Below are 72089 nucleotides of genomic sequence, written 5' to 3' on the forward strand. Positions count from 1 at the left end.
AAAGAGGATTTAGATCATAAACATTTTCTATAAAAAAGCATAACCATAAGCATAACCCACAAACAATAACAAGAACATCACCACCACATATCCACTATAATCAAGCATTTGAGTATAATTCTTAAAGAGAAATACAAGATAAGTATCAAAACTCCGGAAGCCTTGCCGCACGCTCCTGCCTCAACTCGACTACATCTTAGCATCACCTGCACGCATCTATCGTGCATAAGCTTATAGAAAGCTTAGAGGGTAGTGTATGTGTGTGCGCAATGCAGGTGCCAAATATACAATACAAGTCCATAAATCATACAATGTCGAAAATATCGGCATGTCTATGAGTCATACAATATCCGAGTAAGCAGAAATACTGACAAGTCCATGAGTCATACAATATCAGAGTATGCAATATAGATCGGCTATGCAATGTAGGGTCATGGTAAACCAAATGTCATGTACTGGGGATGTAATGTAATATGCGGTGTGAAGGAAATGACTAAGATAGAGTGTGAAGTCGAGATGATAGTACGTAGTATCACAGGCTGTGGGTTCCATCACAAGGGACTTCTATCCAAACCAGTCCCATACCTAAATTTGGATAGCCAGACTCAATGTCGTAAACTCCTGATCTCAGATTGGTCGCACACCCCAACCGAAATCTGGCCACTACAAAGGTATACATATGATTTGGTTGTGCACTACTAGCCTGAATGGATAGTGAATGAATGAATGAATCAATGCTGAATACAAAACTCCTGCTCAGTAAGTCCATATGTCAGTACCGTACATCTCTGTGATCATCACCAGGGTCTAATACACTCTAAACTGGCTACAACCCTCTCCAGCCATGCAACCCAGTGAGTGGAAAAGACCTCATTATCCGCCCACCAATATCGGCTCGGCTAGTCGATAGCGGACCTACTTATGAGCTGGTCAAACTCAACTAGCTATGCCCCCTACCCTTAGGCGGATAAGGCCACACCCCCTCCCAATCAACCACGACATAGTGGGAAGTGTGGCCTCCTGGTATTCGGCACTCAGCGCTTATGCATCCACTCGGTATAGACGTTGGAGCACCCCTAGCCATGGGGGTTTAAGGATTTTCACCCATAAACATCCAAAGTACCCATATCCTAGAACTAAACATTTTTAGTGTCCCATCTGGCCATCCACGATATGCATGTGGAGGCCGCAGCCCAAATGTCGCTAGGGTGCCAAATGATCATATCACAAAATGCAAGACGCATGGGCCATACCATCCAGTCATGCATCAAACCTGCACATACCACGTGCTCATGTGGGGCAACTCCGTCTCTCTAAGACTCCCATAAACAATCAGCCCAATGGCACATGCTATGCTAAATCACTCCTCATAACAGGCATACAAATGATGCATATGGGCATGTATCATAAAGTATACTAAGCATGATTATAATAACATACATCATGGTGGGCTTATATAAGGCAGCCTATGGCCTGCAGTAATGAACGAGTGGCGTGCACATAATCGCATACACATGGTGGGTCTCAACATCACAATTGGGCCTCACACATACAATAGGCCTCACACAATCATAATGGGCCTCAAACAATCCCAGTAGGCCTCGTAAAATCACAATGGGCCTTGTACAATCACAATGGGCCTCATATAATCACAATGAGCCTTATATAATCGCAATGGGCATTATATAATCACAATGGGCCTCATACAACCACACAATGGGCCTTATACAATCACGATGGGCCTCATATAATCACAATGAGCCTCATATAATCGCAATGTGCCTCATATATTCCCACAATGGGCCTCATACAATCACAATGGGCCTCGTATAATTGCAAATGGACTTATATAATCGCAATGGACCTCATATAATTGCAATGGGCCTCGTACAATCACAATGGGCCTCGTATAATCGCAATGGGCCTCATATAATCACAATAGGCCTCATACAATTCTAACGAGCCTAATACAATCATAATGCTATGCTAACACATACTCAGTGTGTATACTAACATAGTCATAATCAATAATCGGCCTACATATGGCAGGGTCCAAAGAAGGACAGTAGATCTAATCCATAACATGAGGATCAGTCCTCAGCAGTGGATATACCAAACCTGATACCACTGATCTTTCCATCTACGGTGATAATGTACCCTCCTCATATCAAGGATGGGCCTAGATGGCCTGAGAACAAGGAGTGAGCTCCCTTACCCATTCCATCACGTAGAAATCTGGGCTTCCTAAGGGCCCAATAAGCACAAGGTGGGCCCTATAAGGCATGGTGGATGCATAGTCCATAATGGGGGCCCAACATTTTGGGTTAGCCGAATAAAGTGATATGGGTCATACTAATAATAGTGAGGGCCGAACGATTTGGGTTAGCCCACTAAAAGGAGATGAGAATGGGCCTAACAACAGGCCCTAGAGAGAGTTACAATGTGGACATTTAACCATCATTACTCCCAAGGCATGGCCCATTTTAATACTAACTAAGAAGGTGAATGGGCATCATAAACATCATCACATACATCATGGTGGAATCATATATCCAATTGGGCCTCTTCACATAGGCCTCATACAATCACAATGAAACACACAACAGGTGGGCCCTATACAGCCAGCAGGTGGGCCTACATAAGACAGTCCATGACCCTAAGAATGGATGAAAAACATGTATATAACACACATATCATGGTCAGCTTGCATAAGGCAACCCATAGTTGGCGTAAAACACATAAATCGAGGTGGGCCTCTCATAACAAGGGGCCCATGGCCCTGAAACAATGAGTGGGCTGCGTGTGCAACACATACATCATAGTGGGCCTCATGAGGTAGCCAATGTCTCAAAGAAAATGGATGGACAGCATGTATCTAACACATACATCATGATGAGCCTGATAAGACAGCCCACAATCCTAAAAAATAGCTAAACAGAGTGGGTATAATACGCACATCAAGGTGGGGCCTGGGACTAAAAATCAAGTCAATCCGTGGCTTGTGTGGGCCACACCATGCACAACAGTTGAGAGGTTTACCCTCCATTAAAGCATTCATAATCATTTGTTGGGCCCACCAAGCCGTGGTTCACAAATCCAGCCCATCCATTATGTGTGTCCCACTAGGTTAAGGGGTCAGACCAAGTTTCAGGTGCATCCAAATCTTAGATGGACCCCAACAAGTGCTTTTATATAATTTAACATGTCTTCACATGATTTTAGATGGTGTGGGCCAGTTGAGTACTGTGTATGGATGATTTTTAGGGTAACCCTGTATTTAAAGGGTACCCATCAAATGCACGGTGTTGATGTCCAACATACATCATGGTGGGGCCTGTGGTGGGACCCATGAACTCGACCTCTATTCCAAGCAGCAGGACACTACTTGCTACAGCGTCCTCTAGACGCTAGTAGCAACAACGTCTAGTTGTTATATGTATATATATTTATATATTTTTTGTGGTTTTTCTTAGGTGGGGCCCACATCATGATGATCTACTTTGTCTACTGGATTCCCGGGCTCGTAACAGATATAATGAGCCCAATATTCGATGTATAGAATCATCACAGCGGGCTCTAACAGTTTATATCCCCAAAACTATTGTTTTCTACAATGTGGCCCACCAGAGACTCTGTTTGGCTTCATTTTTCGGCTCAACGCTTAAAATGATCTAGGATATTGGATGGACGGTGAAGATATAACATACATCAAGGTGGGGCCCCACGTCCAATAAAATGGATGGACGGTGTGAATACACACTTACATCATGGTGGGTTCCCACCATCCGAGGATGGATGGTGGACGGTGTGGATATAAAACTCATACACAATGTCGGCTCCATTGTCCCACATGTGGACAGTGGGTAGCATGGATGAAACGTATATATCAGGTGGGTCCACATGTGTAGCCCACCAGCTACTTGCATCAAGCAGATATTTGTGTTTTCCTAATACCCGTCCAGGCATACTTGACATCCTGCTGACGGACGGCCTAGATGGACACATCATCAAGGTGGCCCCATGTCCAACAAAATGGGCGGACGGCTTGGATGAAATGCTTACATCTGGTGGGTCCCACGTGTATGTGGCCCACTTGACTTGACACAAGCTGATATTAATGTTTTCCCTCTATCCATGCCTTTCCCAAAATGGACAGTAAGGTGGGCTCCACTAGCTAGACAGACAGGTTGGATAAAATGCATCACGGTGGGCCTGCTGGCCCTGGATGGTCTGGATGTGTTGTGCATATCAGGTGGACTACACATCATATAAAAAAATAGAGAAAGAGAGAGAAAGAGAGAAAACGGTTGTGGGAGGGGCCCCGCCACTATGGGCCCCTCTTGCATTATAATACATATATGCGATCAAGGTGGGCCATTGGCCATACCTAGGGACCAATATGGGATCCTCACCATTGATTGGTGGGTCCCACTTGTCCTATGTAAGAAAATGAAAGGATCTACCCAAAGAGCACCCACCTTTCCTTCTTCTTCCTCCCTAGCCTTCTAATACTCTTAAAGTGCTCCTTCAATGGTGGAGATGACGATCCAAGGGTCTGATTGAGTGGGATCTTGCAAGGAAGGTGCTGGTTTGATGGGGTTTTTGGTCTCCAAGCTTGGACACTCCATGGCTCTTTGGTTGCTAATGGAGAAGGAAAATGAGAGAGAGAATGGGAGGGAGAGAAATGTAGGAGCGTAATTATTACTTGTAAGATCATAATGGCTTGTAAGGCCATCATTGCTAGGGTTGACTCATGGGGAAGAGAAATGCCATCATTACTTATGTAAGGCCATGACATCACCCACCTAGGGAATGGTGCCATTGATAGGTGGGTCCCGTAACGTGCCATCCACAACCATTATAATGTGTGGGCCACATCTTATGATCTAAGCATCGCATTGACGCACGAGACGCGGCGTTAGAATTGTGGCGACGATGCGGTCGCAATGGTATAGGTCTCAAGTTGAGTCAACTCGGGTCGACAGGAAGCGACTCAGGGTCGCTCGCAAACATTACCTATAGGTCATGGGTCACCGAAATTCGGCTGGGAGGACCGCGGGGTCCTATGGAATGGAATGTCACTAGGACACAGGCCTGACACTTTTTGTATCTTTTGTTTTTAATATAATCGTTATCTTTTTATAATAAAAAAAAAGAATTTTCAGAGTCAGATGATTCATACCAAGTTGCTATCGTGCCCTTTCATTTTTATCTATCCTTTTTAGGACATTTATTTGCCAGGTGCCCATATTCATGACAATTGAAACATTGACTATCCTTAGTTTTAGATTTTCAAGAATTAGATTTCCCTTTTCTTTTATCAATTCATTTTTAAAAATCTAATCTTTTCTTGTTTTTAGAAATTCTCTAAAATTTCTTAGCTAACATTACCATATCATCTTCATTTTCTTCAAAATCAGAATTAAAACTATTTTCTTTTGAAACAGATTTAGAAGATTTAAGAGCAATAAACTTAGCTTTAGAAGCCTTAAAGTTCAACTCATATGTTTGAAGAGAACCAACTAACTCCTCAACCTTCAGAAGATTCGTATCCCTCAATTCCTGAATAGCAGTAACCTTAGAATTGAATTTCTCAGGAAGACATCGAAGTATTTTTGCACAAATCTTGCTTTTTGGGATTCCATCTCCTAGACCCCGCATGGAATTTACTATGTCATTTAGTTTCGTATAGAAGTCAATGAAAGTTTCGTTTTCTTCCACATGAATTTCCTCGAATTTGGTAATAAGGATTTAAACTTTTCATTTCTTGTCTACAGTAGTTCCTTCATGTGTCATTTCGAGAATATCCAATGCTTAGCTGTATCGCATGAAATAATTCTTTTAAATTCATCAAGCGATAGAGCACAAGTTATGACATTTAAGTCTTTATCATTAGCATTGCTTTCACTTTTTTGAGTTGCAGTCCATAAATAGAATGCAGTTTCTCTTATAGATTTAGTTCCATCATTGCCTAAAACTTTAGTCATAAGAGGTTTCAATTTAGTCACAGTGGCTTCTCACACACTTTCATCTAAGGATTTTAGAAAAATCCTCATTCTGGCTTTCTAATATGAATAATTAGAGCGATAAAAAGGAGGCCTGGTAATAGATAAACTGTCAAAATTTGACATAATAAAGCTCTGGATCTAAACTCAAGGAAGTTAATCCACAATGAAATAGAGCAACCCGCTCTAATACCACTTAAAAAGGAGAGCTTAAGTAGTTCTGGAGGGGGGGTGAATAGGACTATGTCAAATAATAGAATAAAGTGCTGGATAATAAATAAATCAGAAATCTCAATTGCACTAGTATTGAAACGTTAATTCAAACTGATTCGTAAGACAACCTTCACCCAAATAAGTTTAGGTAGGACAACCTTATTTCACGAATGTGATAAGAATCAAAATCCCAAACTACAAGAGTAAATAAAATAAATATTACAATCATTCACCACTTTAATATAAAAGGAATTACAAACATTCACCACAAACACCAAGAATTATAGTGATTCGGTGTTCTTAAATAGCCACACCTACTCCACTTCCAAAATTACTATCCATGTAATCTTGGTTTTTACTATAAATAAGGTTTTCTCAAGGTCACCTTAAAACCAAATACATTTGTGATTTTACCGTGCTATCACAAATAAAAATCCTCACTAAGATTTTCTGGCTTATCTTAGAAAAACTAACACTGAGATTTTCTAACTAATTCAGAAAAACCAAATATGAAATGTAAATGTATACTTATTTTCACCATAGAAGAAGTTGTAGCCGAAGAACCGCTTTTCTTAAATGTCAAATGTTCAATGTTCAATGTTCAGTCCTATAGAAAAGATCTAGGGTTTTATTGATTTTAATTAAATTTAAACCAATGGCTACTTATGTTAATTCCTTTAAATCTCTATAAGAAGAGTATTCACTCTCTTTTTAGAATTAGAATGACAGAGTTTGAGATTAAGGAATTAAACAAAAAAGCTGTAAAATGATTTATAAATACCATTCAATAGCTTGACAATAACTGAGGCTTCTTTCTCTCTTGCAGAAGGATTTTGATAGACATGAATGCATTTTCGGATTGAGAAAGAACTTCGATTTATAGGCAAAAAATTATTTCTTCGAATGGTCCAAGCACTGGATTCAGTTCCGATGGATTTTTAGATTTGAACGGGATAAGATTTAACAAATCTTCGACTGGTCGAAGGCCCTGCTCGACTGGCCAAAGGTGTTCTTTGACTAGTTGAAAGAGTCAAAATTTGAACTGATTCAGTTGTTAGACTTTGAGCTGAGAAACGCTCGACTGGTCGAAGATTGTCCTTCAACTAGTCGAGTAGACCACTCGACTCGCAAATGTGCAACAGAAATTTTGTTTTCACTCAGTTTGTATTAGGATTGGTCGAGAAAATCTTAGGCTGGTCGAGCCAAAACTTAGGCTGGTCAAAACTTAACCAAATACAATCATAAAATTCCAATTTTAAATATATTTTGAAAGAAACTAAACCTAAGGTCTTTCTAGGGTTTATAATATCTGTATGAACTGAACTTCATTGTCTTGAAGTAGATTAGAGACTTGAACTTCTTTAAGGAGCTTGATCTTCTACTAGAACATTAGTAGATCTTAACTTCATGATGTCTTTCGAGTTTGATCTCCAACTTTATCTTGAGCATGATCTTCTACTAGATCTTGAACTTGTTTTGAAACTTGATCTTGAATCACACTTGAAGATCACTTGATAAGATGTTTTGACTAAACGGAATTTGACAAATAAAGTGTAAAGTGTTCTTTAAACATTATAGCACTTACAACCACCATAAACTTTACGCGATTATGACATATAAAGAATTAGATGCATATATGCAATTGAATTCCCAAAGGAATTAGGGAGTTAAGGAATTAGAAACCCATATTCAGATTCCCCATTGAAAATATTTAGAAACTACTAATCTAGGTACCCTAGAATAAATCCCCAAAATCCCAAATAAACTTTTTCTGAACCAAAAATCATCCTTAAATAGAGTCATAACCAAGAAGATTAAGTTTCCCTTATGGGAATAGAGATTTTCAAATTATTCTAGATTTTTTTACTATTTCGACAAAATTTTGACATATGAAATCTCTACTAGTTGTGGAAAGAAGACACATCAGCTAATTTTAAAATTTTTCTAATAGATCACTTATGATCTCCATCAACATTCCTCTAAAATTTCATTTCAATTGGGTTTGTACAAAATTCCGTAAAAATTCGACGGTAGTAAAAATTAGTAGAAATTACTGTTGGACAGCAAGCTTTTTGTAATGCCTCAGAATTTGAGGGCCGAGCAAAGCTCAACTCTCGAGATCTAACGCATCACTTATGTAACATAGATAATGATGTTTAAATGTTGTCCATATTAGTGCATTAAACATGAGAGGGATTATACTAAATCAGCATATCATACTCCAGAGATAATTAAATTAAGCAAGCGAAAGACTGAGATAAATATATAAAGTATATAAGCGTTTCTCAATCCCCAAAGTATGAATATGATACCAGGCTGAGTATATACATATATTGTTCCAAAATTTACAAAATCTCAAAGTGTAAATATCTAACTAATCCATAACCCTGTAATCCCGGCAATGCAGCTTAAGGTATACATAGACCCGCCTGAGAGTTGCACATAGGAGAACTCCTCCTCCTCGTCTAAGAAATCTAGCTCCGTCACGTAACCCACATCGTCATCTACAACTAAAACAGGATCTGGTTGGTGTTTTAAAACACCGTCCCAGAGTGGGAGTGAGTGATGAACTTAGTGGTACTATAAGGCAAAGGATAACATGTTATCAATTCAGTCAAGCAGTAATGATAAGGTAGTACAACAATCATGTCCTAAGTACTCTTGTTAATGTATGGATGGTATGTTGTAATGATGCATGCCCTCGCCTGCACTCCCTCAGCGACTTCATCTAAGGATCACACATGGAAAACTCTTTAAACGTACGCTTCCTCGTTAAAGCACATACAATGCGGTGCATGATCGTGTTAGCCAAGTAATTGATTAGGCTTATTTATACAACAAATTTGGAAAGCGAAGGTACCTCCCTTTATATCATTAACCCAAACGGAGATCCATCTAGGGTCGTCAATCCTAGTTATTCACATATGATAGGTAAGTTGTAAGGCATCACCCCTAATGAAAAGCAGTGGATAGACAAGTTTAATTGATTATACTCGAGGTCACTATGGGAGGCTCACCACCTGAACATAGGCCGACAGCTCGAGTACAGTGTCTCATACCACCGTATTTGGCTCACGAGTTTTGAGTTACTCAATGGACACTACAGGGAGGCTCGTTACCCCAGCGTAGGCCGACAACTTGACTACGATGTCCCATACCACCATGCCCGGCTCATGAGTCTTAGTAGATCGTGGTACCATGGTTGAAACGGGTTTTACATTGGTAAGCGATACCTTAGATTCAAGCAGTAGCGTCCATACATGGTAAACACACAATAGGCCAATCGGGTTATTTGATAAGTTCGATTAGTATGAGCGCACGCTGAATTAATCGACATGGAGCACATAAGCATTCCACGTGGCCTAACCACTGTCGACAATCATCGTATGGCTTGGATTTATTGAGCGTATCGAATGTGGTGAGAATAATTCTACATTGTAGTCCTAATCATACTTAAACGCAGCATGTGGATACATGTGATAATCATATAAGCATTTAACAAATAATTTAAGTGTAACACTCATTTAAGCATTTTATCAAACATATTGAACATGTTACCGAACATTGCAATTCATCCATAACTTGCATAGTTGAAATTAAGATTACATGAAGGAAATTATACATATAGATAAGGTCATTGAGAATCCTATCTCAACACTCTTATTAAATACAATTCATCAAGTAATTTCTCATTCAGACATTTTATCAAACACTTAGCCTACACATTACCAAATTTATAGACTAGATTAGTTATGACATGAACTATAGCAATTTCCTACACATCATAGGCTATAACGCATATAGCAAACATGGATCTTAAATTAAAAATCATAACAAGCACAACTTATAATTTCAAGTCCATTCAAACATTTCAATAAACACGTGGAATGCATATTTGTTCAACATAGTTCATACATATGTAACATATGGAAAATGTCATAACTAAGATCATATTGCAGCAATCAAGTTAGACATAAATCATTAGCGGATATTGAAAGCCTTAAAATCCATAACCTAAATGTTTATAGTCCGCACTTTTCGTCAGAATACTTGATTCGGACGCGGTTCGAATCCTACGTTACCGTAAATGGAACAAAAAGTATCTAAATCATGAAATAGTTAGCTATTTCACTGATTACTCTATCTGGATTTCTAAATCAAGATTAGGGTTAGGATTTCTTACCCAAATCGAAGTTGAAATGGTTTGTATAGCTAGATGTAAAGGTGATTCAACGCATGGAGTAGTAGGGAAGAATCACTGCAGCAAACTCCAAAGATCTCCCTTCACTCCCTACTCTTTTCTCTTCCTTTCTCTCTTCTCTCTCCTAGGATTAGAGAAAATTCGTATGGGATAGGAATGGGGTGATTTAAGGGCCTTATATAGGCTCAGAAATGATGTAAATGGCCCTAGGGCCACGGTATACTTAGGTTATAGCCAAAGGGCGACTATTCTAATGAATGGGCCCCATCTGGAGGTCCATTGTTCAGATACATCATGGAGCAAGTTCCCTGACCATGGATCTAGACCAAGATGCAATTTCAGCGTGTTTGGATAGGCCAATCAACCAGGAAGGACCCATATCAGATCAACGATTGTTGTCACTCGATCAGGGCCACAAGTATACGGATATGTGTAAGGAAAATTTCCTAATCCATGGGTGTAGTTAGGTCAGAATCTGACGGTCTGAAGTCTTCAATTTCACCTGTAAGCGAGTGGTCCAATTCACTTAAGTTTGGGTTCATTTTCAAAAGATATTCGCGTTTCTCATACACTTCGCTCAAGGCTCAAGTTATACGTTTCTAAATACTATTTGGGCTCGATTCCTACGATGGTTGTTAAGCCTAATAAGGCAGTCATAGCCCTATAATTTCACTGTCATCGAACTTTCGATGCGCAGTCTAGGTCCGATACGGAGTTTCAATGTGCTCCCGAGAGCAACTGGGTTTTGAGATTTCCCTGAGGTTTTTAGGTAATGTTGGGTTAGTGATTTTAATGGTTTTTTATCTTGCAGTTTGTATAGATAGTGGTTCAAGATAATCTACCAATTAATTTAGCTTATTACTTAATTAATTTTTGTCTAATTTCTAAAGGATTCAGCTTTAGCGATTTCTGCCTATAGTGGTACTCGGGTCTTTGTACGGATTTTTCCAAGATGTTACACTTTTATACACCTCAAAAGGGTGAGACATCCCCCAAACTGTTGAATCTTATGAACATTCACTATCCAGGTACCATCTTGAATGTTTATTAGCTTTGAAAGCTATGTGGGCAACAAGACACTTAACCTTTGGAACCCATTTCATTACGGTTCTAGGTTTAGGAAGATCTTTTGCTTTACACTGTGTTTGAGAGTTACGATTTCTCCTTTTTCTATATACTCTAGTCTTATCAGAGTTGAATTTCAATAGCACTTTAAGCAAGTCCATAATTTTTCAGCTAAAGGAGATTTATTATTCCTTTAATGTTCATAGATGATAGCATTATTATTTATTTTATAGACTTGAAAAGGTTTTGAGTTTTTGAAGTCATTCCTTTTATAGTATGAATCTCTTAGAGTCTCAGCTTTAGAGTTTAAGGATTCTCCTTTTACAAAGGTAGGAACAAAACCATTAGATTTCAAAGAGTTATTTTTTAATATAACCTAGACCAGACTTGTCACCACATTGCCTCAATGAGGTTAACAATTTTTCAAGTTTCTGGTCACCAAGGGCATATTTCCCAATGTCCTTTGAACTCTGAAGGGAAGAAACTTCAAGTTTTAGTTTCTCATTTTTGGTTTTAAGTTTTTACAATTCAGAAGACTTAAAATTCAAATCTAATTTTGTTTTTTCAAAACTTCAAGATTTTCTAAAACAATTTTTTTAAGTTCTAATTTTAGTTTAGCATAATTTTCTTATTAAATTTTCAATTTGACAACAATTTACAACTTTCTTTGTATAGGGCATTATAAGCATCTTGAAGATCATCTTCATTTTCAAGGTCACTTCTTAGAGTTTCATAGTCAGACATATTACAGGTATCTAAAGAAGTGACCCTCGTTATCCTCATAAAGGCTTTCAAATTGTTTGTATTTTCCTAGTTTAATTCATCATATTTAGAATTAGTTTTAAATTGATAATTCATCCCAAGTAGCTATCATGCCTTTTCTTTTATATTTATACTTTTTAGGACATTTAGAAGTTAAATGCCCATATTCATAGTAGCTGAAACATTTATCGTCTTTTGTTTTAGATTTCCAAAATTTTGATTTTCCTTTTCTTTTATTAGATGATTTTTGAAAATCTGTTCTTTTCTTAATTTTGAAAATTCTATAAATTTTCTTAGCTAACATTGCTATATCATCTTCATTTTCTTCAAAATCAGAATTTGCATCGGGGTTTCCTTTTAATTAGATTTAGAAGATTTAAGAGCAATGGACTTGGCATTAGGAGCTTTGAAATTCAACTCATAAGTTTGAAGAGAACTAACTAACTCCTCAACTTTCATAACTTCTATATCCCTTAATTCTTGTATAGAAGTAAACTTTGAATTAAACCTATCAGGAAGTGATCGTACTATTTTTGTGTAAACCTTGCTTTTAAGGATTTTATCTCCAAGACCCCACATGGAATTTACTATGTCATTTAATTTCATATAGAAGTCTATAAAAGACTCATTTTCTTCCATACAAATCTCCTTAATTTTGGTTGTAAGGATTTGAATTTTGGATTTTTTTAAAAAAAACTATGATAGTTCCTTCATGTGCCATTTTGAGAATGTCCCATGCTTGTTTAGTTGTTAGTTGTATCGTAAGAAATGATTCTTTTGAATTCATCTAGTGATAGAGCTCAAGTTATTGCATTTAAGGCTTTTGCATTTGCACTGCTTTCACTTTTCTAAACCGTAGTCCAAAAAATAAATGTGATTTCTTTCATTGATATGGTTTCATCATCGACTACTACTTCTATCATAGGTGGGATCAATTTAGATACATTAGCTTGCCACACACTTCCATCTATGGATTTGAGGAAAATCCTCATCCTAACTTTACAATATGAATAATTAGAGCCATTAAAGAGAGGTGGCCTGGTAATGGATAAGCTTTCGAAATTTGAGTTATTAAAGCTCTGGATCTAGCTTAAGGAGGTAAATCCAAAAAGCAAAAGAGTAACCCTCTCTGATATCACTTGAAAAGGAGAGCTTGCGATGTCTTGGGGAGGGGGAGAATGGGACAATGCCAAATAATCGAAACAAGTGCTAAATATGTAAATAATACAAAAATCTCAATTGTTTGAGTATTGAAACCTTGATTCTAAATAATTTGTAGGACAACCTTCACCTAAAATTTTAGGCAGGATGTCAGGCCCATGTCCTAATGTCCGTTCCATTCCCTAGGATCCCGCTGTCCTCACAGTCAAATTTTGGCGACCCGCGACCTTTTAATTTTATTTGTGTGTGACCCTGAGTCTCATCCTGTAAACCTGAGTCGACTTAATCCGAGACCTGCGCCATTGCGACCGCGCCGTCGTTGTGGTTCTGATACCACGTCTCGTGCACCAATCCAACGTCTAGATCATGAGATGTGGACCGTGCATGATCATGGCCATGGACCGCATGTTACGGGACCCACCTAACCCATGACACATTCCCTAGGTCATTATGAGGATGACATCACCCCTACACCTAGCCACCTACCTACCCAAGCTACCCTAATCCATAGCCCCATGCCTTTCTTACAACTAATATATACCCTAGTCACCTCTCTTCCCCAAACCAATCATACCTACCTATGAGAGAGAGCTTACCTAGCTACTCTTTCTCTTTCTCTCTCTTATCTCTCTCTCCCTCCCATTCTCTCTCACTCCCTCCATTGATAGAGCTTGGGACTCCAAGCAACCCCAAAAATTTTCAGCCACTTCCTCTCCCTAATCCTCCCAATCCAACCATCAAGACTTCATCTCAACCATTTAACCTTACTCCCTTGAAGCATTGGAAGCCTTTGGCGGTAGTAGAAGTCTAAGATTTGAAGGTGGGTGCTTCCTAGGACTTGTTTCTTTCTAGTATTTGCTTGGATCTTTACCTTTTTAGCATAGAGCAAGTGGGACCCACCAATCAATGGTGGAGATCCCATCTTGGTCCCTAGATGTGGCCTAAGACTCATCACATCATTCATGTATCTATCCATGGTGGGACCATTCTCCATGGATCCCACCATGAAATTCCTATGATATATAACTTGATAAGGCCACTTAGGCCCTGATTTGTGGTAGAAATGGGATTTCCACCCATGATATTTTTACGAATGTGGGCCCACACATGGATGGGACCCATTTGATGTATATGCGGTAGATCCATGAAAGGAGCTCATAGTGGTGAAGCTCCTCCCACCACCGACCATTCTCTCTCCATTTTTTTATGGCCAACCTTGCAGCCCTGGGATAAACACATATGTCAGCTTGATTTTAAGTTGGAGGGTCACACACGCGGACCTCACCCTGATGAACTTTACACCCACACTCTTCATAAGTAATCTTGTTTTTGTACCTGGATAGCAACTTCTAAAAATCATATAAAATCAATCATGCAAAGATTGGGGTTAAAACTTGGAAATGATATGAACAACAATATGAGCTAACTCTGAACCAAATTTCATAGCCATCCAATGGTCCAATCATCCGTGGCATCAAGTTTACTTGGTTGGTATCCAGCATCACATGCAGGATTCGGATTTGCTAAAAACGGATCCATTTTTAACTCCTTTAATGAAAGTATTAGAAATATATATTCCATTGGATTCATAGAAAATCGAGCTAGATTTCCAATGATACATAATATGCCTCAATCGGAGTTCGGACGGCTGAGATCTTGGCCTTATACAAAAGATGTATTCGGGAGCTTATTATGACCATTCTTGTTTGGGCTATATTTGTAATTCCAACAGTTAGATGTATTTGATATTTTCTCTTAACTTACTTGATATAGTCAATATTCATATGTATGGTCCCTATGATCAGATTCTTTCATGATAAAATTTAAAAAAATTCTGGAGCGATAGATACTTCTATAAGGACAAATCTTAAATTTTTTGTGTTGTCCATGGATCCAAGGCTCTGTATGGTAGGAAACTTATAGACGGCCTGAATGGCTTGTTCCCAAACCATCCATATAAAGAGTAATTATAGAGATTTCATCAATATATATTTCATGTGTTATTTGATCAATATGTTGGATCCATGTTATACATAACAATTATCCTCTCATTGACCCACTTGGGTGTGGGATCACTTGTGATCTATACATTTTAAAATGGACACCCATGTACATTGTTGTGTGTTCCTTATTTATGCTTCACTAGCATGTGGGCCCCACTTTCCATTGGATCTGTTTCATTCCCTTTACACTTTTTGTTTGCTGAAAATTTTCTGAGTACTTAACTGTATTGCGTGTAGGCCTCTTTGACACCTTGTAGTGGACCCCACACCCTGTAGTTAAGGGTTTTACTTTGGGGATGTTTAATCATTATAGAAGCGAGTTAGGATGTCCCACCTTTTTGTCGGGAATGATTCCCTAAGGGTTTGGAAATTGGGCCATAAGTTGTGACAGACCCCATTTCTGAAAAACTGTCTGATTATTTGTGTTTTGTACCAACTTTGGGCCTCTGTGGTGGACCACACGCTGGAGGTATGAGTAGGCCACTACTTGGAACCTATAACCTACACTAATTAATAAATAAATAATATTTTAATTAGGCCAAATCAGACCTCACATGATCAAGGAGTGGATCCCAAAATGGGGCCAAGTATGGTTGTGCAGAAAATTAAAGTGCCTATGTTTGGCCTTATACCAAATATCACGTGTGCACAACCAGTTGGTCCCAACTTATAATTTTTGAAGTGCATATATAGTACAACCAAGGGCACTTGGCGGCACACTGAAATGTGGTCCCTTGTGATCATGGGATATACTTAAAATTGTGCCAAAACTAATTCTGTACTATATTTCCTGCACGGTTTCTCTAAGTACCCATGTTTAGGCCATCACCGTAAATTGTACTCACCCAACCAATGAGGCCCGCCTTATAATTTGTAAAGCCTATACATAGAGTTACCAGGTGGTTAGTTTCTTTCACCATATATAGGCCCCACGTGATCATGAATCTGACTCTAAAATGACCTAGAACCAACCTTGCGCTAATAGTCTATTTTACATAGAATTTATGTGAGGGCTATTGTGATGTACATGAGGTCCATGTGATGAAGTCCATGGTGATGTATATGAGACTCTTATGTGAGGCCCATGTGATAAGGCCCAATGTGGTGTATATGAGGCCCATGTGATGAGGCCCAATGTGGTATATATGAGGCCCATGTGATGAGGTCCAATGTGATGTATGTGAGGCCTGTGTGATGATGCCATTGTGATGTATATGAGGCCTATGTGATCAGGCCCATGTGATTCCTATGAGGCCCTTGTGTGAGGCCCATTGTGAAGTATGGCCCATTACATTATATATATGAAGCCCAATTGTGCTGTGTGATTCCACCGTGATGTTGTGATGATGTTTATGATGTCCATCCATTTTCCTAGTTAGTACAAAGACCATGGATCCCATTATAGGATAGGTTCTAATGGGCTAAGCCTTGGGAGCAATGGTGATTAAATGTCCACATTGTAAGAGCAATGATGGTTAAATGTCCACATTGTAACCTCCCTAGGACCCATTGTTAGGCTCATTCTCATCTTCTCTTAGTGGACTAACCCAAATTGTTGGGCCCCCATTATGGATTATGCTTCCACCATGCCTTGTAGAGCCCGCCTTGTGCTTATTGGGCCCTTAGGAAGCCCAGAATTGTAACATGATGGAACAAGTGAGAAAGCCCACTCCTCGTTCTTAGGCCTAATCCTGATATGAGTAGGCCGTCTAAGCCCATTCTTGATCTGTGTAGGCCATCTAGGCCCATCCTTGATAAGAGGAGAGTACATCGTTACCGTACATAGAAGAATCTGTGGTATCAGATTTGGTATATCCACTATTAAGGACCGATCCTCATGTTATGAATTAGATCTGTTATCCTTCTATGGACCCCGGTATATATATAGGTCGATTATTGATTACGGTTATGTTAGTATACGCACTAAGTATGTGTTAGCATAGCATTATGATTGTATAAGGCCATTGTGATTGTATGCGGCCCATTGTGATTATATGAGGCCCATTGTGATTATTTGAGGTTCATTGTGATTATATGAGGCCCATTGCGATTATATGAGGTTCATTGTGATTATATGAGTCCCATCGTGATTTTATGAGGCCCATTGTGTGATTGTATGAGGCCCATCATGATTGTTTGAGGCTCATTGTGATTGTATGAGGCCTATTGTTTTTGTATGAGGCTCATTATGATTGTATGAGGCCCATTGTGATTGTATGAGGCCCATTGTAATTGTATGAGACTCATTGTGATGGTATGAGGCCCATTGTGATTGTATGAGGCTCATTGTGATTTTATGAGACTCATTATAATTGTATAAGACCCATTGAGAAGGTATGAGGCCCATTTTGATTGTATGAGGCCCATTGTGATTGTATAAGGCTCATTGTGATTTTATGAGACACAATTATGATGTATGAGGCCCATTATATGCGTAAGGCCCATTTATGTGTGAGGCTTAATTGTGATGTGTGAGGCACACCATGTGTGGGTGACTATGTGCACACCACCCATTCACTTATACGGGCCATGGGCCGTCTCATATCGGCCAACATGTTGTATGTGATTATGATCATACTTAGTCTACTTCATGATACATACCCATACGTATCATCTACATGCTTGTTATGAGGAGTGATTAAGCATAGCATGTGCCATTGGGCTGATTGTTTATAGGACTCCCTGAGAGGCAGAGTTGCTCCACATAAGCATGCGATACGCGCAGGTTTGATGCATGACTGGAAGGTATGACTTGTACATCTTGCATTTTGTGATATGACCATCATACGCCTTAGTGACATTAAGGTCATGGCCTCCACAGGTATATCGTGGACGACTAGATGGGACACTAGAAAGTTTAGTTCTAGTATATGGGCATGTCGGATGTCCATGGGTGAAAGTCCCTAAACCTCCGTGGCCAGGAGATGCTCCAACGTTGAGACTGAGTGGATGTATGAGCGTATGAGGGCCATATACTAGTAGGTCGCGTCTCCCACTATGTCGTGGTTGGTCGGAAGGGGGTGTGACCTTACCTGCCTGAGTGAGGGGGCAGTGTCTAGGTTGAGTTTGACCATCTTGAGGAATGGGTCCTCTATTGACGAGTCAGGCTTGATATTAGTAGGCGGATAGTGAGGTCTCTTCTACTTACCCAGTTGTGCGCTCGGATAGGAGCGATAAGCTGGCGTAAAGTGTACTTAATCTCGGTGATATCCTAGAGATGTATAGTACTGATATGTGGACTTACTGAGTAGGAGTTGCATACTTATTCATTCATTCATTCACTATCCAGTCGAGCTGGTGGTGCGCAACTAATTTGTTATATGTATCTTCATAATGGTTAGGATTTGGGTTGGGGCGCGCGACCAACCTGAGATCGGGAGTTTACCACATTGAGTCTGGCTATCCAAATTTATGTATGGGACTGGTTTGGATAGAAGTCCCTTATGATGGACCCCATAGCCTGCGATACTACGTATTATCATCCCAACTTCATACTCTAGCTTGGTCATTCCTTTCGCACCGCATATTACATTACATCCCCAATACATGGCATTTAGTTTACCACGACCCTGCATTACATAACCAATCTGCATTGCATACTCTGATATTATATGACTCATTTACTTGTCAGTATCTCTGCTTACTTTGATATTATATGACTCGTAGACTTGTCAGTATTTATATTTACTCTGATATTGTATGTCTCATGGACTTGTCAGTATTTCTGCTTACTCTGATATTGTATGAATCATGAACTTGCCAGTATTTCCTACATTGTATGATTTATGGACTTGTACTATATACTTAGCACCTATGCTGCGCACACACGTACACCACCCTCTAAGCTTTCTATAAGCTATGAACGATAGATGCTTGTAGGTGACATTAGAACGCAGTTATACTGAGGCAGAAGGGTGCGACAGAGCTTCTGGATTTTTGATACCTATCTTGTATTTCCCCTTCCGCATTGTATTCAAACGCTTTAACTATAGTGGATATGTGGTGATGTTATTTTGTGACTATGTTATGCTTATGGTTATGCTAAAAAAAAAAATTTATGTTGAAAATCCTCTTTGTAAGGTCCCAGGATCAGAATCTGGCACATGGGTGTCGGGAGCCAAGAATGGGGTATTACGGAGGCTGTCGGCACTGGATTCAGTGATCGAAAATTTTGTGAGCCCGGTTTCTAAGTTTGGGGCATGACACATAACAACCTTATTTCACGAATGTCTTTAAAATCAAAACTCCAAATTACCAAGATTAAAGTAAAGAATTACAACATTCACCACACAACTAAAATAATTAAATACATCCAATCCACCAAAAATAAAAATAAGGCATTCACCACATGACACAAAAAATTATAGTGATTCGGTACTTTAAAAACAACCACACCTACTCTACTCCCAAAATTACTTCCCTTTTAATTTTGGCTTTCATTGTAAAAAGGTTTTCACAGGGTCACTTTAATAACCTGATACAGTTCCTTGTGATTTTCACAGGCTATCACAATAAAAACCCAAATTGAGATTTTCACAGGCTATCTCAGAAAGAACCTTAATTGAGATTTTCACATGTTATATAAGACAAAACTTTAACTGAGATTTTCACAAGATATCTCATAAAAACCTAAACAGAGTTTTAGAAGGTATACTTATCTTCAATTGCAGAAGATGTAGCAGAAGGACCTCTTTCTTGAATGTAGATGGTGTACCTTGTTCAGTTAGATAAAAAGGGTCTAGGGTTCCATAGATTTTAATTTTATTAAACCTAAAAGCTACTTAATTCAATTATCTTAGATCTCTAAGAGAAGTATAGTTTACTCTCTTCGATTAAACTTAAAAGATCTGGAACTAAAGGGAATTGAAAAAGCTATTTAAATAAATTATAAATACCAACCAATAGCTTGCTAATAACTTGAGGTTCTTTCTCTCTTGCAGAAGAATTATAATAATTAACTTGTGTAATTTAGAATGAGAGAAAACCTAAATTTATAGGCAAAGAAGTTAGAACTTCGGGTAGCTCGAGATAGGCTTCGACTAGCCTAAGTTCAATGGATTCTGTTCAACAGATTTCGAATTGTGTGAGATAAGAATTATCCAAAATTCAACTGGCCCGAGGTCAAGTTCGGCTAGCCGAATAGCACAATTCGGCTGGACGAATTCTCGCGAATTCTGAAAGTTGATGTTGCTGGAATTTGACCCAAACTTTCTCAGGCTAGCCAAATTTAAAGCTCGGGCTAGCCGAATTTGCAACAAAAGTTATTATTTGCTTCGAGCTTGAAGTTGGGCTGGCCGAGGAAGCTTAGGTTGGCCGAATTCCAGGCAAAAACAAATGTAAAAACCCATGATTAAACATTTTTTAAGCAGCTAGCCCTAAGGTCTTTCTAGGATTTATACCACCTGAGATATATCAAATATCTTATTTAATTTAGTTTTAACTTTGTCTCGAACTTCATCTTGAATTTGGGCTTGACTTCATCTTGAATTTGAGCTTGATCTTTTCTTGAACATAGATCGATCTTCACTTTGATCTTCTCTTGAACATAAAATAATCTTAAGCTTGATCCTCTCTTGAACATAGACCGATCTTGAGCTTGATCTTCTCTTGAACATAAACTAATCTTGAGCTTGATCTTCTCTTAAACATAGATCGATCGTTAAAAATCTACTTTGAAGTGGTTTTGTCTTACAAAATTTGACAACCTATGTGTGCTAAGCATCCTAGCACTTACAGTATTGATGATGAGCACGATGTTGTTTATGTCTAGCATAACCTGGTTATTTCGGGACATCATCAGTGGGCCACGTGCCCAAATAGATTAGTAGCCTAGAGGCACACATGTTGTACATGTGGGTGTCCATCCAGGTCACTTCCAGTGGATCCTGCCATGGTATATGCCTTTTATCTATACCTTACAGGCTACATGAGGAGCATATGTTAGTCTAACGTGGGCTACAGTACATAAACTTCTATATTTCTTGTGGTGCTTGTTATTTGGTTCCCACTCTATGTATATGACATACTAATTAGGGCTGATTATCTCATGATATGTCTGATAACATGTTAGTGTGCTTGACCTGATAGGACACACTGATTAATTGATATCATACCTATTTATATGCCCATAAGCATCATTTGTATGCCTGTTGTGGATTACAATTGATCATAACATATGCCTTTCAGCTTGAAACACTTAGGAGACTTTATATGGTAGAGGGTCGCCCCACATGATCTTGCGATACACGCATTTTTGGTGCACGACTTAGATAGTATGACACATGCATTCCGCATCTTGTATGTCATGATCACTTTACACCCTAGTGACATTAGGGTTGTGGCTTCCACAGGTATATCATGAATGATTGGATTAGATACCGAAAATGTTTGTTTAAGCATTAACGCGCTATGGATGTCATTGGGTGAAAGCCCCTAAAATCTTGTGGTACCAGTAGGATGTTTCAACATCGAGACCGAGTGGATAACACGAGCGCCCAAGTACAAATACCAATAGGCCGTGTCTCCCATTGTGTCGTGGTCGGTTGAAAGGGGGTGTGACCTTATCCACCCAAGGGTAGGGGGTTGTAAGCTAGGTTGAATTTGACTAGCTCGTAAATGGGTCTACTATCGACGATTCGAGTGGGAATTGGCATACCACTAGTGAGATGGATAGGGAGGTCTCTTCCACTCACTTGGTCATGCAGGCGATGGGGTGGCAGCTAATGTTAAATTGTATTAAACCCTGGTAATGTTTTCAAATACGAACTGTACTGATATGTGGACTATTTGAGGATTGGCATGTTTGCATTGCATCCCTACCATATGATATTCGGCCACGTAGGCCTTGCATTGCATAACCTTAATATGGCTAACAACATTCATGGACTTGGCAGTTTAGCCCTCCATCTTCTTCCATATACTCTGATATTTGTATTATTGTCATACGCATTGTGCATGCACACACGCACTCTATTGAGCTTCGTAGGAAGCTTATGCGCATTTGTTTACGATGCAGGTGGTGCTAGGGCGTATTAGCAGCATTGAGCTCAGAGCATGAGCCTGTTCTTTTGAGTTTTGATTACATCATGTATTTTCCTTCCAGCATTATACTTAAAGATTATATTAGTGGATATGTGGTGATGATGCTATTTTCTGACTTGGGTACACTTGTGGTTATAATCCTTTACAAAAAAAAAAACTCACCCTGTAAATCCTCTTTATAGAATCCCAAGATTGAAACCTGACATATGTGAGCTGGGATCCAAGAATGGGGTACTACAAAGGTTTCTCGCATCGGATTCAATAGCTAGGAATTTTATGAGCCCAGTTGCCGAGTTTGGGGTGTGAAAATTTGATGTATTAAAAGGTCAATATATGGCCTGAAGCAATCATCTAGGCAATGATATCCAAGATTCCATTGAGTCATCATCTCGCAGGGATTTATGATGATCGAGGAAGACAATTGTGTCTACCTCAAACGATCTGGGAAGAGTTTTCTAATCCTATCTCTATATGCCGATGACATTCTATTAGACGAAAATGACAAAAAGATGTTAGTTGCTACTCAGAAGTGGTTGTCTTCCAGTTTTAAAATGAAGGACATGGGCGAAGCATCCTCTGTTCTTGGGATCAAGATCCATAAGGATCACTCTAGAAGACTTCTTGGTCTCTCTCAAGAGACTTAAGAAGGTGCTCAAGCGCTTTTAAATACATGGTTGCAAACCCATTGATAATCATGTCGAGAAGGGTCATGGTTGTGTCTAAATCTTTGCCGTAAGTTGGATGCGGAAAATTTTAAAATGATGTATTTTCCATATGATAGCATAGTTAACAGTTTGATGTATGCCATGATATGCACTCGATGAGACATTAGTTTTGCAGTGGGCTTATTGAGTCATTATCAGAATAACTCACGACTAGCTCATTAGAGAGTCGTCAAGAGCATATTTTGATACCTGCTTAAGACTGCAAATTATATATTATGCTATTAGGGGTCAGTTCTTCATCTACGAGGATACTACGATGCAAACTAGGATAGCGATTTAGATGGGAAAAAATATACTTTTGGATACGCGTTCTTGCTCGGTGGCGAGGCCATATCTTAGGCCAATAAGAACCAGTCGTGTATCACACTTTCTATCATGGAGTTAGAGTATATTGCGGATTTCTCTGCCATTCAGGAAGCTATATGGTTGAGAAGATTATTTTGACATTTGATGTGTACTGCATGTTGATGACCCTGTCACATTGTATTATGATAGCATGGTGACTATTGTTTATGCAAATGATCCCAAATATCATGATAAGTTAAAGAACATTTAAATCCGCTATCATTATACTTGAGATATGGTAGTGAAGAAAAAATTGTCCTGGCATATGTACCTACTCGTAACATGGTTGTTAATCCACTAACCAAGCCAATCACCCGAGATACTTTTCATACTCACATAATGAGTCTAGATTTTTGTAGCATATTATTGTATGACAGATATTTTGGTGGTTTTTTCTTTGATAGATTGTTTATATTCGGATTTTTGTATATTGATTGTTCTTCTATGGACATATAGATAGCACACGCATATTCACCACATCTATCTTTATGAGACATAGATTGAGATACGTCATGAGGCAAAGGTTGTGTATCTCACACGACAATCTAATTGGCGCATTGGTTGCGATTAAGATGAGATGTGTGATCATAGAATTGTTGTGATTATTCTATTACATGTCATCACCTCAAACTAGGTTCAAGATGAGGTCCTTTAAGGACCGACCATGACCGTTCCCACTAGGTTCATGCAACCTGAATAAGTCAAATCTGAGACTTCATCTAGGCACTTATGAAAGTGACTAAGTTGAGTGGCTCATAGTAAGTGCCTAGATGGCAACTAGTTTAAGATTTGTATGGTGTAGAGGTTAACGTACTCCTAAGGAGCTCCATCGTAATATGCTTTTTATGTAGCATGTGCTAAAGATGACTAAAAACTCCTATAGTGGACGGAAAATGGATCTGAGTTTCTCCTTTGTGTGAGAAAATTAGTACGTAGGTGACTCTTGTGCCCTTTTGACTATGCTATGCCTTGAGATAGAGGCTTAATGTTGCTACTCTAATTAATTTTGAAAGATCATAAAATAAAGGGTATAATGGAGTGTGTCTGAGAAAGCAGTTGAGCTAAAATGGATAAGTATGAGCACTATAGGAGACTGTCTAGTTTTATACGTCACATGTTTATGTGTATGAGCAAGATAATTAATGGCTGGCCGACGTGTCCCTCAGTACATTCGAATTCATGTATGTGAACAACTAGATGGTCAACCACTTGGGTTATGAGTATCCATGAGAGGTTAGAAAGTATCCTTTATTAGTATAACCAAGACGAATCTAGGATAGGTTAGTGTTGCAGAAAATGAGATACATTATGTTAGTTGATAGAAACTTGATATATTTGTTCTCTCTTGTGGTTATATACTTCACTGGTCACACATTGTATTTCATGGTATAAGGACTTCTAGCAACATTAAGCCTCCATCTCATTATATATAACTAGCTGGTTCATCTCCTGCAATTAATACCATTCATGGCTACATCATTATAAAAAAGGGGTATATGTTTCATGACCAAGACATATCATAATCTCGTGAACAAATTTGTAGAGTATAGAGAGATTGCGAGAGGAAAGTCATGTTCCATCACTACGACATGAATTACAATTTGGATCTTGCTTTGAAGAAGATTGTTCCTATAAACCTCCTCTTATGCCAGTGAAAGCGGTGTAACTCTCGTTTAATAATGTAAGACTCATCCAACAAGATTCAACAACTAAACTTCCATCTTTCACCACCGTCGGATCCAAGGAATTGCTTTGAGTAGCTGTTTCCTAATACCATACATACATGCAAATCTCAATTAAACAATTAAATAATAACTATCAAACAGATCCAAAACCATGGATAGTCACCACTAATCATGCCACATCATCCAAAGAAGAAGAAGAAGAAAAAAAAAACCCTAAACAACCCCATGTGTATAGATTAATTAGATTAATTACACATTCAATTTACCTCGTTTGTGATATGATCAGTTGAAATGTTTAGATTTACCAATCTATTAGGCCATTTACAATTAAATCTGAAACATGCATTCCAATAGACGAGTCCCATAGTGTGGCTGGTAAAAGCACCAAATGGACATACCTATACGACACAAAAAAAAAAAAAAAAAAAAAACATTGCACGGATGGTTATTTGTGACAGGACCGCTCTGGCACCACTTTTGTTGGTGAATTTTCAAAAGACACAAAAGGGTAAAATTTTCTAAAGTATAGATTTTAAAAATTAATTACAATCCCTGTCAAGATAATATCAAGTTCCAAAAATGATCAATGATGGTTAGGTTTTTTCTTTCGAATTTTATAATTTTGTTGTATTGATTTTGCGATCCGACGGATAATCCTATTATGTATCTATTTAATTTCTTTAGCCAACAACTTACTTCCATAAGAATTTTCTCTGATCTCCTTGATTCACCTGTTATTCCAGTGATTTCATATACAAACTTGTCTAGAAGAAGGTCGTGAATTGAAAGTATGAAAAATCAGAACTACATGTGCATGATATGCGTGCATGCTTGTGGACAAGAGAATGGTGGTAGAAATACTTATTCATGTCTTTCCATCATGGTGGCCTTTAAACAATCTAAGCGATATCAAATTCTACTCAGTAGGATGCCAAAACGAGTGTCTATTTAGATTATTTATAATCATAAAGAATCACTTTCATCGGATGATACTAACCATTACACCCATGCATCGTAATATGGATGGCCGTGAAAAGAACAAACTTATAGAGGAACATGTTCATCTCACCGGTGTAATTTTCATTTGTCATTCTCTTCCACAAAGGAGCATGGCATCACGCTTCAATGTCTCTTAATAAAATGAATGCGGTGGAAATTTGGCAACATAAGGTTAATACTAGTAGACATACAATAAAATTACTAATGGATTACCAATGAATTAATCTTTTCTCTCTCCCTCTCTCCCTCCCTCTTACAAGCAACAAACGTTCTCTTACCCACTTTTTGTCCTCTTGACTCTCTTTCCCCGTCTATTCCATACTACCTTGTTCGGTTAACAAGGTGTAAACTTCTTGCAGGGGAGGGTGCCTGCAAAGCGGGTGAGCCTTTTTACGAATGATGCGGGCTTTGCTTTTATCATATCCTTCTTCGTGAAATACCTTCTCTTCCTGGGATTCCCGGATTGTGTGAACCTGGCGCCATTCATCAAAAGGTCACCTTCCGATCTCCATGTCCATTTCTTCCATGCATCTGGTGCCGCGGAAATCCTCATGGTTACCTACAACAACCATCAATTCATGATTATTTATATCAATATGCTGGGAAGTCAGGTTTGTTTGGATACAATCCTGAATTGAGTTGCAACTATTATTCTAATAAATTGGAATTATTTCCTTTTAAATTCTCACAACGAGGATTACTTTCCTTTCAAGATAGACTTGAAAGGAACATGAATACATAATTGCAATTTGATGGGTACTTCCTCATTGCGAATACTGCCACATCATTATTTTCAGTTTTTCTTCTTCCCTTTTTTTTTGGCTAGTTGTGTTAAATATTCACATTTCAATTCATTTCCACATCTAGAAGTAGCTTTGATGTAATAGACCAGCTACTTGCGAGCGCTGTATCTACTTGTTTACATGTTCATAACCTTAACAGCAGTTGGAGGCACCTTACCTCCTTCGCATCTCTGTCTGGTGGAGCAATGAACCGGTTGCCTTGGCTAATAATGGTAGGATGTTGGCTACCGCCAATAGCATACATGAGCCAGTGGGTGTAGTCATTGTTCACGACATGGAAGAATCCCCATCGGCACCTGCAAACGTGAGAGATAAAGGGTAGGATAGGTTTATCTAATTAGGAGAATAAAATATAAGAGAAGTGTTTAAAACCAAGGCCTAATCACACCTGGGCATCCTCTGAACAAGACCCCTTCCGAAATGATTGAATGCAAGAGTAACTTGCATGATAGCATCCTGCCAAGTATTATCATTGCCACCCAGTAGAATAACCTGACCAATCCATCAATCTAGCTAATTAGCAACGTTCGTACCTTTGAACATGGTAAAACCTATCTCCTCAATTCCATGGCATGGTCAATTTAGTAATAAGAAACGTCCATCTAGTGCTAGCTAGGATTACCTGATCCATGTATTATTTTGAATAATTTTCCATGAATAGTTGGGGCAACTGGACAGACTATTCCTAATGATAGTGTACCGAGCCAGGTGCTTTGTAGAGATGACTTTAGGTCATACTAATGTAGGTGAAATTCAAGAGTAAAAGAAAATATTTTTCCTTAATTATTATGTTTTTTTTTTGGTTTAAATTATTATAAAAAAATATATATGAATTTTATAATGAAATCATTACATTTATTGAAGTTTGTGCAAGAAATGAAGTAACCGTTCTCTCTCTTTTTTACACTCTTGTTAGAATCCAAACTATGGACTCGTAAACAAGCAAGCCACATCACCTTAGCACCGGTGAATTGTCATTATAGAATACTATTATGATGGATATAAATTAGGTAGTGTCCTCCATGGACCAAGTTACCTCTAATTCTAATGTGGTAGGATTTGATTGGATGACATAAAGCCCACGTAAAGCATGACCTTGTGTGCAATCAAATCCCACCATGTTAAGTGTGAAGGGAGCTCGGTCTAGGCTTATGACCACTAGAATAATGATTCATGGGTGGTTCTACGGCACCACCACCATATATAGGTTAGCAACACTAGTGGCCCACCGTCATTGCTTTGTCATTCCAACAAACAAAAGGCACATGATTAGCCACATACATCATTGTGGTGGGTTAAGTGGTTGTTGGAGATGGTGATAGCTGTGGATCCCTCAATAACGTCGATGAGGCCATCAACGCCTCTGGACAGGGAGTTATGGTCGATCCAGATGTTGTTAGAGCCGTAGATGCTGATGGCATCCCCATCGCTAACTGTCCTGAACCCCACATGGGCAAGGGAATCCCTGACCATGCCACCAGAGCGTGACTTGGTGTCATGAAAGTGGATGTTGTGGATGATAATATTCTTGACATATTGGAGGGTGAATCCAGCTCCATAAGCAATGCGGACGTTGTGACCGCGTCCATCGACAGTCTTGTGACTGGCAAATATGAGCTCTTCTTTAAGGGTAATGATCATGCTGCGAGCGAAAATTATCCACAATGCCTTCTTCTGTATAACACCCCAACGGAGAGTGCCCCTCTTGGGGTTAACGACATCGTTGTCTGAGGCATCTGTAACCACATATATCCTACCGTTCCTGCCGCCAACGGTCCTGCGGCCGAACCCGAGGACACACTTGGCCAGCCTCTTCCGGTGACGGTCCCAGTGTTTGTCACATCTCCAGCAACGGTCGATGGGGTTTGTGCCCTCACATTTGCCTTTGTACTGTCTCAACTCCCTCCTTGTATTGTTTGCCTTCAACGACCTGAACAACATCAAACACAGCCTTTTTCAGTTACAAACGCACCAATGATAAAACAATAAGATGTCAAGATTTCTCATTTACTTTCATGTATATTACTTTACCCATTTCTTATCAAAAAAAAAGAAGTTGCGAGCCCCCTATGAGGGCCCCACCGTTGCATGTTCCAAAGAAATCATACCCGTTCATCAGTTTCAGTGATATAAGAATGCCTGATTATTATTATTATTATTATTTGTTATTTCTCGAGTTAATATAGCGATAAAAACGGGATATTTTATAATGTGTCGAGAAATTTTCAAATATCGAGATAATTCCACGAGAATATAGTTCGTTATTTCGACCTTTCAAAATTCTCGGGTATATTTCTCAGAGTGATTTGTAAAGCTCGTAGGAAGGAAAGCGAAGAGAAGGAAAGGAGAACGCACAAGTGGACCTCCTCGATGACGCTGTCAGCCACTTCGTCAGGGAAGGGCTCGTAGGAAGAAAGTGCGGATGCACGTGCCTCCCTGGACTGCTTCCGCCAAAACTCATCAAAGTCGCCAATGTTGGCATACAGTACTGGGATGCCCGCCAGAAACAAGAAAAAGAAGAAAGACAGATAGGGTTTTGATGGAACTAGATCCATACTCTCTCTCTCTCTCTCTCTCTCTCTCTCTCTCTCTCTTCTTTAGTTATGTTTTTGTAGCTTTCCTTCCTTGTTGTCTCTTATGTGGTTGGATGATAATGGGCATGGTATTGTTGGAGACATTGACCTGACCCAACCAGACCAAACCGGCCGAACCAACGATGATTAGAATGCGGTCTTCATGGTTCTCTAAGCTTGCATGGGAGACGTGAGTTCAATATAGGGATGGAGGGAGGCTTTAAAAAGGGAGGAGAGAGAGAGAGAGAGAGGGGGGGGGGGGGGGTGGAGCGAGGAGATAGGAGATCTACAGGCCCTGATACTTGAACGGAATGGCAGTTTGAACGAACAAACCTTCGTTCTTTTTTTTTAACACAGGTGGAGTGAAAGGTTTGACGGATTCAAACCCCGTTTTCAAGTGCGTACCTGTCTGTAGAGTGCGGATCCTCTTTCTCGTGGAAACAACGAGCAGCTGAATCCAATATTATAATTGGTCCACGTTACTGTAAGTTCCACATCACCGGTTTTTCTTAATATATTAAAAAAATTGAGTGTGGATCCTCTGTTTCCTGGAGCCAGGAACTCCCAGACTCCAGCATTTTCATTGGTCCACATCACCGTAAGTGCCACATCACCAGTTTTTTTTTTTAATGTATTAAAAAAAGTACATTTAATAAGAAGTATAACGAAACGTTAAACGGAAGCGGTTTTCGTGCTAAGTAACTCAGTATGGTAAGTGAACTGAGTAAAGTCTGTGGAGCCCACTGTCATTTGTGCATTGTATTAATCCATCCATCTCTTTTATCATCTAATTTTAGGGTTTTACAATAAAAATTAATCATATCCAGAGATCAAGTGGACCACACCACTTGAAATAGTGTGAATTGAATAACTATATATAACTATTATAATAATTATTATGTAATAACTATTAACTAGTCTTGTTATTACGTGGATAATTATTGTTGTAATAACTAGTTATTGTAATTATTAATAACTATGTTATAATTATTATAGTAACTTATTATAATTATTACGTAGTAACTATTAATAACATATTATAGTAACTTAACTATTATAACATAGTAACTTATTAATAACTATTACGTAATAACATATTAATATAACATAGTAACTTATTAATAACTATTGCGTAATAACATATTGATAATTATTATGTAAATATGTTATAATAACTATGTTATAATAATCATATCCACTTATTAATATGTTATATTATGTTATAATCATATCCACTTAACATAGTTATTATAACATAGTGGTGTCATATCCACATAGTTAATTATATCCACTTAACTATGTTATAATAATCATATCCACTTATTAATATGTTATATTATATTATAATAACTATGTTATAATAATTATTACGTAGTAACTTATTAATATGTTATTACGTAACTTATTAATAACTATTACGTAATAACATATTACTATGTTATAATTATTACGTAGTATAACTATGTTATTAATAAGTTATTATGTTATAACTATGTTATAATAACTATAATTATAACAAGGCTAGACTATAATTATCAAGGCTAGTTATATAATAATTATAAAGATGTTTAGTCTAGCCTTGTTATATTAATATAATAATTATATAATAATTATTATATAATTAGCCTTGATAACAAGACTAGACCATAATTATAACAAGGCTAGACTGTAATTATAGTCTAGCCTTGTTATATAATAATTATAACGATGTTTAGTCTAACCTTGTTATATTAATATAATAATTATATAGTAATTATTATATAACGATGTTTAGTCTAGCCTTGTTATGATAATATTAATTATATTATAACGATGTTTAGTCTAACCTTGTTAATATAAGCCTTGTTATAATTATAGTTATATATTAACAAGGCTAGACTAAACATCGTTAATATATTAATACAATAATTATATAACTATTATTAATATTAATATAACGATGTTTAGTTTAGCCTTATTATAATTATAATAATCTAATCTAGTCTAGCCTTGTTATATTAATATATAATATGTTAGTCTAGTCTTATAATATATAATTATAACAAGGCTAGGCTAAAATATAATAGTCTAGTCTAACCTAATATCATAATTATATATTATATAATATTATAATTATCATAATTATAATATATAATATATAATTATTATATAATTATTATCATAATTATCATAATTATTATCATAATAGGCTAGACTATTATTATAATTATAATAATAACAAGGTTAGACTATTATTATAATAGTCTAGCCTTGTTATTATCATAATTATAGTCTAGTCTTGTTGTTATCATAATTACTATTATGATAATAACAAGGCTAGGCTAATTAATGATAATTATGATATTTAGCATAATAGTCTAGCCTTGTGTATTATCATAAATAAGGCTAATTATCATTATTATCATAATTATGATCATAGTCTAACCTTATTATTATCATAATTATCATAATTATTATGACTAATTATCATAATTATCATAATTATTATAACTATGATAATTATCATCGTTATAATTATGATAATAGTTTATAATTATAACATAATTATTAATATTAGCTAATCATGGTAAATTATGATAAATAAAAACATTATCTTTTTATACTTCTCATAATTATCATAATTATAGTCTAGCCTTGTTTATAATTATTGATAATTATCATATTCTTGTCAAAAGCCTTCAATATGTCCTGCGGAGATTGATGCTCAATGTCATAACTAGATATGACAACATCATTCTGATAGATTCTCTTTAAAAGATGCCAACTCCCTTTGACATTCCAAAACCTCTGGGGGAATAACTATGCTTCGAGCTAATTCCAACGAGTCATAGAACTACGATAGAGAATTATGCAGTGGGAGAACATTATAGGTGGACAAATAAATCTTGGAATGAGCTTGGCTAATCATACAATTTAGATGGATGGTCCTGATCAACATGTAAATGGATGGTTTCAATCAACATGTGGGCCGAACGAGTGGACTCCACATAATTACAAGTTTAGAGGGGCCCATGGGTAAGGCATGCATCCTATCATAATCTTAGGTAACTTGTATACACATGCAAGATTATTATATCATAATGTATATCAATATTTGATGACACGTATGTATATAATAAACCATAAATAGAATCCATAATTTATTATGTTATAATTATTATCATATTATAATTATTGTCATAATTTATTATAATTATTATGATATTATAATTATAATTATAATATCTAAGGTACCATACACTGCCCCATACACTAGTATAATTATTATATTATCATGGTAATTATAATTATGATTATAATTATAATTATTACTATCATAATTATAATTATAATAATTTATCATTATTATATTATCATATATATTATTACCATGATAATATAATAATTAATATAATAATTTACGATATTATAATATATTATAACGATATTATAATATCATGGAGTGTACCATAATGAATTACCATGATATTATAATAATTATCATAATATCGTAATATCATGGTAATTTACCATGATATTATAATAATCATTATAATATATTATAATATCATTATATTATAATAATATAATAGTAAATTCATTATGGTACACTCCATGATATTATAATATCGTTATAATATCATAATATCGTAATATCATGATAATTTACCAATAACGATGAATTTAATAATTATAATTAAATTTACATAATAATTATATAATATAATTATATTATATAATTATATAATTACCATAATGAATTTACCAATCCAATGGAGTGTACCATAATGAATTTACGTAATAATTATAACGATGTTTTATAATTATATAATTATGTAATAATTATAACGATGTTTTATATTATAATATTAATCATTATGGTACACTCTATGATTATAATTATTAATATTAATATATATTATTATATCGATTATAATTATTATATATATATTATGGTACACTCTGTTGGATTATAATTATTAATAATAATATATATTAATAATTATAACGATGATGAGAAATTTAATTATATATTACATTTTCCTCTATTACGTAACGATTATAATTATTAATAGATAATGAGGAAAATATTATCAAGTTTGATAACGATTTATGTAAAATAATTATATACATAATAACAATTTTATCAAGTTTAATATATATATATATATATATATATATATATATATGTATATCAAATATTATACAATAAACAAGATAATCATTATTCAATATATATTGTATATTAAATTATTAAATTCATCAATAATTTTAAATTTAAACAAGATAATCATTATTGAATATATATATTGTATATTAAATTTTAAAATGGTTATCTTGTTTAAATTTTAAAATGATTTACACTCCATGATATCAACACACATATATTGTATATTACAATTCATTATTGTAATATACATTCAAACAAGATAGGTGATAACAAAAACGATGTCCGATCTCCACTAGTTTAGCCTTGTTTCTAATTATATTTCCACACTCGTCAGACTTATTTTTAAAAATCCATTTTGTTCCAATGATGTGTTTATTTTTAGGTCTTGGTACAAGATACCAAACATCATTTCTTACGAATTGATTGAGTTCATCTTGCATCGCAACAATCTAGTTCTCATCAGCAAGAGCTTCTTTTACGTTAGATGGTTCAATTTAGGATGTAAAATATACATAATTACATATATCCTCAAGTTGTCTACGGGTGCGAACACCGGTGAGAGAGTTTCCAAGAATTTGTGTGGTTGGATGATCTTTAACAGTCCTCAACTCAGAATCAGTCTGATTCGATGAAGTATCGGGTTTATCAATGATTAGTACTTCATCATTATCTGAATTAAAAATTGGTGTGTTTAAGTGATCATCAATGACAACATTAATGGATTCTTGAATCACAATAGTCCTTTTGTTCAGAACTCTATAAGCTCGACTGTTTAAAGAATATTCTAAGAAAATACCTTCATCACTCTTCTTATCAAATTTTTTCAAATTTTCACGATCACGTAAAATATAGCACTTGCTGTCAAAAACTCGAAAGTATTTAACAGTAGGCTTTCTATTGAACCACAATTCATAAGCCGTTTTATTATTATGTTTGCTAGTGTAGACTCGGTTAATAATATAGCAAGCTGTGTTGACTGCTTCAGCCCAAAGATTTTTAGAGAGCTTCATGCTATTCAACATGACATTAGCCATTTCTTGAAGCACCATATTCTTTCTTTCTACAATTCCATTTTGTTGTGGAGTTTTGGGAGCAGAGAACGTGATGATTTCCTTTGAAGGCTAATTCAGGCTAACTATCAAATGATTTCCTTAACGTTTAATTTACTAGTCTTGACCTGAGTTTAAAACATTATCCTTTGGTGATCATAACATGTTGATACTTTAGCCTTAAGTATCAATCAGTTGATGTTTAGCCTTGAGTATTCACTTGATTTAATTTAATCAAGGTTTTGATGGTGATCATAACCATGATTTAAGAAGAGATTGTTAAAAATCTCAATCAGTTGATGTTTAGCCTTGACTATTCACCTGATTTAATTTAATCAAGGTTTTGATGGTGATCATAACCATGATTTAAGAAGAGATTGTTAAAAATCTCTTCTTAACAATCTCCTCGGTCATATATTTTTTTCATGTTAACCGTGAACGCTCAATCCTCACATTTTCAAGTCACTTGAGTGTTGGATGTTGTTCATTTTTTGTTGTCTTAAAATAATATAAAAAATGAATAGACGGGGTAAATTTTTCACAAACATCATGGTGGGCCCCACCTAAGTTCTCAGCAAAGGAATTCCCCGCATAGAAATCAGATTGTGCACTGAGTTACTGAGTAGGCTTTTATTGTACCAAGTAAACTCTGTTAGGCCCATTGTGAATTCATGTGGTTCATCCATGTCGTACATCTATTTTTTATCTTATTTTAGCAGTTGAGCCAAAAATTAAAATATATCCAAATCTCAAGTGGGCCATACCACACGAAACCATAGGAATAATGATTTCGACTGGTGAAACCTTCCTAGGGCCCACAATGACATTTATCTGAATACGAGGATTTCCAGTCAGGAATGAAAGAGCATTAAAGTACAATTCAGATGACCAAAAATTGACCCAATCCGACATCAAAGGAGGGAGTTGTAGGCGTCTCCATCGGATCGCGCAATTTGGAAAGATTAACAATCCATATTGTAAAATGACGATCGAAGAGTACCAACGTGCCTTTGGAATAACGAACGGCCTTTGAATTAAGCAACTCTGGTCCCTTTTGGATGCTTGACAAGTTACCATTCCAACATCTTGAAATTGTATAAATTTGAGGTCTGAATAGAGAGTTATGAGGGTTACTATTGGAAAAGGAGATGAAGGAAACATTCACGACCGACGACTGCGATTCCACTTACAGATGCGCAAATGGTCGCAGAATATGATGATTCCAATCGGGAATGAAAGAGTATTAAAGTACCATTCGGATGACCAAAAATCCACCCAATTCGAAATCAAAGGATGGAGTTGTATGCATCTCCGTTAGAAGAAACTAGGTTGCTATTGGCATGGATATACAAGTGATTATGTTCATCTAAAACACTGTCGATACCATTGGACCCAATTCAAGCTGTTTCGGGTGGTAAAGTGCCACGCTTGATCATCCGACCCACCATACGATAGACCTTTCTGTTCAAAAAATGCCATGTAATAGAGACCTGGATGAAAGGGGGCTATGTGATCATCAAACAGGAAACTTGTTTAGTCAAATTTAGACTATTTAAATTTGTCCATGTGCACCCGCAACCAACATGGTTCCGGAGACATAATGAGATGTTAATGTATGATCGACTCCTTTTCCGGAAATCATCAGTTGATTAGGTCATAAAGACCTGGATGAATGGAATAAACAAAGATCAGCTTGATCCATAACTTTTATGGTCCCCAAAAAGTTTTTAATGGTCGACGTTCATTTGACACTGTTTCATGTAATGTGGTCCACTTGAGATTGGGATATACCTCATTTTTGGTTTCATACCATAAAATGATCTATAAAAATAGATGGACAGCATGGATGAAACACAAACATCATGGTAGGGCCCACAAAGCACCGTAGCTGGTGGCAGGGGGAGTAGCCAATCCGTTTCCATTTGTCCAGGACATCTCTATGGGCGAACACAGCACTGATCACAGGTATATCTCCATTCCCAGGGTCACAGGCAATCCGCTTCCGTTAAAAAGGCCCTTCGGAAGAGTAATTATATGGTAGGAAATGCAGGTGTTTTAGTGGTAGTACTAGTGGTTTTCAGTTCAGATTAGTGAGACCACCAATTAGTTAATCTAGACCACTGAAAGCTTGAGAATAACACTGGTTTGAGTATCATCCAATGAAATTCTCAATAAACTATCTGAACCATTCAAATCGTCGCACAAGGTTATAAGAGAAAACAACAACTGTCGATAAGGAGTTGACATTCTAACGTGAACTTTGAATTAGGAGTTGACATCCTAACATCAACTGATGCAAATTATCAGTATGGTGGATGAGTGGAAGGAGTACCAATCCAGTTATTCTGCATCTTTGCAAAATGAGCTTATCCTATACCACTTTTTGTTCAACCTTAATGTATGTATGACATCCAACCCATCCATCATGACTCCAACCATGAAATTGGAATGCGTTGATCCAACTATCAAGTCAGCCACATGATGGATTGGATGGGCCTGGCATAACATAATCATGTTAAAGGTTGGATGGCATACACACAATCCAGTGGGACCCACACGGGCAGGTGAAGAACCGGCCTATCCTAGTAGGTTGCAGAGTTCTTCAACCGGCCTCACAGAGGTCATAGATCTTGTTTATATGTTTTTAAAATTTTTAAAAAAAAAAAATCAAAAAACTCCTACGATCAAGAAGATCATACCATCCATCACGATTTCCAGTCTAACAACAATTTCCCCATTTGAGTTTTGGCGAACTTGATCTCTGGTTTTAGATGATGTTATTATGTATTATGAGTAACATTGAGAATGTTGTGCAGTTGGTAAATCATGGAGTTAGCTCTACCTTAGTAGAGAAAATGAAGTTAGAGATTCAAGAATTCTTTAAGTTACCTTTGGAAGAGAAAAAGAAATACTGTCAGAAGGAAGGAGATGTAGAGGGACTTGGGCAGGCTTTCGTTGTATCAGAAGAACAGAAACTCGATTGGGGTGACATGTTCTTCTTGAACACCCTCCCACCTCATTTAAGGAAGCCCCATCTTTTTGACGACCTTCCCCCATCTTTCAGGTAATTACTCCACTTCCAATCACCACACACTTTCGTCTATCCCCACCGTCTAATTGATGGACCACACTCTAAAACTTTCGATGAACCCATGCAATATCTGGGTCATTCATCTGGCATCGAAATTCAGACTGGCTCCCTTGGTGCAATCATCAGGTTTGATCCCTTGAATCTGACCAGGTGTTTTCACATTTATACATGGTCAATCTCCAGAGTGCATCATCCAGATGCTTGGACTAAGCAACATTCACATGGGGCCGCTTGATGAAAGGCTCAGATCTCTCACACATATTCGACATTCGCATATTGGGTGCTTGAGTTCAGCCACCCTATGGATGGGCAGCTGCAAATAGCACTCAAAATTATAGCGAATCGAAGTTTCCTCATCATCTAACATAGACAATGACCATAAGTTATGAGGAAAAGCAAAAGAAGATTCAATTTATGGGATGGTTGAGATTACTCAAACAGTCCGATCGTCTTACCAAGGCTCACATTGGATTGATAGGCAGGTACGCAATCATACAGTGGAGAGCCCTTGTTTGGATGTCACTAAAAGGTTTTTTCTCATTTCACTTGAACAGAAATTAAATGTTAGAGATTTTGGTAAAGATTAAAAGAAAAATTGATGGCCCATAACTTACAGTGCTTTGGTTGCACCAAATTTCATGATTTATCAGTCTAATTTAGTGCAAAATGTCATGATATTGGATTCAACTAAACGCATCTTATTTCAATTAACAGTAATTATGTATTAGAGATCATAGTCTAGGAAATCATATGATATTTTGCTCCAAATCATACCGATTAATCATGAGATATCAAGGAATTTCATGATATTTGATTCAACCAAATGCACCCTAAATTATAATCGCTCATACATAATAGCTATTAACTAAAATGAGATGAATTCATTGTTATGCAGGAACCAAAGGGGGGGACTTAAACACTCCTCCTACTTTCCCTTTTATCAGGTTTTATATTTGACTCTCTAGTAAGATTTTAGGAAATCCTCACACATCATCGGATGTCGATATCAATCTGTAAATGGAGTTTTAACTCTTTCAGTATTCAATTGCAGGGAGACACTGGGAACCTATGCAGTGGAGTTGAAAAAGCTGGCCATGGCCATATTGGGATTCATGGCTAGAGCTCTTGGGATGAAGGTAGAGGAGATGAGAGAGCTGTTTGAAGAAGGATTCCAGTCAATGAGGATAAATTATTTCCCACCATGCCCTCGACCAGAGTCAGTGATTGGCCTTTCACCCCACTCAGATTCTGTGGGCCTTACCATTCTACTTCAAATCAGTGAAATCGAAGGCCTTCAGATCAAGAAAGATAGGATGTGGATTCCTGTTAAGCCACGCCCTAATGCCTTTATAATCAACATTGGAGACATTTTGGAGGTATGTATGTGTACTACCTTGGGGGTGTTTAAATTTAGAGGAATTATGGGCTTGTGTTGTACACCGGTTTTCAATTCTCACTGTTTGATAATCCAGGCCATTGGTCTGTCGCATCCCGTTGTCAATGGTGAATGGACTATGACCCGAAAATCTCCTCAAATGGACAACTTTAATTGTTTGATTTGTAATCCCACAAATAGACAATTATGAATTGATACAAGAACAGGATGTGCCCTGGTCGTTTTGCTTCTGTCATCAAATTCAGATGTATTCACCTATTATTTTTTCTATGCTTTGGCAGATAGTAAGCAATGGCGTGTATCGTAGCATCAAGCACAGGGCAACAGTAAACTCAATGCATGAGAGGCTGTCGATAGCTGCATTCTACAGTCCCAAACTAACAGGAGATATAGGCCCTGCGCCCAGTCTGATTAGCCCACAAACCCCACCACAGTTCAGACATGTTAGTGTGGAAACGTACTTCAAGGAACTCTTTACTAGGAAACTTGCAGGCAAGGCGTATGTCGACTACTTTCGGATAGACCATGGAGAAGGCAATGCTAGTACTAATTGAGGGTGTTTACCTATACATAAGCTTTTCAGCATGCACAATATTTCCAGATTAAGCTTAAGGTATTAAGCTTTGTATTGGATCTGTGCTCTACATAGAACAGGCAATAGACAACATGTTATGTCATAAATAAATATTGCATATATGTTGATATCAGGGTGTTTTATTGAAGGTCTGATGAGTTAATGTACCTCATATTTCATTTCTGTAATCGTTATAGTTATTATATCTGCAATGAATAAACACCCTATTCCACTACCTTGGTAATTACCCATGATAGCAGTTTCCAATTGTAATGTGAAATGATCTATGGTTTCTGCCACCGCGCATTGGTCGAGCCTGTTAAGAGTTTAGACACATGGCATCTGTACTGGATACATCTTTGAATCAATGTCAAACATGTTCCTGTTACATCCACAACGATAGTTGTTCAGATCAAATCAAAGACTGGCAGTTGTTCAGATTTTCCACCAGAAGGTGACTCTCAAATTTATTTTTCTTTTTTTTTTTAGGCCAATCTAAGCTCGGGGAGAACTCTATGATATCTCAAGCAATCTGAGAACCTTGGTATCAATTTAAAAAGCTATGATGGTGGTCCAGTAAAGGAAACTACTAGGGAGATGACAATCTTTGGTGTTTCAGCATGACAAGTTGAAAGTAGTTAAAATGTTAAGGAAGCCTTAAAGAAAGCAACCATCATTATCTTTTGATGTTTTTGTAAACCAGAAATCAGAGAAAACATGAGCCAGATTAAATTTAAGGAGGTTGGCAAGGTCAAGGACAAGGACTCTGAAAAGAAGAACAAGTTCATTTAGGAATTAAAACATGAGAACAGTAGCATGAAAGGCTAAAACATAGCAAAACAATATGGTATTTGAAGCAGATGTATCTGAAAAAGCTATGCGAAACTCAGTTTGAAGAAGCTATGATGGAGATTGATGGGGGTTTTGCTTTTTATTTTTAGAGCGAGTACATAGTAAGGATTGACTTCATCCATAAATCTTTACAATCCACAAATGTCTTATTTGATGACATTCAAACTGATAAGGAATGTGTGAGCACAATTTGAAAAATCAGAGATCGGGACCATTGATCATCACCCAAACGCGTGTGGTGAGACTGGGAATCACAAAGGAATAGTGCTCTTCCTGACCATATGTGTATTTTCTTTTGATTTCTGTCCTTTTTCTCTTGTTTCTTGTTGTTTTTAGCAATGGGGTTGCTAATTCCCTTCTATTGACTCCAATCCACCATCCTAACATTCAGATCATCAACTCTTCTAAGGTGAAACAATCCTTTCATTTGGGAAACAATAATTTTCTTCTTAATCATGATTTAAACTGTTCAAAAACAGTTTTGCAAAATAAGTGACATTAATAATAGTAATAATAATATGAAGTCGAAGCAATTAGAAACTTGATAAACAAGCTGATGTGGGGACTACCTGAGATCTCCACCTCAAACAGTCGGATCAAGAGGTGCTCATGGCCTTTGATCCAAACACAATTTCTGGCTTGAACCAAGTTCTGAAGCAAGGGAACAGTCCTTACCCTTGGGTAATTCATTATTCATTGATATTGTCATGGCATCTTATAGAAAAGAACTCTGGATTTTCTATAAGCCAGCATAAGTGATATCTACTGATATGGTAAGCAACTTTAGTTAGGATCCTGGTTTCAATAGAAATCTAGAAATTTACTGGCATGATAGGTAATTCTTGGTTTATGAATCTAGGTTTTGCAGGATATCCTTGAACTTGATCTGATAAGAAAAGCGTAGCTGGATGAAACAACAAAAACTGGGAGGACTCAATCTAATGTAGAATGGACAGAAGTGTTCTAATTCCATGGTCATAATCTTTTTAGGGCACCAACAACTCACAATCCAGATATCTTATCGTTAAGATTCGATTGAACATTGTGGTTTTCGCCAGACAGTACCAGATGATGCATGCTTCCAAATTAACACAAAGGGGGTAGATGGACATTGTATGATCACGTGGAGATGAAATATTGATTATGATTTTTAGAGGGTGATACTAAGAATATAAAATGAAATGGGTGAAAGGAGTACCAATCCAGTTATTTGACAACTCATTTGCCACTCTGTGGACGTCACTCGATTTTGGCTCCCATCATTATTCAATCAAATGCTTCCTTAACATGAAGCGGACCTCACAATGATATGTTTATTATATCAACACTGTTCATTCATTTTTCGAGATCATTTTAGAGTAGAAGCCCAAAAATGAGTCATATCCAAAGCTCAAGTGGACCTCACAAAAATTAGAAGTAAGGACAATGATTCTCGCCAATTAAAATCGTAGGACCAACCATAAGGTTTATTTTCCATCCAATCTGTTTATAAGGTCATACAGGTGGACCACACAAAAAATAGAAGTGAGGACAAGGATTCTCGCCATTACAACATTCGTAGGGCCAACCATAAGGTTTATTTTCCATCCAATCTGTTTATAAGGTCATACAGACATGGATGAAGAGGAAAAACAAATATTCGTATTGATCCAAAACTTCTATGACCTCGAAAAGATTTCAATGATAAACGTTCAATCCCCAACTGCTTTTTACAGTATGGTCCACTTGATCTTTGGATCTATTTTATTTTTCAGCCCTAGCTCTGCAAATGGATGGACGGTTTGGATATAACACCTACATCATGGTCCACTTGATCCTTGGATCTATCTTATTTTTCAGCCGTAGCTCTGCAAATGGATGGACGGTTTGGATATAACACCTACATCATGATGGACCCACACAACCTGGTGACGTCAAAACACCATCCCGATTGGTGGTGTGTGGTACACCAGCCAATCCGCATTCGAACAACACACATCCTTGCCTCATAGAACTAATTACGTTGACGCCTCTTCATCCGGAAACGGATTGGCTACTCCCCCGCCACCGGCCCGTGGCTGGTGGTCGGTGTTCTATGGGCCCCACCATGGTGTATGTGTGTTCATCCATTCCGTTCATCCATTTTTACTGATCATTTTAGTGCTTGATGCCAAAAATGAAAGGGATAAAAATCTCAGGTGGACCACACCACATGAAAACAATAGTGATTAGATACCCACCATTAAAATCCTCCTAAGACCCACTGTACTGTTTATTTGAAATCAAATCTGTTGATTAGGTCATACAGGCCCAGATTAAGGGAAAAAACAAAAATCAGCTTGATCCAAAACTTCTATGGCCCCCAAAATGTTTTTAATGGTCGACGCTCATTCAACACTGCTTCCTGTAATGTGGTCCATTTGAGATTAGGACACATCTCATTTTTGGTCTCTTACTGTAAAATGATCTATAAAAATAGATGGACGGCATGGATGAAACACATACATCATGGTGGGGCCCACAGAGGCTGGTGTAAGGGGGGGAGTAGCCAATCCGTTTCCTCTTCATCCCACCTAGGTAATGGTCGATTCCAAACAGGACAGCCTTGCATGTCCACATCAGCGCGTGTGGAATGGGTGCACGGCACATTTCCACGTGATACCACAGCGAAACTGCTCATAATGCACATGCAAACAAACAATCCCATGTGCATTAATAACTCGCTGTGGTTGAATCTCCAACACCGAATAATGGGTGACCAGAGATGGGACACGTCACTGTATTGAGCGGTTGATAATTTTCAATAAATGTACCACAACGAAAAGGTTAGCCCATGAAAGAAGCGCACCACAGCCAAACTCCTCGTACTACGCATGCACAAACAATACCATTTGCATTAAAGGTTCGCTGCGGGCGAATCTCCGACACCGTAGGATGGGTGACCAGAGGTGGGTCCCACGTCCCTTATCCAGTCTTCATTGAACGGTCGATAAGTTTCACACATGAAAGAAGTGTGCAGTTGATCAGAGGCCCACGTACTGGCAGCCAGAGAAGGAGTAGCAGTCAAGACAAAGACTCGAATGTGTTCTATGCCTGCCTTTGGATATAGGACATGTTTGATGGTGTCCAACAAATGCAAATGGAAAATATAGCAGACCCATTCAAGTGACCACAACAATAACAACAGCCACAACAGTCAAGTGACCACAACAAGAACAACAGCAACAACAGTTCTAGAGCTGGACACCTAGTCAAACCGAGTTGAGTTGGGCTCGGCTCGGATCAATCAGATGCTGCCCCCAGCTCAAGTTCGGCTCAGTGATCAAGCCCGTTTGGCCAGCTCGACTCGGCTCAGTCAGCAGCTCAGGCCAGAACGAGCTGAGTTCAGCTCAAACTTTTGAGCTGAGTGTTAGTTTGGCCAGGTCGAATCAGCTTAGTCTGCAGCTCGGGCCAGATCGACGGTCATGAATTTTTCCATCATCTCCTTGTCCAAAACTAACCTTCATAACTCTCTCTTTAGTGGTCGAATTTAGACTATTTTGAGCTCATTGGAATGGTAACTCAACAAGCATCCAAATCGGACCAGATTTGCCTAGTTCCAAGACCGTTTGGTATCCCAAAAGCCCGTTAGAACTCTTCGATCGTCATTTTGCAATTTGGATTGTTAATCTTTCCAAATCACGCGATCCAACAGAGACGCTCATAACTCCCTCGTTTGATGTCGGATTGGGTTGATTTTTAGTCATCCAAAAGTTACTTTAGTGCTCTTTCATTCCTGACTGGAATCGTCATATTCTGAACCATTTGGACAACCGCAAGTGATATCGCAGTCGTCAGTCCTGAATTTTTCCTTCATCTCCTTCTCCAATTGTAACCTTCATAACTTTCTCTTCAGTGGTCGAATTTGGACTATTTTGAGCTCATTGGAATGGTAACCTGACAAGCTTTGGTTAATTTGGTTTTGCAACGGATCTGCACCATCGTTAATTCATGATTTTGGCGTAGTGACTCTCCATGGTAATAGGTTAACTACAGCCCCATTGTTAACCATATTCTTGGTAATAGGCCATTTATTCAGATGGGATGATATATATTATGCTTTGAGGTTGGTGTGTCATACTGTGGGTAAGTTTATCCATGACTACTCGGACACGTCCCTCGCCTCCACTGTGATTACGTTGACCTGTGGTACTGTATCATCCTTGGCCCCATTTCCAGCAACTTCCTTAAATGGAAAAGAAGCGTATTGGGTGATCTTATTGCTGGCTCCTCCTACCCCATTGTGGGGCTTGAACTTTCACATGATGGGATTAGGTACACTTTGCCACACCAAACCCTCCTGGTTCAAAGGAACTTGACCTCCATCAAGGCATGAATTTGTACATATATTCATCCTACATTTATTTCAACCATTTACAATAAAATATTAAACAAAAAAAAAAAATAAAAAAATCTGTTGATCTTTCTTGACAGTCACTGTTCATCCGAAAATCAGTTTAAAAAAAGAAGAAAAAGAAATCAATCCAATCTAGACATAGACAGGCTATCCTTATTGTTTGTCTAGGAGTGTCTAGCTCTTTGCCAAGTGGAAATCATTAAATTCATATCCGTCACCCAATTGGAGAACTCTTGCATAAACGGTGTAGTCCTACTGCTGCCATTTCTTTCATGTGAAAACTGAATAACATTAAAATCCGCACGGACATAACAAGAGAAAGTCCATATGTTTCTGACCCTGTTTGATGCAGGACATGAAAATTTAAATATGCTATGCAAGATTCCAGGCTTTAGATCATACTAGTTCAGAAACAATCACACAAAATTTCACATCCCACATAAAGTCAAGCACTCAACAAAGGGGAATCTATGCAGGTCCAAGCCTACACACGCTAGGGCTGGATCAATTAAAGTTATAGACCAAATAATTCTCAAAGTAGAGTAAATTCATCTACACATGCACAGAAATATTCTCCCAATCCAAGGGATTCACAGGTTTCAATTCGGGGAACCCTAGGGTTGAAGAAAAGGGTATAAAAGTTGGGATTTAGGACAATCTAGGGTTAGGATTAGGGAAATCAGGTGGGAGATGAGTGAAAGAGAGGAGAGAGAAGACCTGTAACCAGTCCGCACGTGTGTGGGGCTTACGAACCCAAAAACTGCCACCTTGGGTCTAGTCAGCTAGGGCTGGGCCACACACTCACCAAGTTTCAACGCGATCTGATGTCTGGTCCGTGCGTGGTGCTCCGCCGAAGTTTCAGCCCTCCTGTAGGGCCAAATTCGGGAAATCTGTTGTAGAGAAGGTTTGGCTACAAAATAATGATGGATTTGTAGGTGGAATGATTGTAGGAGAAGATGAATATGAATGGTAGAAGGTGGGGGCGAATTGGGATGGGTGTGGCTTCGCATCACGGTAGTAGCTCTTCGAAGAAGGGAGGGTTTCACACCCAATTAGGTTTTCACAACTCAGAGAGAAGCAGGAAAACGCAAAAATTTTATTCCAATCATCAATCAGAAAAAAAGACTACAAGGGGTGCCTATTTATTATAAAATCTTATACCCTAAAACTCATGCTATGTGTGCATCCTATTACTTAGAGACGAAGTAATCACAAATAACAACTAATCAAAGCAATTTAAACCGTCCATGATGTTTTTAATAACAATAATAACCAAAGCTCAAAGTACTAGATTGTTTAGAATAGTGGGCCACGATCATGAGAACCCATGGTGGGATTCACATGACGATCGAGTCTACTCCAAGGAACCAAAACACAGTCTTCTAATTAGGAGGCCCTCCCTGGACGTCGTCATCGATCCAGATCGATGGTGGGGCCCTCCTCCTTCCGTACGTGCATTTAGGGGGGCATGCGTGTGCCTGTGATGTCCCCATTACTGTTTAGTCCCTACCAAAAATCTGCCATTAGATTTTGTTTTGATGGTCCATATACCACCGATAGCACCCATGTAAAGTCATCTGGAACCTCCTTAGAATGGATACTGAGATATATTCCGATAGTATGTTCCAAGTGCATTGCCATATCCTCAAATGTTATGATTCTTTAACTAGCATTTTATATCATGTTGTTTGCTTCGTTGCTTTGACTCTACACTGTTCTTTTTCTATTTCATTTGTTGGAATTGAAGTTTGTTGGGTATTAATAGGACACAGCTCGTGCCTGCTATGGCCCTAAGCACGTTGAAGTTGCCCATGAGAGAATGGCAATCCAGACTCTTTTAATCACTGATGATCTTTTCAGGTAAGTACTGTATAGTTCCAGCCAATGAGAATTCATACTTGGAAAACTAACAGAACAGTACTAATTTCATGCTTTCTTAGATGATCTCGAATACCGTAGAAATGGCTAAACAATTTACATTAAGTGTGAAATAAATTTTAGTACTATTTCTGCTGATGGTTGCAAATTGTGATCTGTTTTGAATTGCCGATGAAGAATGTTGCTTTAGTTTCTTCCAGATCCATATGTTAGAAGTCCTATTATCTTCTCGTCATGCTATAAATCTAGTTATGTTCAATGTTTTAAATATCAACGATATCAACCGATATATCCTAGGATATATCTTGTATCCCACCTGTGCGATACAAAATGCACAGGTAGTGCCAATATACCTATTCGATCCAATGAGCATTTTCGATTTTCGATCTTCGATCGATGTTTTTGTTGTAAATCACGTTAAACCAATGTTAAATGGTTACAAATCTGAGATTCTTCATATTTTCCATGAAAAATCATGGATTTGGAACTTCGATTTCGAGATTTAGGGGAGATAGGTCAAGTTGCGGAAAATTGAGAAATATCGAAATTTCTCAATTTCTCGCAAATCAATTGCAATCTTTGTATCTAAACACAAAATTAAACATGTATGTAACCTGATCTAGTGATTCTTCTTTTGCTTTTGAATCTATTGCTTGTGTTTCCATACATTTCTTCTTACGTTGATAAATTATATGAATAGACTTTGAATATACTTGCATCAGTTCAGTTGGAAATCGGATATTAGGACCCCATACAAAGGAAACTCCTATTATGTGCAATTTTTATTTATTTTTGGTAATGTTTTGATTTCTAAGTGTGTATTGATGTCTTTTTCAACAATCCTTGAAGTTTCATTGAAAAATTCAATCAATTTCCCAATGATCCCATGTTTCCCAACAACAACGAACATTACGCCATAGAACCGATGTATCCCATGAGATAACCGATATGTATCCGTATCCCAAGGGTGCGATACATTTCGTGATAACAATATTTAAAACATTGGTTATATTTGCACTTTAGTTTTGAAGACGATAAGGAATGACGCTGATTAGTTGTTCATCCAAATGTCCATATATGATGACATATGGTTTAACCGAGGAATATGGTATTTGATAGAGTGGAATGGCGGAACAAGATTCATAGAGCTGACCCAATTAGTTGGGAACTTAAGATAAGGCTTAGATGATTAAAAGGTTGAATGTTATAATATATAGAGTTTTTGACATATATACCACTCCCCCTATCCCTATATGCAGAAAAAGAAGAAACTCTCCCTTTTCAGTATTGTCAAATAAACCCTCTATGGTCATAAAATAACATGTGGTTAACTTCCATTAAAGAGGATATTTGACTGTTATATATATATATATATAAAGGCAACGAGAATATATTAAAAGGGGGGGGGGGGGGCGGAAAAACAGACAAGGAAACTGCTGAGATAGCAGAAGAAGAGAAAGAAAACTAAAAGCCTAGAAATAAAAGATCATAGTCTTTAAGACCATTAACAATATCCACCCATTCTAAGACCATTAACAATAGCCACCCATGTGACAATTAAATATGAATTTTGATCACATGAAATGACTCTTTTGTCCTTGACTTTGTAGAGGTGAGAGAAATTCCCATTTTGGGCAAGATCCAAATCGCTTGTTAGTTGCTATGTGGTCCAAACACATTCACATGATCTAGACCGTCTAACGGTGGATCATCCATGGCGTTTTCTCTAAACTGTCTGGATGGCAGATCTAAATCATCCAAAGGCCATGGATAAACTTTTTGGGTGTTTATAGGGGCAAAATGGAAAATTTTCTCATCTCTACAAAGTCAAGGGCAAAAGCAATATTTCATACAGTCAACGGTCAAGTCCTCCTTTTTGTTTTTGAGAGGTAGCAAAGATTTTATTAAAAAACCATAAAAAGCAGAAAAGAATAACACAAAACATCAAAAGGAAAGAGAAACTAAAGGTCCATCAGGGCTACAATTACAAAAAGGATCCAAGTCCTTCAAACCTGAGGCCCACTCTACAATCCAAGTCAAAGCTTTCTGAAAGGTTCACTCCGTTGAATCCATCTTGTTTTCAAAACATCTCCTGTTTCTCTCTCCCCATATAGCCCCCTTTAATAACCTAACCATGGGGTGACCATATGTGATAAAGAAGGTTTTTTGGCCATACTGGAAAGGGAGGGGATTATTGGCCTATAGTGAAAAGGGTGGCTGGTATATGTCAAAGACTCTAATATCTATTGTAATTTTAGTTGTTTTTATCAGATGTTAATCCTTTTAAATGAATGTTTTACTCTTTGGCTGTGGGTAGTTTAGGATTTCTGTCTGATGGGTATTTTGGACATTCTTCTTGTTTTCTTTGTCATACTTTTGGATCATGTTAAGATTAAGGAATGTCTAAGAAACATTTTTTGGAGAGTTTCCACTGGCTTCTAATTTTTTATTCCATCTTCGTTAAGCTGCAGAGTTTCCTATTTTCTTTCTTCAAACTGTAGGTTTCAACTTGGATCATCTACTATAATTAGTATTGATTATCAGAGAATTATTTCTATTTTTATGATTTGTCCTCTTCAAATCTGTTTCCATACAGCTTATACTGTATCTTTCGGCTGACATTAGCATCTTAGATCTGATCAAGGGAGGCCCTATTTTGATTATCTGATTTTTCTTATATTTTTGGTGCTTCTTCACAATTTTTTGGACTATTCTAGGGTTTTTTTCTAACAATTTCTGGCGTTGCTTCAATAAAATTTCGTTTTATTTAATTAATTATTTATTCATAATCCTGTTTAGTTCAGTCCATACTCTTAGCAGTATTTTGGAATTCCTGAGATACTATTGGAGGACTATTTAATGACTTCTTGAAACAAATTTCAGCTCCTCATGGATTTGAGATTGGGGCACCAAATCCCAACAATTGTTCATGGTATGATGGTTGCAGAGTATTGGATCATCTTGCTCTGCAGTGTTACTGTGTGAAAGAGGAATGGCCAAAGAAACCCTTTCACGAAATATCGTAAATTCTACCAGTGACGGTGCCATAGTTGAAATGGAAAAAGAAAGTGATATGTTTGTATGCACAATCGAATTAAGTTACAATTATTAATCTAGTAAGTGAGAAAAAAACAAATTGTATTTTACTTAGCATCATATTGTGAAACTGGATTCCAAATTGCAATCATGTCACTTCCAAGTTGTGTGTTTGGATACATGGAATCCATGTGAAGAAGGAAATTCTTTTCCAATGACAAAACAGTTGGGCTGTTTAAGTATGTGGACTCCACACAGTAGTTGTTGATCTTATCCATTGTTAGAATTCTCCAGCACAAGAAATAAGGTGACGGTTGTATAATGAATTTGAGGATTCTACTCGCTATCCAAACAGGCACCTCATTTTTGCAATCATATTTTCTGCAGCAAATTTCATTGGGTAAGATGTAATCCGTGGAATCCAAACGGAATCCATGTATCTATACACGCCCTAGAGTTGAATGGAATGGAAAACAACTTGAGAGCCACTTTGTAACTGTGGATGTTGGGGCACATCATTGTTTCTTGGTTCATCTGCCCTTGACTCAATTGAATGTTTGTAATTCGATTCACACAAGCATCAGTGAAAGCCTTTATCTTATCTGTTTCACTCAAACGCCCCTATTTTCTAGGACCCACACTCTAGTTTATCGTCCACCAACATTTCCCACCAGCTCATCCCATACCTTGCAGCCCATGACAAAAATGAGAAATGAATTGAGAGTAGATCCATAGGAAGTGTCTAAGCTGCCTGCTACCGTTTTGAAAATAACAACCCATGTTATCGGCAAATAACAACTTGAAATAACGTACTCGATTTGCCACTCACAAAGGACGACATGGATGATTTCCATGTGTACTCTTTGTTAAGGAATCGAGTAAGATTACAACTTGAAATGGCAAGTGGACACAGATACATTTACTTATTAACGGAGTTTGCGTGCATACCGACGATCCTAAGCTCTACAGAAGGTACCGTGTACTTCATGAACACGGTACCTTCGACTAAAGAAGTCAGCATCTGGAAGTACCAGTGGTATAGAGGAGGGGATGAACTGAAACGTCATGCAAATAAATATATTCATGTGAAGGCGGTTTATGATAGTGAGGAAAGACGTTTTACACAAGTTGAAATAACAATTAGGGTAGAAATCAAAGTTGATGGATATGTTGAGGTGTTTAGAATTAGACAATTAGTAAATAATACACCTACTGTGGGGAGCTTTATTTCTCCTTTTGAGTTCTGACAACGTGGGTGCTCAGCTTGGTTCTGGGGGCTTCACGCAGCCCTGGGGAGGTGCAATCTTTGTGGAAATGGGGAAGTCCAGTCCTGCAAGTAGGGGAGTTTCGGTTTTGGAGATTTTTTCTGCAGGAAGATTACTGCTAGTCATGATGCTTCTGTTTTTCTGTTTTTTGTTTAGCCGATATGATAGGTAAGGCTCAATTATTTTGTGTGGTGCCCACCCGAAATCTAGCTTGTACATCGTCTGATCCTTCTTAACAAAGATATAGGGGCATGGCCCATCTTTTGACATATATATATATATATATATATATATATATATATATATATATATATATATATATATATATATATATATATATATATATGGTTCAAAACTTTTGTTGCCCATTAATGGTCAATCATCACTATTTCCTATGGTAAAATAAATAAATAAATAAAATAAAATAAAATAAAATAAAAGGTGGCAATCAATAGTAAAGAAAAGTAAGAAGATGAAATACAACTATACTGGGTACTATCTAAGACTGTCATTTTATTTTAATTTCTATTAAATAACAAGATACAGGGAGGGATAAAACCCTAGGACTCTCTCTCTCTCTCTCTCTCTCTCTCTCTCTCTCGTTTTTGTTTTCCCTTCTCTCTTATTTCTCTTCCGGGCGCAAGGTAGCACTGCTCGATGTTGGCCAGACCAGGAGGTCTGATAGGCCTCTCATTTCAGACCTTTCGGTACTACTTAAAGAATGCTGGGTTTTTGCCTAGACCCATTGGGTTGAATCAATAATCACCAGGCGGCCTATAATGCACAATTCCCTCTCTTAAATCCATTTGCACCATAAGGAATGTTCACATGCACCTATGTCCACCTTGTAAGTGCCAATATGTCATGACGAGAACATTTAAGATGCCCTTTAAGTGGGCCCTAGCTTGGAGATTTATCGGGTGCAAGCATCAGGCCGATTTATCATCAAGTGGGCCACACGGTACAGAAACAATGGAGGCTGGCCGTTCATTCCACATTTTTGCTCTAGCTAATCTACTAGCCTTTTCTGACCTTTTGGACATCTTGGATGCACAAGGTAGATGGTTTCCCGTCCATTTAGATGCATTTGAACACTCCTTTGTAACGCCTGGCCGATTAGTCAGTGAAGCAAATAGCAAAAACAAAAAGAAAAAAAAAGGATGTGGATCTAAGAAATACATTATCTTCACTCCACATAAATTCCAAATTTCAAATTCCAATCTACCCGGTTTCACCAAAGACGGCCGTAACTTAATTTGTTTATTCTGTATCCAATCCGTCCATCCATGTTTTCAGATCAATTTAGAGCATGAAACTAAATCTTAAGAATATTCAATTATCAGGTGGACTATATTCCAGGATACAGTATGCACCAATCAAGGTGGGCTGCACCGTCTTGAGTTAGGCCGGGGTCTTACTTAATCCACTCCCGTGGTGCAGTACATTCCAAGTCAGAACCGCAAGTGTTGACATGTGGAACTTAAGTGAGCCCCATTATGACCTATGTATCAGATCCACACACTCATTATCTAGTAACAGTTCCACGCACCGTTTATCCATTTTTCCATACATGTTATGAATGAGATAAAAAAATGAGGCAAATCCAAGCTCTATTGAAAATATCTTGGCCCATGTAAGTATGTGTGACATTATGAAGAGGTTATATAGCAAGTAAACTTAAGAGTGGACCTTAGAAAGGTTTCAACGGTAGTCATTTAATCCCTGTTACTTTCTTTGGTGTGGTGGATGTGCCTCATTTTTAGGTCTATTTTATATAATGATTTGTAAATATTGATGGACGGTGTGGATATAAAACATAAATCTTTGAAGGGTCCAGAGAAGTTCTAGATGTTGAAAATCATGTTGTGTAGCACGGAATCGAGATCCTGCGTAGGGTCCAGGAAAATAAGATGTTTGGTGGAAACGGGCGGGGATTAGATACTGACAAGGTCTGTAGCCAAATCCTTACACGTCACCAAGCTTTGTGGACCCCACCATGATGCATATGTTGTATCCATACCGTCCATCCATTTGGAGAGATCGTTTTATGGCATGAGAAAAAGAATGAGATAGATCTAAAGTTCAAGTGGACTCCACCATAGAAAACAATGGGGACAGTGACATCCACCGTTCAAAACTTCTTAGGAGCCATGGAAGTTTCCGATCAAGCTGATATACTTTTTTGTCACTTCATCTAATCTCTGTGTTAACTTAAACCTAGGAATAGGTTGGATCTAAAAAATACATCATGGTGGCCCTATAAATATTTCAATGGTGGATGTGACTGATCACACGGTTTTCTGTGGTGGGTCCACTTGAACTTTAGATCTATCTCATTCTTTTTCTCATGCCATAAAACTATCTCTACAAATGGTTGGATGGTATGGATACAACACGTGCATCATGGTGGGTCCACAGAGCTTGGTGACGTGTCAGTATCTAATCCGCGTCCAGTGGAAACGTGGCGTTAGCTTCTTTTCCTGCGTTGGGAGAGGCCATGCTTGGGTTTCAGTGGATCCGTTCCTTCTGCGATGTCCCACGTTGTTCGCATGGATGTTGCCCACCTGACTTATGTAGCAGGCTGGGTTTTTCGATCTACGCATAAAGATTAATTGGGCTCATGTAATGGATGGCCTGGATGGAACTTACACAGTATCAGGGCCTAACCAGGAAATAAACAACAACTCTTCTAGTAGGATTTGGGTTGAGTTAGTCTGCGGGCGATACAACCACTTGCCACTTCTAATTCCTATGGAGTGTACCCTAGTAATAAAAGGCCAAGGTCATTCGTCCATCTAATTTCTGAAAACTACACGTGTGCGGAACATCTGGACTTTTGATCTGGTGGGCCTTCCAATGGATGGCCAGTGGCTTAGGAACGTGATTAAGATTGCTAATTCCCGAACCCCATCTTAGATGGAGCATTCCTATCATAACCACCATCACATGTTGGTGGTGCCATTTATTAACATGTGGAAGCTGTGTGGAATCAACCGTAATGTCCTTACGATATCCACCCCGACTATCAATTTTATCAGATCATGTTAGCACATTAACCCAAAAATGTGAAATTTCAAAAATTCAAATGGGCCATTATAATATTTATTGTCCATCCAACCCATTCACAAGGTTATTCCGACCGGTATGAATAGAAATTACAAATATTATCATGATCCAAAACTTGTGAACCAAGAAGTCTTTAATGGTGGGCTTTAAATTCCCACTCTTTCTGTGTGTGGCCCAATTGATTTTTTTGACCAATCACATTTTCCGACTAATGTCCTAACACGATATAGACAATCTGATGGAAGGAGTGGATGTCACAAGGACATCACAGTGGGTCTTCAGAGCTTACCCATAGAGGGACGCGGATTGCGTCTTGCCCAGCCCTCCTCCGGCTGGAAGGGGCAGGAGCTTTGAGTAGCCACCATGATGTATGGGTCGTATCCACACCGTCCTTCCATTTTTTGTATCATTTTAGGGTAGAAGCCCAAAAGTGAAGCAGATCCAAGGGTCAAGTAAACCAAACACCGTTGAAAATTTTCTAGGCCCCCCATGAGGTTTATTTGTCATCCAACCTATTCATAAAGTTACATAGACCTGCATGAACAGAAAACACAAATATCAACTCCATCAAAAACTTCCGTGGCCCTCTGGAAGTTTTCAATGGCAAGAGTTTAATCCCCATTGTGTAGTCAACTTGAGCCTTGGATCTGCCTCAGTTTTGATAAATAAAAAAATGGATGGACTGTGTGGATGATACCCATACATCACAGTGGAGACGGTGTATTGAATTAGGATATAACATTATCTTGTTACCTAAATAAATTAAGAAACTTAATTACAACCAGGTCCATAGCTCAACCGGCAGACTGAGTGGAGATACCTCGTTTCAACACTTGAGGTCTTGGTATCGATCCCTAGCGGGGGGTGGCTAACATAGAGTGTGTGTACTGACATGGGCGTTAGTGGCCCAACCAACCACAAAAAATAACAACGTTCCTAGGGTTTAGTCGACATCCTCACTAGACTCTCTCTCAAGACCCTCTTTCAATGCAAAGTCGTATGCACCACCTGGTGCAGCAAAATCCTCCACACCTTACAAGAGCATCTCAAGTTCATCGATCCCTTGCCTCGTCTTCAAAACTCACTCCTGTCCAGATAAACGACCACAGCTGTATCTGATCGATTTCAATTCCGACAAAGATTAAGATCACAAACTCAACATAGTATCAAAGAACCCCATCGGCATACGCTTTTGACCCAGACATCCATTTTGGTACCATATTATCTTGCAATGGTTTGTTATGTTTATGTGATCGTTTCAGCTACAACCCCATATACGTATGCAATCCGATCACCAGAGATCATGTTGCACCACCACAGTGGTGGGCTCGACGCAAGGAAGACAAGTTCATACCTGGGTTCGGTATCGATGCTACCAATAAAGAATACAAAGTAATACGAATAACTTATTCTGAGGAACTTGGTGTAGCTTCGCAACTCACTGTGTAAAATTTTCTGAAGCTTCAAGGGACAGGGTCTTTTCACTGTGAGGTCGTCGTACAACTATCCTAAGGATACATATTTATCTGTATGTATTTTTTCTGAGGCTCATTCATGTTTAGGAGTACGTCGAAAATCTCCATAACCCCTTCTCAAATTAGTATGAGATTTCTACCATGCCCCACTTCAACATATCCTTAATTCTTACATCCCTCAATAACGTCGATGAGGCCATCAATGCCTCTGGACAGGGAGTTATGGTCGATCCAGATGTTGTTAGAGCCGTAGATGCTGATGGCGTCCCCATCGCTAACTGTCCTGAACCCCACATGGGCAAGGGAATCCCTGACCATGCCACCAGAGCGTGACTTGGTGTCATGAAAGTAGATGTTGTGGATGATAATATTCTTGACATATTGGAGGGTGAATCCAGCTCCATAAGCAATGCGGACGTTGTGACCGCGTCCATCGACGGTCTTGTGACTGGCAAATATGAGCTCTTCTTTGAGGGTAATGATCATGCTGCGAGCGAAGATTATCCACAATGCCTTCTTCTGTATAACACCCCAACGGAGAGTGCCCCTCTTGGGGTTAACGACATCGTTGTCTGAGGCATCTGTAACCACATATATCCTACTGTTCCTGCCGCCAATGGTCCTGCAGCCGAACCCGAGGACACACTTGGCCAGCCTCTTCCGGTGACGATCCCAGTGTTTGTCACATCTCCAGCAACGGTCGATGGGGTTTGTTCCCTCACATTTGCCTTTGTACTGTCTCAACTCCCTCCTTGTATTGTTTGCCTTCAACGACCTGAACAACATCAAACGCAGCCTTTTTCAGTTACAAATGCACCAATGATAAAACAATAAGATGTCAAGATTTCTCATTTACTTTCATGTATATTACTTTACCCATTTCTTATTAAAAAAAAAAAAAAAGAAGTTGCGAGCCCCCTATGAGGGCCCCACCGTCGCATGTTCCATAGAAATCATACCCGTTCATCAGTTTCAGTGATATAAGAATGCCTGATTATTATTATTATTATTATTATTATTTGCTATTTCTCGAGTTAATATAGCGATAAAAACGGGATATTTATAATGTGTCGAGAAATTTTCAAATATCGAGATAATTCCACGAGAATATAGTTCGTTATTTCGACATTTCAAAATTCTCGGGTATATTTCTCAGAGTGATTTACAAAGCTCGTAGGAAGGAAAGCGAAGAGAAGGAAAGGAGAACGCACAAGTGGACCTCCTCGATGACGCTGTCAGCCACTTCGTCAGGGAAGGGCTCGTAGGAAGAAAGTGCGGATGCACGTGCCTCCCTGGACTGCTTCCGCCAAAACTCATCAAAGTCGCCAATGTTGGCATACAGCACTGGGATGCCCGCCAGAAACAAGAAAAAGAAGAAAGACAGATAGGGTTTTGATGGAACTAGATCCATACTCTCTCTCTCTCTCTCTCTCTCTCTCTCTCTTCTTCAGTTATGTTTTTGTAGCTTTCCTTCCTTGTTGTCTCTTATGTGGTTGGATGGTAATGGGCAGGGTATTGTTGGAGACATTGACCTGACCCAACCAGACCAAACCGGCTGAACCAACGATGATTAGAATGCGGTCTTCATGGTTCTCTAAGCTTGCATGGGAGACGTGAGTTCTATATAGGGATGGAGGGAGGCTTTAAAAGGGGGGGGTGGGGCGAGGAGATAGGAGATCTACATGCCCTGATACTTGAACGGAATGGCAGTTTGAACGAACAAACCTTCGTTCTTTTTTTTTTTTTTACACAGGTGGAGTGGAAGGTTTGGCGGATTCAAACCCCGTTTTCAAGTGCGTACCTGTCTGTAGAGTGTGGATCCTCTTTCTCGTGGAAACAACGAGCAGCTGAATCCAATATTATAATTGGTCCACATCACTGTAAGTTCCATATCACCGGTTTTTCTTAATATATTAAAAAAATTGAGTGTGGATCCTCTGTTTCCTGGAGCCAGGAACTCCCAGACTCCAGCGTTTTCATTGGTCCACATCACCGTAAGTGCCACATCACTAGTTTTTTTTTTAATGTATTAAAAAAAGTACATTTAATAAGAAGTATAACGAAACGTTAAACGGAAGCGGTTTTCGTGCTAAGTAACTCAGTATGGTAAGTGAACTGAGTAAAGTCTGTGGAGCCCACTGTCATTTGTGCATTGTATTAATTCCATCCATCTCTTTTATCATCTAATTTTAGGGTTTTACAACAAAAATTAATCATATCCAGAGATCAAGTGGACCACACCACTTGAAATAGTGTGAATTGAATTCTACCGTTGAAAATTTTTGGGGGCCCACAAAAGTTTTATATCAAGATGATATTTGTTTTTTCCATGCATCCATGTCTTTGTGATCTTATGAACAGTTTGGATGAAAAATATACATCATTAATTTTGGGCTCAACCCCTAAAATGATCTGAAAAAATGGATGGACGGCGTGGATAAACCACATTAATTTACAGTGGGCCCAACAGAGTTTACTCAGTACGATAAGACTCGGTACGCAATCCGATTTCACGTGTCTAATGGGGACGCGGATTTCTTGCCAAAGCCTTTTGCAATAAGATCCTACGAAAGGATTCGGGATGGGCCCACTGCAACGTTTATGATAAATCCAACCCATTCATCCATTTATAGATATCATTTTAAGACATCATACCAAAACTAAGGTGTATGCAAAACTCAAATGGGCCACACAAGAGGAAATAGTGGGGATTTAGTGTCCACCGTTGAAATACTTATATGGCCACAAAAGTTTTGCATCGGTCTAATATTTTGGTGTTTTCACTTCATCCTAGTAAAAATGGCCTTATAAACAATTTGGATGGCATAAAAAAATCAAGACGCCTAGGAAGGTTTCAACGGTAGGAATTTCTTTCTCTACTGTTTCATCTTGTATGGCCCAGTTGAGTTTTTGATTATCCTAATTTTTTGTTACATGTCTTAAAATGAACTCTAAAAATGGATGAATAGATTGAAATTCTTATAAACATCACTTTGTCTACTGAACCCCGTCACTTTGTACTGCAATCCCCGTCACTTTTTCTACTGAACCTCGTCACTTTGTACTGCAACCTCGTCACTTTGTCTAGTGAACCTCGTCACTTCGTACTATAATCTCGTCACTTTATCTACTATAACGCGTCACTTTCTACTGCAATCTTGTCACTTCGTCTAGTGAACCCCGTCACTTTGTACTGCAACCCTGTCACTTTGTACTGTAACCTTGTCACTTTGTCTACTGAACTCCGTCACTTTGTACTGCAACCTCGTCACTTTGTCTACTGTATCCCGTCACTTTGTGCTGCAATCTCGTCACTTTGTCTAGTGAACCCTGTCACTTTGTACTACAACCTCGTCCCTTTGTCTAGTGAACCCCGTCACTTTGTGCTGCAACCTCGTCACTTTGTCTATTGTACCCCGTCACTTTGTGCTGCAATCTCGTCACTTTGTCTAGTGAACCCCGTCACTTTGTACTGCAATCCCGTCACTTTGTCTACTGAACCCCGTCACTTTGTCTACCGAACTCCTTCACTTTGTACTGTAACCTCGTCACTTTATCTAGTGAACCCCATCACTTTGTCTAGTGAACCCCATCACTTTATACTGCAACCTCGTCACTTTGTCTACTGAACTCCATCACTTTGTACTGCAACATCGTCACTTTGTCTACTGTACCTCATCACTTTGTGTTGCAACCTCGTCACTTTGTCTACTATATCCCATCACTTTCTGCTGCAATCTTGTCACTTCGTCTAGTGAACCCCGTCACTTTGTACTGTAACCTCGTCACGTTGTCTACTGAACTCTGTCACTTTGTACTGCAACCTCGTCACTTTGTCTACTGTACCCCATCACTTTGTACTACAACCCCGTCACTTTGTCTACTGAACCCTGTCACTTTGTACTGCAACCTCGTCACTTTGTCTACTAGACCCCGTCACTTTGTGCTGCAACCCTGTCACTTCGTGCTGCAATCCTATCACTTTGTCAAATGAACCCGTCACTCTGTCTATTGAAACCTTGTCATTTTATTTGACAAGCTGCTACTTTATCTAGTGAAATCCTCTTACTTTGCACAGTACCATCATCACTTTGTCTAGTGGAACCAAGTCACTTTATTTGAAAACTCGTCATTTTATCAAGCAAAACCCTATCAATTTGTCTAGCAACCCCATCACTTTATTTAGTGAAACATCAGTGAAACATCGTCACTTTGTCTAATGGAACCCTGTTACTTTGTCCAATAATCATGTCACTTTGTCTAGTAGAACCTTGTCACTTTGTCTAGTACCTCTTTCACTTTATTTAGTGAAATCCCGTCACTTTGTCTAGCAACCTCGTCACTCTCTGTTTAGTAAAACTTCGTCACTTGATATAGTAGACCTTTATCACTTTGTCTTACTACATAGTCTCTTTGTTTAGTAAAACCCCATCACTTTGTCTAGTAACCCAATCACTTTGTCTAGTGAACCTTGTCACTTCATCCAATAGCCTCGTCACTTTGTCCAGCAACCTCACAACTTTGCCTAGTAAAACCCAATCACTTTGTCTTCTAGCTCGTCACTTCGTTTAGTGGAAGCGGGTCACTTTGTCTGGCAACGTCCATCACTTTTTCCGAGAATCTGTAACTTTATCTAATGGAACCTTATTTTCTTTTTCTCGTTTAACCTTATTACTTTGTTTAGTGGAATTATGTTGTTCTGTTAGGCAACCTCGTCGCTTTGTTTAATATAACTTTGTCACTTCATCTAATAGCCTCATCACTTTGTCCACTGAATCTCGTCATTTTGTCGGTGACCCCACATGATTTAAGTCCCACGTTGAATTGTGCCCTATATAATGTAGGTTAGAGGTGGGCATCGAGTTGATTCAAACCGAGTTAGGGTCGATCCGACTTGATTCAGTTTTGAAAAAGGCCTGACCCTATAAGGTCTCGGAAAAATCTGTACAAAGACCCGAGTACCACCTCAAGCAGAAATCCTTAATGATCGAATCCTTTAGAAAATATATGAAAATTAATTAAGTAATAAACTAAATTAATCGGTGATTTATCTTGAATCACTATCTATACGAATTGCAAGACCTAAAACTATTAGAATCGCTAACTCAACATTACCTAAAAACCTAAGAGCAATCTCAAAACCCCATTGCTCTCGGGAGAACATTGAAACTCTGTATTGGACCTAGGCCGCGCATCGAAAGTTTGATTACCGCAAAACTATAAGGTTATGACACCTTACTGGGCTTGACAAGCATCACAGGAATCGAGCCCAAATAGTATCCAGAAACACACAACTTGAGCCCTAAGCAAAGTGCATGAGAAACGCGAATATCTTTAGGAAATGAACTCAACTTAAGTGAATTGGACCATTCGCTTGCAGGCGAAATTGAAGGTTTCAAACCGTTAGTTTTTGACCGAACTATACCCTTGGATCAGGAAAATTTTCCTGCACATATCGGTATGCTCATGGCCCTGATCGAGTGATGATGACCGTTGAACTGATACGGGTCCTTTACGATCGATCTACAAATCTGATCGAACTAAAATCATAACCTGGCATACATCCATCGTCAGGGAACTTGTTCCATGCCGTATGCGAGTAATGGACCTCCAGACGGGCCCCATTTGTCAGAAACAGTCGCCTTTTGGCTATAACCCAAGTATACCATGGCCCTGGGGCCATTTATATCACTTCTTAGCCTATATAAGGTCCTTAAATTACCTCATTTCTATCCCATATGAATTTTCTGCAACCCTAGGAGAGAGAAGAGAGAAAAGAAGAGAAAAGAGTGGGAAGTGAAGGGAGATCTTTGGAGTTCGCTGCAGTACTTCTTTCCTTCTACTCCATGCATTGAATCGTCTCTACATCTACCTACACAGGCCATTCCAACTTCATTTTGGGTAAGAAAACCTAACCCTAATCTCCTTTTAGGAATCCAAATAGAGGAATTGACGAAATAGCAACCTCCTTTGTGATTTAGGTAGTCGTTGTTCTGTAGACGGAAGTGTAGGATTCGAACCGAGTTCGAAACGAGCAAACTGATAAAAGGTGTAGACTATAAAGAATTAGATTATGGTTTTCAAGGCTTTTAATGTCAGTAATGATTTATATCTCATTTGATTGCTGCCATATGATCTTAGTTACAATGTATTCGATAAATTATACATGTGTGTGAACTATGTGAATATATAATGCATTCCATGTTTTTGTTGAAATGTTTGAATGAAATTGCTATTATGATTTATGCTTGCCATGACTATTAATTTGGAATATATGTTGCCATATGTATGACAACTCCTTTATGAAAGGATTTGCCTTAATATATGTTATAACTAATTTAGTTTATGTATATATTATTATGTAGTCTAATTGTTTGATAAAATGTCTAAATGAGAAATTGTTTGATAAATCGCACCTAACAAGCGTGTTAAGATAGGATTCTCAACTACATTGTCCATAGGTATAGTTTCTTTCATGTAATGTAATTTGCTACTATGTGATTTATGGTTGAAATGCATATGTATAGCAATATGTTCAAAGTGTTCGATAAAATGCTCGAATGGGATTTATATTTAAATTGTCTGTTAAATGTTGTTATGAATATCACATGCATCCACATGCTGCGTTTGAGTATGTTTGGGACTACTACGTAGTCCAGGCAATCGGTAACGATTCCCGATTAAGTGGCCGAATTAGTTTCGCCACGTTGGATATGCTCAATGAATTCAAGTCGTACGCTAATTGCCAGTGGTTGTTAGGCCACGTGAAGTGCTTACACGCTCTATGTTGATCAATTTAATTTTCGCTCGTACCAATCGCACTTGTCGAATAATTCGATTAGCCTATTGAGTGTTCACCATGTATGGATACTACTGCTTGAATCTAAGGTACCACTTACCAATGTAAAATTCGTTTAACCATGATACCAAGATCTGCTAAGACTCATAAGCCGAACATGGTGGTGTATGAGACACCGTTGTCGAGCTGTCGGCTTATGTTGGGGTGACGAGCCTCCCGTAGTGACCTCGAGTATAAATTAGGCCCACGTTGAGGTGAGAAGTCTCTCTGTAGTGACCTTGAGTGTAAACTCGTGAACTTACCTATCCATTACTTTTTACCAGGGGTGATGCCCTACAACTTGCCTATCGTATGTGATTAACTAGGATTGACGACCCTGGATGGATCATTGTTTGAGTAAATGATATAAAGGGAAGTATCTTAGCTTCCCGAATTTGCTGTATGAATATGCATAATAAATTACTTGGCTAACACGTTCATGCATTGCATTGCATTTGTTTTGGCGATGAAGCACACGTATAGGGAATTTGCTATGCGCGATCGTAAGATGATGTTGCTGAGGGAGTGTAGGTGAGGGCATGCGTCATTACGTATATCATTCCTGCAACCTGAGTAGTTAGGAAATGTTTGTTGTATTGCCTTATGATTACTACTTGACTGAATTGATAACATGTTAACCTTTGGCTTATAGTACCACAAAGTTGATCACTCACTCCCACTCTGGGACGATGTTTTAAAACAACAACCAGACTCTGATTTAGATGCAGGTTGTGAAGGGGCTTACGTGATGGAGCCGGACTTCTTTAACGAGGAGGAGGAGTTCTCCTACATTCAGCTCTCAAGCGGGTCTGTGTAGACCTAGAGTTGCGTCATTGGGATTACAGGGATACTGGATTAGTTGAACATTTACATTTTGATATTTTGTATAGTTTGAAATAAACATATGTATATGTATTCAGCTCGATAGCAGGTTCATACTTTGGAGGTTGTGAAACACATATTTTATATATCTACCCTAGTCTTTTGCTTGCTTAATTATCTTAATTTTGGAGTATGATATGCTGTTTTAGTGTAATCACACTAATGTTTGAGGCACTAACATGGTCAACATTTAAACATCATTATCTATGTTGCATAAGTGATGCGTTGGAACTCGGGAGTTGAGCTTTGCTCGACCCCCGATTTTCGAGGTGTTAAAATACGATCACTGAAATTCCTATCATCTTTGGCTGACCATTCCTAGGTACATTAAATGTCATCATTAATTTTAGGAATGGGATTATGAAATGTAGAAATGAACGTAGGATTCCAAGTTTCACCGACGGGTGAAACTGACAACCGACATGTACCCCGTATACATTTGAGATCACATGAAATGATCTCAATTCCTCCTTAGGCTGTCAATCGATGGGTTTAAACTATTATATAGCGATCCCCAAACTTGAAATACACCAAAGGGCGTGAATATGTGTGAGATGAAACCCGAAACCACTTCAAACGAGCATGGGAGCCCAAACCGTAAGTTACAGAGGGACCCAAGGGGTACCCCACCCTGTTTCGACACCCCGAGGGGGGGGGGGGGAGGCCACCGCCCCCACCCAGTGGCACCGCCCACGGTCCAGCAGACCGCGGTGGCAACTCGCCAACCGCTACATGCAACGCCCCTCTCCAGCGGGCCGTGGTGGGCCCACGGGTCAGGCAGCCCACCACCCCTTTCCACATGTGTGGGGCCATGTAAATCGTGTGGGGCCCTCTATTTTTCCCCCCTAGCTTCATTTCACCCCCTCCAAGCTTCCAAATCCTCCAACACCCTCCAAAATCCAATCTTTCCCTCTCAAATCTTCATCCATACTCAATCTTCTTCTTCTTCTTCATTACATACCCACCCTCCATCATATTCCTCAAAGCTCCTCTCATATAACCTCCCATCTCTCTTATTTTCTCTCATTTAAGCACATAAATCCATCTTTGTGTCTCATAAACCCTAAAACCTACCAACCCATCTCATCCTTCAAGCTATCTCAACCCCATGGGTCTTTTTGAGCTAGTTGCCGCTGTATTCTCGCTCTGCACACTCCTTTCTCTCATGGGAAAGAGAAGGGCATCCACGAATGAAGCCAGGCCTAGCCGCCCAACCCATCCAAGGAAGAAAACGGGAGCCGAGGCAAGCACGAGTGTCGAGCAAGAAAAGAGATCGAAACGAGATCTTGACCCGCGAATCCCCATTGAAAGATCACTATTGACAAGCATCGAATTAGGTAGGTACCATAACCGTCAAGTGGTATTAGAGGCTCATGTCGATGAAAAGCTGTTTGGATTGTACCCTGTGATGGACATGCTCCTAGAAAATGGTTGGGGTCCCATATTTGAGGGAAATACCCATGTGAGTGGAGTAGTGCGTGCCTTTTATGCTCATATACGGGAGCCATTATTAGAGCTGCTACAGTTTACTATCCCTTTGGGAAGAGAGCAAGCCATAGTCAATGTTGAGATGATAGCTCGAATCTTGGGTATGGAGTGTGGACTTGTGCATGCTAGTGAGAAAAATCTTTCCAGTGAATGAGAAAGGAATCGCCGCACCCGTTTCCTCTGAGGCCAGCTTGAGCAATGGAGGCGAGGAAATAGCCTTGCATTGACTAAATTTACAAATGATTTCTGCCTGCTCCACCATATATTTACGTATAATGTATATCTAAGGTGGAGCAACCACACGGAGTGTACTCGCCTCATGGTTGATTTCTTATATAGAGCTAGTCAGGGAGACAAGCTATGTTTACCCACATTTGTCCTATCTCAGATTGTGGATACTACACGATCCATACGAGGAGATGCCTCACTTCGCTTTGGCTGACTTATTTGTAAAATTGCCTGCCACTTCAGTTTCAGACTCCATCTGGGTGACATTGCCCTAATTCATATCATCAGTGACATTATGCTCAACAATATGGGCATAGGCCCCAGGCAATGCTAAGACCGTCTTAATGAATATGGAGATGAGATAGAGGAAGAAAGTGAAGAGGAAGATGAAAGTGGTGATGAAGAAGGAAGTGGTGGAGAGGAAGAAAGTGAAGGTGAAGAAGGTAGAGAAGAAGAAAGCGGTGAGGAAGAAGGGAGTGATGAAGAGGAGGAGTCCCAGGACTCAGATGAGGGACCTCCTACTACTACACATGAGCACCACTGTGATTAGGCCACCTTGGAAGCTCGCCTAGCTCAGATTGAAGAGAACCAGGCTGCCCTGAGACAAGAGGTCAAGGAGACCAGGCTGAATTGAAGCAGAAGCTTGAAGAGAGTCTAGCTTATATGAAGCAGAAATTTAAGAAGATGTCTCACACTCTGAAGGCCCTCCTGTGTTGTATGCAGGACAAGGGTGTGCCTTCGCCTTCACCAGAGACGGACGATTAGTCATATGTTGTAGTCATCTTTGGGTTTTCCTTGTTTCTTATTTTCCTTTATAACGACCTTAGTAGGCTTAGTTGTGTGTTGGTTTGCTTAGTGTTTAAAGCTTTTGTTAGATTAGCTCACATGCATCTTGCATCATGATCCATGTAAGACTATATCTCATGTATTGTGGCAATGTTTGGGTAAATGAAATGCATGAAGCTTCTTTTGACTTGGAATGTGTATAATGTTTGGATAAGTGTGTGTCATTATGCTAAATCTCACACGTGTTGCACCTTATGTTGTATATAGGGAATGCCACCTAAGGCCACTCGGAGTACGACACATATAGCACTTGGCGAATCAAGTGACGGGGCACCTCCCCTAAGTGATAGCCACATGGACCCCAGTTTGGGCCCTAATGTGACACCATGCCGGATTCACATCCGGCCACTGCCCCATCAATGGGCCAACATCTAGTGCACCACCAGTTCCAGAACAGAACTACGCGTCTACCTCGATCCCACACATGCCTCAGGCGGCTCCTCCTGATAGGTTGGAGCAGATAATGCTCCTAATGCAGTAGCAACAACAAGTTTAGATCACAATTGCAGGGGCCCTTGCCTAAAACATGAATATGGTCCCGCCTGCGCCACCTATGCAACCTGCTGGAAATATGAATGCCTGCAATCTATTTTAACACTTCTAACGTTTCTAACCACCCACTTTTGCAAGCACTTACAGGCTCGAGAAGGCCGAATACTAGCTCGATTGCATCTTTAAGATGTTGAAGCCGCTGCACTGCACTGAGGTAGAGCAGATAGAGTTGGTCACTTATATGTTCGAGAAGGAGGCTAGTCTCTGGTGAGACAGCGTCCTACGAACAGTTTCCCCTGGATACGTATGGACATGGGATGCATTTAAGACCCGCTTCCATGGACAATACTTCCCCCTCACATACCGTAATGAAAAAGAGGGTGAGTTCCTTCACCTCCGACAGGGAGGAATGTCTGTGTCAGAGTATGAGAATCGATTCATGGAGCTAGCTAGATATGCTCCTTTGATACTAGTAGATGAGCCAATGAAGATGTGGCAATTTTCAGAGGGTTGCGGCCTGAAATCTGTACAAAGATGTGTTGCACTAACATTCCCAGTTATGCTGAGCTAGTGAACATGTCCCTACGAGCTGAGCAAGATGGGGACAAACTGTCCCGTACGCATATGCCCATGGGCCCGAGGCTTTGACTGGACTTGCCGAATTGACCGTTTCTCAGCAAGAGGCTACATGCCGATTCGCCTCCTAGGCTTACTGCTCCACCGACCTAGCCGAGGCTATCAGATTTGTGGTGCACCTACTATAAGAGGATGAGCCATACAGATACTTATTGTTTTACCAAGTGAGGGATAACAGCTTTACACCGCCTCATAAGATCAAACGTCAGTTGCCACAGCTATTTCAGTTCCACCTCTACGATCAGCACCGCCAGCACAGCCTTTTTATAGACCGAATGTACCTCGAAGTAGGCTGCCTCAACGACTTATGGCAGCGCAACTAAATCATCCTCAACAAGCGCGTGTGCATGCGCTTGCAGCTGAAGCATCTGAGTTAGCAGCTACAGTACCTTTAGCCTTCGAAGTTGTCACGCCTTAGACTCGGTAACTGGACTCACAAGGATTCCGATGGCCGGTTCTGGCCGCAAAAGCCTCCGTAGCACCCCATTCTCGGCTCTTGAGGTAGGTTCCGATCCTGGGATCCTACAAGGAGGATTTCTATAACAGTATAATCATTCTAATATGAGCACACCCAAGATCACAACAAGTAAATCTGAGAATAACAAAGGCACTATAAATTTGAACTTTAACAAGTATCCATAAGGTCCAAAAGGACATACATAAGATGATGGAAAAAGAAAATGAAGGTCTGCAACACTGGGTCCTCAAGCTCAACTCTACTCCACGCTCTGCCGCTACGACGCCTGCCTAGGATCTCCTGTATGCATCAATTGTGCATAAGCTTGTAGAAGCTTAAAGGGTGGTGAAGGTGTGTGATAATAGTGCATAGAAGAATAATAGAAGATATAGAAAGGAAACATGATCAAAGCCAACACCACCAGCCTTACTAAGGCTATCATGCATGCAAGAAGCTACACTAAGGTAGTATAATAATGTGGGAAGCCATACCAAGGCTATATGATGCAATGAGTACTGGGCGTCATGCCAAGGCATTGCAATACGAGGCTTATACAACTGATGTAAATGTAATGCGAAGTAATGTTAGTGCTCATATCCAATCCACATATCAAGTATATTTTCATCATAAGGAAATCACCAGGGTCCATTACACTACTGGATGACTGCCGCTCTACAGACTCCGCAGAGTCATACGAGCATAAGAGACCTCACTACCCACTTGTGGATAGCCAATCACCAAAATGGCCTGATGGTAGTGGACCCATTCACGATCTGGTCAGACTCAGCCTAGTAATGCCTACTTACATCAAGCGAGTAAGGCTACACCCCTATCCAACCGACTATACGACAGTGAGAGTCACGGCCTAATGGTATAAGGCCCTCATGCGATCATACATTCCACCAGGTCATGACGTTGGAGCAGATCATTGGTACCATGGAGGTTTTGAGAATTTCACCCATGGGTATCCTATACACCCGGTATGCTCAAGTAACATTTTCGGTGTCCAAACATGGCTATCCACGATGCATCTATGGAGGCTACAACCCTGATGAAGTAAGGGCGATAATGCTCATAGTTATACAATGCTAGATGCATGAATCACACAATCAACCATGCATCAATTCTAAGCATCCAACATGCTCAAGGGGGAATACTACCTCCCTCGGAGAAGGTAACATGCAATGTCCAATGGCACAATATGACTACACACACACAGTGTCAACTAAGTATACAATTATGTACATGGGTCATGAGGATGAATTTAATCACACTATATGGCGATATACAATGTATATTATATTCCTCCTATCCAAGAAGGAACCAAGACTAGGTACTTAGGCAATATCCTTAAGGAATCTAACTTCTAGTGGAGGCCCATTTATCTCTCATAGTTATGCAATGCTAGATGCATGAATCACACAATTAACCATGCATCAATTCTAAGCATCCAACATGCTCAAGGGGGAATACTACGTCCCTCGGAGAAGGTAACATGCAATGTCCAATGGCACAATATGACCACACACACACAGTGTCAACTAAGCATACAATGATGTACATGGGTCATGAGGATGAATTTAATCATACTATATGGCGATATACAATGTATATTATATTCCTCCTATCCAAGAAGGAACCAATACTAGGTACTTAGGCAATATCCTTAAGGAATCCAACTTCTAGTGGAGCCCATTTACTTGGGGTAGCCCACTAGATTAAGTATACAAGCTACGGGTCTAAGTAATATAGAAATAAACCTAGCAAGAGTCTAAGATGATTATCTAATCACTCTTAAATACAGCCGGGCCTAGAGGGGTTCATAATGGGGACATCTAACCACCATTCTCCAAAAAGGCATATCAACCATAAACTATATGGATAGAAGGCCCAAGGCCTACATTTAAGATAAAAATAAAGGTAATCACATATATATATTCCTCATAATAGGCCATAAAAAGTTATAATACTACTTTTAACAACATAGGCTCCAAGAGAGGAATTAAGGCCCAAGGCTCAATTCCCAATGGCCATTATATCCACGCATTATGTTGTACTTGGTGGGCAGCTCACGTACACAATATACGGCCCAAAAAAAGTTTAAGTTTGGATGAAATGGGCCCAACTACATCAGTCCAATAACTAGCAATTTAAGTGAGCAACCAAGGGCCTAATACTATCCTTATCTCAGCCCACAAGTCCATCAAAATGGTGAAAGTCGGCCCAATATATGGTCGGGCCAAGCTGGGACGTCCTAACCCACTCTGGGCCCATGGGATGCCCCAAAAATCTAATCTAAGATGGGGTTCTCATGTGATCACTAAAGGTGACCCAAAAGAATGCACTGATTAAGCCCAAAGATTATAAGAAAAATAAGCATGTAACACGTACACAAGTTCTCAATATGGTGGGCCCCACAGCCAAATAAAGTTTTAACCATAAGATTGTACATCTAAGGCCCTTTGATAAACCTTTGGCCCGTTTGACTTCCTGCACCTGCTAAGGTCCAGAAATTAGTTAACTATGTGGCAATAATCTCATGAAGGCCAACTATACTCATTGCGGGACCCCACCAGATGGAGAGTGTGTATATATTATGAAAAGATCAAGTGGACCTGCTACTAGATTGTGAGTCCAACCGCAACCCAAGGTAGAGAGCACTTCTATGATCGGGCGATCTAAGGCTTGAATGGCCTAGCAACATACGTTCAGGTAGGCTTCACATACATCCATATTTAGCCTCAAATAAATGGCCCAGGGTCTATGGTGGGCCTTTAACCATCCATAGAGAAACCCATGGGACTACCTTAGGATCATCCAGGAAGACATCCAACCTTAACTGGGTCCTAAAAGGTAGCCCTCTACACAAATAAAGTAAGGTCTAAGGCTTAAGCAATACGTGGCCTAATGGGCTATACACGAGCCTAACTCATAGACAGTATGGTGGGCCCTCAAGCAAGGTTTGGGCCCAACCATCATAAGTCCACATATTGTGGTGGGCCTCATGGGTGGTCCAGTAGTTCATTCACATGGGCCAATTTGCACTTAACACAAGTGAGTTGGGCCTCACATCCTAGCCCAAGTATAGGGTCAATTTAGTGGGAAGCTAAAAGGCCCAACTACTTGGATACTGTAGCCCTTAATCCCATCATAATAGGTAGAAGAGTATAGGCCCAAAAGTCAATGGGCCTACTAAAAGGATCTAGTCCACAAGGCCTAAGGAACTAGTTAACTAATCACATGCAACATTCCAATAAAACTCAACTTAGGCGGGCCTCAGCTAGGCCCTAATCACACTCCAAAATGCTGTAAAGAAAGGGTAAGATAACTGATCTAAGTCCTCCTCACATCTGGTGGGCCATGTTGCCCCAAATCATTTATGGGTGGCAACATTAGGCCCATTGCCAAATTCTAGCCCACCCAAATTTTTTGGGTTGGTTGGAGTCTAACAATAAAAGTATTTCTTAGTATATTTAATCCTTTATGGCCCACACACATCACTGTGGGACCCATCAGATGAGAGAGGATATGCAACACACATATTAAGTGGGCCAGGCCGTTGGAATACAGGCCCAACAGTAGCCTAAGGCAGGGATGTCCCATGTGTAGGCGGCTCTATTGGCCCAGGATATCTAGCCCAAAAATCCACCGAATGGGCCCCAATTGAATACCAAAAAAAAGGGAGGATGATCAATCCCCTAAGTACCCCACATGGATGGATGGTGGGATATACAACACATCGAGGTAGGCCCACGAAGCAAGCTGGACGCCCCAGCCTGTGCATCCCTGCCTGGTGGGCCACTCCCGGCCATACCATGCTCAGTTCAAATGTTCATTAGGTATGAAATTTTGTAGAGTGATACTTCCATGGGTGGGCCAGACTCCCACAAAATTTCAGGATTTTTTGACACCTATAAATATTTTAATTAATTAAAATAAAACAATCTGTCTAGAAAATTGGATTGACCTGGACGTCCCAACGTGGTGGGCCAGTCCGGCCCTTGCTACGGTGTGCACAGGGGTCTATTGGCCCTAAAAATTTATAAGAGAGTCTTAACATGAGTGGGACACTTATTTATAAAATTTTAAGATTTTTGGACAACTGAAAATTATTTTAATTAATTTTAAGAAAACAATCTGTCCTGAGATTCTGCCTGATTTAGACACCACAATATAGTGGGCCGGTTCAGCTATTGCCATGGTGTGTATAGGTGTCCATTGGCCTTGAAATTTTGTAGGTGTGTACTAGTATAGATGGGACATCCTCATATAAAATTTTAGAATTTTTTAAATGGTATAACTATTTTATTTAATTCATATAAATTATGGACAACAAGGTCCAGAAATAATTTCATGCTGAAACAAAGCTACTGCCCCTGACTTTTATACCCCATTAGAGTGGGCCCAGGTCTGCCAAAATTTAGGAAATTACAA

At 38.9% G+C, this 72089-nt stretch overlaps 3 protein-coding genes across 3 annotated transcripts; 1 reads left to right on the forward strand and 2 right to left on the reverse strand.

Moving 5' to 3' along the window:
• Positions 1-26229: 26229 nt before the first annotated feature.
• On the reverse strand, positions 26230-29757 carry LOC131250066 (pectate lyase-like). Its single transcript, XM_058250731.1, has 5 exons — positions 29364-29757; positions 28290-28938; positions 27397-27500; positions 27166-27304; positions 26230-26764 (listed from the first exon to the last, which is right to left on the reverse strand). The coding sequence occupies exons 1-5, from the start codon at positions 29561-29563 to the stop codon at positions 26540-26542; spliced, it is 1317 nt and encodes a 438-aa protein (XP_058106714.1). The 5' UTR covers positions 29564-29757; the 3' UTR covers positions 26230-26539.
• A 7537-nt stretch (positions 29758-37294) lies between these two features.
• LOC131248844 (oxoglutarate-dependent flavonoid 7-O-demethylase 1-like) lies at positions 37295-40076 on the forward strand. Its single transcript, XM_058249320.1, has 3 exons — positions 37295-37844; positions 38923-39247; positions 39549-40076. The coding sequence occupies exons 1-3, from the start codon at positions 37552-37554 to the stop codon at positions 39819-39821; spliced, it is 891 nt and encodes a 296-aa protein (XP_058105303.1). The 5' UTR covers positions 37295-37551; the 3' UTR covers positions 39822-40076.
• A 15874-nt stretch (positions 40077-55950) lies between these two features.
• Positions 55951-57390, reverse strand: LOC131249644 (pectate lyase-like). Its single transcript, XM_058250431.1, has 2 exons — positions 57000-57390; positions 55951-56563 (listed from the first exon to the last, which is right to left on the reverse strand). The coding sequence occupies exons 1-2, from the start codon at positions 57197-57199 to the stop codon at positions 55951-55953; spliced, it is 813 nt and encodes a 270-aa protein (XP_058106414.1). The 5' UTR covers positions 57200-57390.
• Positions 57391-72089: the final 14699 nt, after the last annotated feature.

Source organism: Magnolia sinica, chromosome 6, assembly GCF_029962835.1.
Source record: "Magnolia sinica isolate HGM2019 chromosome 6, MsV1, whole genome shotgun sequence".
Taxonomy (NCBI): domain Eukaryota; kingdom Viridiplantae; phylum Streptophyta; class Magnoliopsida; order Magnoliales; family Magnoliaceae; genus Magnolia; species Magnolia sinica.

Bases quoted from the DNA above. Each gene is read 5' to 3' on its own strand.
- LOC131248844 (XM_058249320.1), top strand. From the start codon at position 37,552: ATGATGTTATTATGTATTATGAGTAACATTGAGAATGTTGTGCAGTTG. The intron at 37,845-38,922 runs GTAATTACTCCA...ATTCAATTGCAG, and splicing joins GACCTTCCCCCATCTTTCAG to GGAGACACTGGGAACCTATG. The intron at 39,248-39,548 runs GTATGTATGTGT...ATGCTTTGGCAG, and splicing joins ACATTGGAGACATTTTGGAG to ATAGTAAGCAATGGCGTGTA.
- LOC131249644 (XM_058250431.1), bottom strand. From the start codon at position 57,199: ATGGATCTAGTTCCATCAAAACCCTATCTGTCTTTCTTCTTTTTCTTG. The intron at 56,564-56,999 runs GTGCGTTCTCCT...GATGTTGTTCAG, and splicing joins GTCATCGAGGAGGTCCACTT to GTCGTTGAAGGCAAACAATA.
- LOC131250066 (XM_058250731.1), bottom strand. From the start codon at position 29,563: ATGGATCTAGTTCCATCAAAACCCTATCTGTCTTTCTTCTTTTTCTTG. The intron at 27,501-28,289 runs GTATGTGGCTAA...TGGATTGGTCAG, and splicing joins ACTTAACCCACCACAATGAT to GTTATTCTACTGGGTGGCAA. The intron at 27,305-27,396 runs GTGTGATTAGGC...TCACGTTTGCAG, and splicing joins CTTGTTCAGAGGATGCCCAG to GTGCCGATGGGGATTCTTCC.